At 49.3% G+C, this 60,948-nt stretch overlaps 3 protein-coding genes and 1 pseudogene across 5 annotated transcripts; 2 read left to right on the top strand and 2 right to left on the bottom strand.

Annotated features, from left to right (window-relative positions):
* The first annotated feature begins 243 nt into the window (after positions 1 to 243).
* HNF1A (HNF1 homeobox A) lies at positions 244 to 15,181 on the top strand. Of its 2 annotated transcripts, XM_059040538.2 has the most exons (10): positions 244 to 572; positions 7,070 to 7,269; positions 8,792 to 8,978; positions 9,426 to 9,667; positions 10,677 to 10,828; positions 10,963 to 11,164; positions 11,930 to 12,121; positions 13,288 to 13,409; positions 13,493 to 13,637; positions 15,054 to 15,181. In XM_059040538.2, the coding sequence occupies exons 1-10, from the start codon at positions 244 to 246 to the stop codon at positions 15,179 to 15,181; spliced, it is 1,899 nt and encodes a 632-aa protein (XP_058896521.1). The 2 variants fall into 2 exon arrangements, with proteins under 2 accessions (XP_058896521.1, XP_058896522.1); XM_059040539.2 differs by lacking the exon at positions 11,930 to 12,121.
* Positions 15,182 to 16,326: 1,145 nt separating this feature from the next.
* Positions 16,327 to 24,298, bottom strand: C15H12orf43 (chromosome 15 C12orf43 homolog). 2 transcript variants are annotated; one of them, XM_059040590.2, is made up of 6 exons: positions 24,130 to 24,298; positions 21,931 to 21,973; positions 21,654 to 21,752; positions 18,810 to 18,883; positions 18,186 to 18,276; positions 16,327 to 17,674 (listed from the first exon to the last, which is right to left on the bottom strand). In XM_059040590.2, exons 1-6 carry the CDS (start codon positions 24,251 to 24,253, stop codon positions 17,323 to 17,325), a joined length of 783 nt encoding a protein of 260 aa, XP_058896573.1. In that variant the 5' UTR covers positions 24,254 to 24,298; the 3' UTR covers positions 16,327 to 17,322. The 2 variants fall into 2 exon arrangements, with proteins under 2 accessions (XP_058896573.1, XP_058896574.1); XM_059040591.2 differs by having other exon boundaries at positions 16,327 to 17,671; positions 24,130 to 24,292.
* A 1,937-nt stretch (positions 24,299 to 26,235) lies between these two features.
* Positions 26,236 to 45,028, bottom strand: OASL (2'-5'-oligoadenylate synthetase like). Its single transcript, XM_059040549.2, has 6 exons — positions 44,559 to 45,028; positions 38,843 to 39,125; positions 37,247 to 37,422; positions 32,217 to 32,458; positions 29,829 to 29,976; positions 26,236 to 27,256 (listed from the first exon to the last, which is right to left on the bottom strand). Exons 1-6 carry the CDS (start codon positions 44,820 to 44,822, stop codon positions 26,747 to 26,749), a joined length of 1,623 nt encoding a protein of 540 aa, XP_058896532.1. The 5' UTR covers positions 44,823 to 45,028; the 3' UTR covers positions 26,236 to 26,746.
* A 13,692-nt stretch (positions 45,029 to 58,720) lies between these two features.
* On the top strand, positions 58,721 to 58,842 carry LOC131742988 (U2 spliceosomal RNA; annotated as a pseudogene).
* The last annotated feature ends 2,106 nt before the right edge of the window (positions 58,843 to 60,948 follow it).

Below are 60,948 nucleotides of genomic sequence, written 5' to 3'. Positions count from 1 at the left end.
TGGAGAATTTCCCCAGCTCCAATGTAAACAGAGCGGGCAGGGGCCCTGATTCACTGGCCACTGGGGCCAGGGTTGGGGGTTGGGGGTGCCCACAGGGCTTGGCTAGTGGGGTTTGGGGGGGCAGCGGGCGCAAGGAGCCTGGTTTGGGCCTGCCTGCTGGCCGGCCAGCACGGAGCCAGCCCACGCGGGGGCGAGGCGGCCGGCTCAGTGGCCCTGGGCCGCGTGGCCCGCGCTAGTGGAGCCATGGTTTCTAAGCTGAGCCAGCTGCAGACGGAGCTCCTGGCGGCCTTGCTCGAGTCGGGCCTGAGCAAAGAGGCGCTGATCCAGGCGTTGGGTGAGCCGGGGCCCTACCTGCTGGCCGGAGACGGCCCCCCGGACAAGGGGGAGTCCTGCGGTGGCGGCGGTCGAGGGGAGCTAGCCGAGTTGCCCAACGGGCTGGGGGAGACGAGGGGCTCCGAGGACGAGACGGACGACGAGGGGGAAGACTTCACGCCACCCATTCTCAGAGAGCTGGAGAACCTCAGCCCCGAGGAGGCAGCCCACCAGAAAGCCGTGGTGGAGACCCTGCTGCAGTAAGGACCCCTCCCCTGTCCCCAGCTCCCAAGGAGCCCGGAGGGGCCCAGCCTCGGCTCCTGACCAGCCCTTGCCAGTGCAGAGTCCCATGGGCTGTAGCCTTTAGGCTGGTTGTCGGAAGGGGGACAGGGCCCATTAGAGCTTGGAAGCGGGGGTGGGGTGGGATCCTAGCTCGGAGGTTGGAGCCTCCAGACCCTGACCCGGACCTCTGCGGGGTCCCCAGTCTCCATGGGCCAAGGCTTTCAGCCCAGTGCTTGGGAAGTGGGGCATGCCCCAGGGGAGCCCCAAGATGGGGACAAAGCAGGAGAGTCCACGATTCTAGTCCCTGGACAATGGGGGTGGGGAGGCAGGGAATCTTTAGCTACCGTGCCCGTTTCTACTCCCCCAATCCCAACCTCCCTGCTAGGCACCCGGATGCACCAGTGGGGAGGGGGAGCCCAGGCTGGGGTTTTGGGGGCCCCGCTTGGCCTCCCCGGAACTCAAGCATTCAGCCAGCAGAACCCAGGTCTTTCTTACCTGAGGGAAATGGAGCCTTAGGAAGGGAGCTGCTCCCCTTTCCGGCACAGCCTCAGGCCATGCCCCTCACCAGTGGGTACCGTTAGAAGCCTCCCCACTCTGTACCCCACCCACTGGCTGGCTGGCTCCCCATCTCCCGGAGAACTGGGTGGGTCTGAGCCCGATGCCTCCCCTCTCCTCAGCAGAGCTGACCTGGTTACTAATTACCCACGGGCTTTATTATTTCTCTTTTGTTTTATAAATTTATAAATGGCAAAAGGCTCTGATAAGGCCTGTGATCATTAACTTGGAGGGCTGGTAGCCTGGGGAAGCCTGAGCCAACCAACTTCGCACGGATCGGGGGTGGGGGAGGTTGGAGGTGAGGGAAGGGGAACCCGGGGGCTGCAGGGACTGCCCCTCCCCTAAGGCTCTGTAACCTCCATCCTAACAGCCAGGTGGGCACGTGCTGAGGTTTCACAGGTATCATTTCGGGTGGTGTTGAGATGAACTCTGGAGGCACCTGGGGACAACGGCTTCGCAGATGAGGGAACTGAGGTTCAGAGGGCGACGGAGCTGGACTAAGGCCACCCAGCTGGGGCTCCACACCCACTCCCTTGGGTGCCCTCAATCACCATGACCGGGGCCAGGGGCCAGCTGGGGGTGGCTGGGGGTTCTGAGGAAGAGTCCCAAAGACCACCTCTTTTCTGTCCAAGGTCCTGATCCCAGCTTGGGGTTGGGGAGGGCTGGATCCCTGCCTCAGGGAGCTCTCAGGTCCTGCCAGGCCTTGTGAGGGCCTGGGCAGGAGGCAGGGGAGTAGCCAGGGCCCCCTGACTTGGCAGGAAGAGGAGGGCAAAGGGCCCTGCCGCGTTGCAGGGGAGGGGCAAAGAGTCTGGCATCTCCAGACCCAGGGCGAGGGCAACCCGGACAAGGGTGGGGCAGGGCCAGAGCTGCTCAGGGCCCCAGATGGGACTGGGGGCTTTCGCGGGGGAGTGGGGGCAGGGAGCGCCAAAGGCCTTACCTGGCTGGGTGGGGCCTCTTGATCAGCAGCCCCTTTGGTGGGATGATGGGTGGAGGGAAAGGCTTGATCCATAGCACCCGAGCGGGAAGCAGGGGTCAAAGTGCTCCCTGGGGACCAGCAGAGACGTGGAAGCTGAGGGAGAGAGGGGAGACATGGAGGAAGAGACAGGGAGTCAGGGGAGATGGAGAGAGAGGCCTGGAGAAGCAGAGTGGAGCTGACGGAGCCGGGAGGGGAGAGGGGCTGACACGCAGCTGGGAGAATGGGCTGGGGAGAGAGCGAGGTGCCCCAAGCTGCGAGGAGGCTGGAGTGCTTGCCTCCTGCCCCGATTGGGTTTTCTTTAATGCTAACAGCATGCTATTTACTTTCCATTTAAATTTGAGATGTTGCTATAAATTATCAACCAGCTCCTTGTTCCTGCGGGGTTTATAACTAACTACCTGGGTTACTTATTGTTCAGGTAACAAAAGGGATCTGAAAACGCCCGAGGGGGAAAAAGTGGGGCCTTGAGCCTCAGGGCACAGGCTGCGGAGGGGTGGGGGACCCCCCTGAAGGCCTGGCCAGTGGGGGAGGTTGAGGCTGGAAAGGATGGTGAAGAGGAAGGGCTTCCCATGGAAGCCAAGTGTGACCAAGTGTGACTTTGGGCAAGTCTCTTCTCCTGCTGCCTCTGTTTCCCTACCTGGACAATGAGTAAAATTCAAACTCCCTGCCCTGATTCCCTGATCTCTTCCTGAGGGACCTCTCTCCCTCCCTCACTTTCCTCCAGTTACACTACACTTTGCTGATTCCCACCTCAGGGCCTTTGCATGTGTCGTACCTTCTCCCCGAAACCCTCTTTCCAGATCTTCCCACGGTCAATTCCCTCTCCTCCTTTTGCTCAAATGCCACCACAGTCACTCCCTCTTCCACCACTTTCATTGACTTTCCCCTGAAACGTATCATTACTTATTATTACCTTATTTGTCTGTTTTCTATCTCCTGCTATGACAACAGAAGCTCTTCCAGAGGCTTGTTCACCACTCAGACCCCTGATATGCAGCCCGGTGCTGACACACAGCATGAATGAATGAGGGACTAGGCTTCTCTGAGTCCTGGGGATGTCTTGCTGCAATGGCCAAGGGAGTAACACGTTCCCAGGGCTCCTTCCTCAGTGCCCTCCTGGGCCTTCCTGTCCCTGAGCAGCTCAAACTCAATCTTGAGGGTCTCTGGTCCTCTCCATTGGGCAGCACCAAGGCACTGAGACCCAGTGGCCAAGGTGGGGCAATCTGACATCCCTGAGGCCAGCCTGCCTGGGCTTGAACCCCAGCTCTTCTCAGGCAGGCAATTTCACTTTTCTGAGTCCCAGTGTTCTCTGCAAGGCACAGCTGATCATAACGCTTACCCACAGGGTAAGCATGTGAGTGCAATGAACAGTTGCTATTATCAGTGGTCCCATTTTACAGATGTGCAAACTAAAGCTCAGAGAGGCAAAGTGACCTGCCCAAAGTAACTCTTACAAAGCAGTAAGGCCAGGACTTGGACCCAGGTCCTCCTAATCCCACACTTTGCACAGCACCCTGAGGAGGCATGCCTGTCCTTGATACATTTATCTCCCTCTTTACCCTCCTGGGTTATTTTTGCTGTTAATGTCACCATCGACCACTTCTGCGTAGTGCTCGAGGACTCACGAAGCGCTTACAAGTGCATTAAGCTCGTTTTCTCCTCCTGACCGCCTACGAAATATTATTAGCTCCCTATCACAGTTGAGGAAACTGAGGCACACAGAAGTTAAGAAACTTCCCAGGGCCACCCGGAGAGCAAGTGGCAGAGCTGGGCTTTTTTACGCTGAGAACTCGGCTCCCCCTCTGGACGAGTGGCCTTCAGGCTGGTCTCCCAGCTCTGCAGCCTTGGACCCACTGAAACCCCACGGGCCAGGGAGGCCCAAAGCCTCGAACCTCTGATTGACCCTAGAACTGGCAGGAGGCGGGAGGAGGGAGATGTGGGCAGACCTTCACCTTTCCTGGGCCCTCTTCCCTCTGCTGTGGGGCTGGAGGTCACTGCTGCTGCTTATGACGGTAACAATATTGTTCCACTTACTGAGCACTTACTGTGTGCCTGGCCCTGTCCTCAGCATTTCACTCCTATTAGAAACTCATTCAGTTCTCCCAATAAAGAACAGGGAGGAAGGCGTGAATTTGCCGCTGTGTTACAGGGGAGATGCGGGCCATGTGCACATTGGGTGCGAGGCCGCAGTGGTGGGATTTGAACCCAGGTTGGTTCGACTCTCAAACCCATTAGAGTGAAAGCAGGAGATGCCTGGAGACCTGGCCTCTTAGTTCTGCGTTGGGGAAAACGCCCCGAAAAGAGCCATGTTCTTGGAGACTCTGTGTGTGTGTGTGTGTGTGTGTGGAGACGGGGGAGAGAAAGAGAGCAGAAAACAGAGAGACACAGAGACAGGAGGAGAGTGAGAGAAACAGAGACAGATAGAGACACATGGGGTCAGAAGGACAGAGACAGACAGTAAATCTTTAGTTTGAGCCAGGAGAGGCCCTGTTGAAGGAAGACTGGGCTCCTTCTCTCTGGAGAACAGAGGGAGGGAGGGAGGATCTCTCAGGAGGGTGATGACTGCAGTTGGGGGAGGAGGGAGGCCATCGGGCAGCCCAGCCCCGGAGTCAGATAAACATGTTTGCCATGGAGCACAAGGCTGGACTTTGTCCTGCCCTTCCCTCCCAGCTCTGACTGGCACCCGGGGACCGGGGGAGGTGGGGAGGAGAGGCTCCTAGGAAAGCAGGGAGCTAGGGCTTGGGGAGAGGTTGGGGGGTTCAGGAAAGTGAAATATTCTTGAGTCCCAGCAAAGTCACCTTGGACAAGTGTTCACCTTTCTGAGCCTCAGTCTTCTCACCTGTGAAATGGGCATACTTCCTAGGGTTATGGTAAGATTTAAATGACCAGCCCCCTTACCTGGCTCACCATAAAGACTCAAGAAACATGAATTCTCATGGCTATCATTTCTACACAAATGGGACTTTGCTGGACCGACTGCTGATTAACTATATCTGTCCCCACCTTCCATTTCTCCCTGCCTGTATGGGAACTGCTGATAAAAAAAGGAGGAAGTCAGAGGGCCAAAGTGGATGAAAGGGTCTGTGCTCTCAGGTCTCGGAAGGGCATTGTCAAGGACGTAGGCGAGGCTGGTTCTTTGAGGGAAGAGAGAAGGGCCAGGGGAGAAGGCAGTGTGGGGTGGGCTTCAGAGCACTGGGGGTTTCTTTTCTTTTCTTTTTTTCACAATTCACTTTTAAATATTATATATGCATATGTAGTATATTATATGATACTATATTATTGATACATAATTTATGAAGCACAGAAGAGTAACAGAAAACCCTCCCCTCTCACCCTGTCCCCAGCATCCAATCAGTGACTCCAGTTCATTCTGTATACTTCTGGTATTTCATGTGAACAGAGCAAATACGTAGGAATCTTCTTTTATCCCACTTAAAATTTTACACACATAGCACAGTAGACCTACCACACAAACTGTTCCATCTGGGCTTGTACAGAGCTTTCTCAGTGGGTTTTTATGGCTGCATTGTACAGAGGCACCGCAATTTGGTTAATCAGCATCCTTTTGCTGGACGCTTAGGTTGTTTCTAATCTTTGGCTGTGGCAAACAACATGGAGGTGAATCACTTCCTAAACACGCCATTTGTCACATATGCCTCAATTCTAGAAGCAAACTGCTGCATCAAGGCTGTGGGAACACAGGCTTGGGATCGCACAGACCTGGGTTTATATCCCAGCTCTGCCTGTTTCAGCACTGTTGTATCTGACACATGGTTGTGATAGAAGCTCAAGAGAGGATGAAGGGAAGAGAGGAGGGTTGAGACGGAGCAGAAGAGGGAGAGAGAAGAATTTATATCGTACAGGCAACCTGAGCCCTTCCGTTCCCCACAGTGAGCAGAGAGCAGGAGATTGAACCACAGGTGGCCTCAAGTCCCCTTGAATCCCTCGAGTGAGAGAACTGAGCCCGCAGAGTGGGATTCCGTGCTCAGACATGCTCCATTTTTCTTACAAGGCCTTGGGATGCCAGACCCTAACCCCCCTTCACCTGGAACTCTGTTGAGAAATTAGCCACCCGCCTCAGTGCTGTGGGGAGACTGGCCGCGCCACCGTCTAGGGTTTTGTGCAGATTTTCAGGAGGCGTTTTGATGCTACGTGATTTTTATCTGACAGACTGACTTAGAACCAAATCCTTTCAGCTGGGGTGGGACTCTACCGGGCTGACTTTGTGACCTTCGGCAAGAGATACAAGTGACACAGTGCTCTGAGCCTCAGTGGCCATGGATGTGAAGTGGAAGAATCCTGTTTCTCTCCTTGTTTTCAGACCCCAATTTTTTCCCAGTAGATCTCTCTCATCTATCCATCCATCCACCCACCCATCCACCCATCCATCCATCCATCCACTCATTCATTCATGCATTCACCAAGGGCATACTCTATGTCAGGCCTATTTTGGGTGCCGAGAACCAGACAGTTCCTGCCCTCCAGGGGTTTATAGTCTCTCACAGTGGTTAAGACACAGCCACAAAGAACATTTCTAGGTAGAATGGGGGAGCGGAATCTTTAAAGGAGGCACAAAGATGAGTACCCTCCCCGTCTGGCTTGTGCAGCTTCCAGGGGGAGTCTGTTTTTGTCTACATCTATGTCCGTGTCTCTATGTGTCCGTGTTTCGAAACCTTTATCTGTTCCTATGTCTTTGTGGGACTGGTTGGGGCCTGTGTCCATATGTCTGCCATGTGTATGTGTCTGCCCAAGTCTCTGTCCCCATGTCCTTGTGTCCTGGCATGAGTGTCCATACCTCCTGCCCCTGAGTCTAGGTACAGGCTCCTGGGCTCCACGTCTGCTTCCATCTACCATCCTCACCCCCCGGGGTGGACAGGGCTCCCAGCACCCACCCTGGGCTGAGCAGCCTGTCCTTGTCCCCCTGACCCCTCACCCCCCACCCAGAGAGGACCCATGGCGTGTGGCTAAGATGGTCAAGTCCTACCTGCAGCAGCACAACATCCCGCAGCGGGAGGTGGTCGACACCACGGGCCTCAACCAGTCCCACCTGTCCCAGCACCTCAACAAGGGCACCCCCATGAAGACGCAGAAGCGAGCCGCCCTGTACACCTGGTACGTCCGCAAGCAGCGAGAGGTGGCCCAGCGTAAGTAATAACCAACTGCAGCCCTGTCTTCCCGGCAGGGCCTGGGACTACATGCAGCTCGAGGGTGGGAGCTGGAAGCCTCCCCCCCGCCACTCCTCGGACAGGCAGGCTGAGAGGACGTCGGAAGGATTCAACTAGCATGTACCAGCTGTTCTGCGCAAGGCGCTCTGGGGGAGGGGAGGAGGGTTGGTCTTGGGCATCCTCTTTGGGTGGGTGAACTGGACTCCTGCCTTCCAAGAGCTCCCTGTGTAGAGGGGAAGCAGGAGGAGAACAAATCATCGTGATTCGGTGAGACAAGTATTATAATGTGATAACGCCAACAACAAAAGCTGGTGTTTATGGAGCACTCACCGTGCGCCAGGCCCATGGCAGGGCACTACAGAAAGTGTTTCCAAGTGTTGAGCTGGTGGAGGAGGAGAGAATAATCTCTGCCTCAGGGAGGCAGGGGCATCAGGAAGGATCAACTAGAAGTATGATCTTTTGACTAAGTCTTGAAGTGTGAGTTGAATTTTGACCCATGAAGATGCAGGGATGGGGTTTCCGGCAGAAGGAACAGCAAGAGTAAAGGCTCAGCGGTGAGGTGTATGCTTAGGGAAGCCTCCACTGCAAACCTGGGAAGAGCTAGGTGCACCATTATTCCGGGAATGGTGGGTTGCACTGCCCAGGCCTCATACCCCACAAAATCCCAAGTGCACTTCCACTCTTTTGAGGCTAAGTGTAAAAAAAAAATGTTTTTGATGCTTCTTTTATAATTATCCAGGTTTTCAAGGTAATACACAATTTATAAAAAAAAAAAATAGAAGTAAAGATTTTACAATAAAAATTAGGTGTCCTTCTCCTAAGGCAGCCACTGGCATTCTCAGTCTCATATGTAACTTTCCAGGGGGTACTGTATGTATATACTGGCTATATACATATTTCCCCTGCTCTTTGAGGGGCTGCTAGCTGTTGTGTTATTTGGAGGCGCCATTAACTGGCCTCCTACCAAAGAACCAGCTGAGAAAGTGCCTGGGTCTCTTCTCTCCCGGCTAATACTTATACTTTGAGCTTGATTTTCAAGTCTGGAATGTTGAAAATAGCAAGGAATCTACTCAGGAGATACAGTTCAAGTTTCTGCTCTACTGTGCGACCCTGGAAAAATATTTAACCTCCCTGATCCGCAGCTACCTCATCTATAAAATGGGATGGCATATGTGTCAAATGTGAACAGATGCTGATGCTTACCTGGAGCCTTGTACTGAGGACTGTGAGATTATATCTTGGCCCAGTAGCAAAGTATGCAGGGGTTGATTAGTGATGTCTCCCTCAGACACAGGTTAGGAAAGGGGTGGTGTGTGTGCTGTGCGTCTGTCATCTCTGGATTAGATGATTTCTAAGTTCTAGCTGTAAGCTCCTCTGGCTCAGCATCCTAGGAATGAGAAAGAACCAGGGGCATGGTTAGGTGAACCAATTCCAGCACGGTGAACCAATGCTGGAAGGTGGGATTGGCCAGTGTCTTGCTAATGGCTCTCTGTGCCCACAGAATTCACCCACGCAGGGCAGGGTGGGCTGATTGAAGAGCCCACGGGCGATGAGCTACCAACCAAGAAGGGTCGGAGAAACCGTTTCAAATGGGGCCCAGCATCCCAGCAGATCCTCTTCCAGGCCTACGAGAGGCAGAAGAACCCCAGCAAGGAGGAGCGGGAGGCGCTGGTGGAGGAGTGTAACAGGTAGAATGGCTGGTGGTCAGCAGGGCTGGTTTGGTCTGGGCTTGGGGACGGCGAGGGGGGCTCTGGGTCCTGAGGGAGGCTCCCCAGGTTTTGAGAGTTCCTGCTGTTGGCCCAGGAGTTCTCAGCTCCTGTTCAGTGTCTGACACCTAGCTCCATTCCTGGCGCCCCCCCCCCGCCCCCCACCGACCCAAGCAGCCCTTGAGTGGCTGCTCATCTCACTCATCCTTACTACAACCCTACACTGACTGGGCTCACTCTGTAACTGAAGAGATTAAGAGAGGCTAAGTCACTTGCTCAAGGTTGCACAGCAGACTGGGCTTGGAACCCAGGTCTGCCAGCCTCAGCAAATACTCAGGTAGAGCCCTACTTCTCAGAACCCTCCCCCCAGTCCCAGGGGAGGGTTCCTCTGTGCCTGATCCAGAGGCTCATGAGTGGCCATTTCTGCAGGGCGGAGTGCATCCAGAGGGGGGTGTCACCATCACAGGCGCAGGGGCTGGGCTCCAACCTCGTCACAGAGGTGCGCGTCTACAACTGGTTTGCCAATCGGCGCAAGGAAGAAGCCTTTCGGCACAAGCTGGCCATGGACACGTACAGCGGGCCGCCACCAGGGCCAGGCCCAGGCCCTGCGCTGCCTGCCCACGGCTCCCCTGGCCTGCCCCCACCGGCCCTCTCCCCCGGTAAGGTCCACGGTGAATGCCATGTGGGGAGGGGGATTGGGACGGTGGGTAGACGGAATATGGGGGTGGGCGGGAGAGTTGGGGAGCACCACCCCAGTGGCAGCAGCTACCCAAACCTCTCAGCACTTCCTTACAGCTCCAACTCCGCTCTATCCGCACTATCCTCTGCTCTATCCACTCCACCCCTCTCCATTCCACTGACCACTCAACTTCGCCCACTGTCCTCCATTCCATCCACTCCATTCACTCCACCCTCACTTGATTTCAGTTACTTCAACTGAGTCCAGATCAAACCAACTCAATTCATTTCCACTCAGTTCAATTCAATTCAATTCAACTCATTATAATCTAATTTAGTTCATTTAAACTTGGAATCGTTTGATCCAATCCAATTCCCAATTGATTCAGTTCAACTAAATGTATTTCAAGGAAATTCAGTTAATTTTGTATCTGTTCAATTTCAATCCAATTCGATTCAATTCGACTCAATCAATCTCAATTCATTTCTGGTTTGATTCAATGATACTCAGTTTCATTCAACTAATTCCAGTTCATTCTATTCAACTCAGTTTGCTGTGGTTTAATTTCATTAGCGTCAATTCAGTTTGGCTCAGTTGTCTGTTTTTTTTTTTTTTTGGCCACACTGCACTGCACGGCATGCGGGATCTTACCCCAACCAGGGATCAAACCCCGTGCCCCCTGCAGTGGGAGCGCAGAGTCTTAACCACTGGACCGCCAGGCAAGTCCCTGGCTCAGTTGTCTTTTATTGAGCACCTACTTCACACCAGGTATAGCCTTGGGCAGTGAGGGCCACAGAGCTAATAAAATGTGGACCTTGTGTTCAAGGAGTTGGAAGCAACCAGCACAGGGCCTGGCAGGAAGTGGACACTCGAGCAAAGTCTGCTGGCTGCATAAAGATGGCGCGAGGGGTCTGCGCAAACCAATGCAGTTTGGAATGATGGGGGCCATGGAGGCGGGCAGGGAAGTGGGGTGCTGAGGCTGGACACTGCTCCCGCTCCAGGAGTGCGCTATGGACAGCCTGCAACCAGTGAGGGAGTGGAAGTGCCCTCAAGCAGTGGTGGTCCCTTGGTGACAGTGTCTGCACCCCTGCATCAAGTGTCCCCCACGGGCCTGGAGCCCAGTCACAGTCTGCTGAGCACAGAAGCCAAATTGGTGAGTGTCCCGCCCCATCCCACCGCCCACACTCCCACACCCCCACCAATCTCCCCTTGGCTGGGAGATTCTGGAACAGTCCCCAGGGAGGTAGGGTGGGACCCCACCTGACTCAGTTTGGCTTCCCCTCCAAGGTCTCGGCCACTGGGGGCCCCCTGCCCCCAGTCAGCACCCTGACAGCACTGCACAGCTTGGAGCAGACATCCCCGGGCCTCAACCAGCAGCCCCAGAACCTCATCATGGCCTCACTTCCCGGGGTCATGGCCATAGGGCCTGGTGAGCCTGCCTCCCTGGGCCCCACGTTCACCAACACGGGCGCCTCCACCCTGGTCATTGGTAAGCTGGTGGGGTGGATGGGGGCATCTGGGTGAGGGGCTCATAGGGCTCCCACAGAATCCAGGAGCAGGAAGAGCCACTGGGACTCATTCCTTCATGTATTTATTGAGTGCCCACTCTGTGCTCCAACAGTGACACACAAGTGGACCAAACAGCCCCAAATCTCAGCCAGCCAAGTGGGGAGGCAGACAATAAGCAGAATATGGGTTGGCCAAAAAGTTTGTTCAGGTTTTTCCTAACATCTTACAGAAAACCCCGAACGAACTTATTGGCCAATCCAATACATAAGTTATATACTACCTTAAAGGGTAAAACAGCTATGGGAAAACAGAGCAGAGCAAGGGGCACTGAAGTTTTCTAGGTTTTAGTTTTTTTTTTTTTTTTTAAAAGCCCGGAAAAACTTTATTCAGAACTATTATGCAGAAGCTCAATATATAAGACAGACAGGGAGCTGCTGGGAGCCGGGTACAGAGAGTTAAGCCCCAGGGCCTTTGCATTGTTGTGGAACCCCAGGGCTCCAGGGACCCTAGTTTGACACACCCCCTGCCCTTATGATGAGCTAGCAGCTCAGAGGGGGAGTTAACTTGCCAGGGCTGTAACTTAGTGAAGGTTCCTAGTGCAAGGCTGTTTCCTGATTACCTTGTCCCCTCCTCCAACCCACTGGCTCTAGGAGGGAGCGATGGTGCCCCTGGGGGTCGGGGCTGGGCCTGGGGAGGCCATGGAGGCGGCAGGAGGTCTGGCTGACTCCCGCCCCTCACGATCCAGGCCTGGCCTCCACGCAGGCACAGAGCGTGCCGGTCATCAACAGCATGGGCAGCAGCCTGACTACCCTGCAGCCCGTCCAGTTCTCGCAGCCTCTGCACCCTTCCTACCAGCAGCCGCTCATGCCTTCCGTGCAGAGCCACGTGGCCCAGAGCCCCTTCATGGCCACCATGGCCCAGCTGCAGAGCCCCCATGGTGAGCAGCCCTTGGCCCCCCTGCTGCGGGAGGTGGTGGGAGAGGCTGACTGTTGTTGAGCCCAGGGGAAGGGGGAGGCTTAGCAGATGCTGTGGGCTGTGTGTGTGTGTGTGTGTGTCTGATACAAGTGTGAGTGCTTCTGTGACGGGGGCTCTGTGGGTGCTCAGATGAGCGTCTGTGGGCCGGAATACGTTTCAGTGTGTGAATCCGTGTGGCTGCGGGTGCACGCACAGGGGTTTGTGTGAGTGGGTGTTTGTGTGTGCGCACCCATGTGTGCCCTTGGGGCCATATGTATTTCTCAGCTTTTAGAAAGGTAATGTGGTGCATACACCATGAATGACACAACACTCCCGACACAACACTCCCAGCAGGGCTTGGGGCAACACCCTGTCATCAAACACCATGATTCCTGCAGCAAAAGGTAGAATTCCGCGAAGTGGGTTAATAAAGACTCAGCCTCACATCAGGTTCAGGTCAGATTTTGCCACCAAATGAGCTCTAGTGCCAACCAGACAAAAACCTGTTGGCTTTCAGACCTTTCTGGAACTTGGACTCTTGGATAAGGGCTCGTGGACCTGAACATCTGTGTATTTGGTTGAGGGCACCATTTATGCGTGTATGTGGGTGGTTGTGTTTTCATGAGTCCATGTGAGAATACGTGACTTACGTTGTTTTCTACTGGCATCTGTGTGTGTATTTGTGGGGCTGGGGACTGCAAGTGAGATACTGGGTTACACTGTGGAGAGGGGTCTTGGAGATGCAGAAATGCTGCCCCCTCCTCACGCCCTAACAGGAGCCCTGGCCTTTCCCTCCAAGGCTGGTACTTAGGGCCCTAACAGCACCTGTGCCTCCTGTTGTCCTTCACACCCATCCTCTCGAGGTGACCGCAGGAGCTGGGTTTGGGTTCCCGGCCTCGCCCAGGCTCCTCTCCACCGAGACAGGCGGAGCAGGCGCCTGCGGTTGGGGAGAGCGTCCAACCCCTCTATCTGGAGCTCCCAGTTTTGGAAATCAGCCCTGAGTCCCCAGCCACTGCCCCACTGGGCTGCTCACCAGGTCCACGCCCCATTTCCCCCGAGCCCCCCGCCTTGAGGCCTTCCCGGGAGGGGTCCAGCCCAGCCCAGGTGCCAAGTCTGTGTCCTCCTCTCTCCTCCCTCCCTCCCGGCCAGCCCTCTACAGCCACAAGCCCGAGGTGGCCCAGTACACCCACACGGGCCTGCTTCCACAGACCATGCTCATCACCGACACTACCAACCTGAGCGCCCTGGCCAGCCTCACGCCCACCAAGCAGGTAAGGCCCAGGCCTGCCCCGGCCCCTCCCTGGGTCCTGCCCCAGCGCACACCCTGAGGGCTCAAGAGCTGCGCTTCTGCCAGGTCTTCACCTCAGACGCTGAGGCCTCCAGTGAGTCCGGGCTTCACACACCAGCGTCCCAGGCCGCCACCATCCACATCCCCAGCCAGGACCCTGCTGGCATCCAGCACCTGCAGCCCACCCATCGGCTCAGCGCCAGCCCAACTGGTGAGAGGCCTTTCCCTGCTCCCCCCCACCCCCGTCGTCCCCATAGCTGGGGAGGAAGGCGTGGGCAGCAGCCGGGGGTGGGGGCAGGGAGGGGGTAAATGCGAGGGGGCACCTGTGCTCCCCTGAAGTGAGCCGAGGAGGGTTTGAAACCACAGGAAGTGGACCTGTCTCGGAACACCCATTAACGGGAACACCCATTAACGCAGTTGAGGAAAAAGACAACCGGAACAGGTGGTAGCGGGTAATCAGGAGGTGAGAACTGGGCTTGCTGGGGACCAGAAGTGACTAATGGATGTGTTCCTTTAGCTCAGGGCTTAGCATTTTTTTGAATTCGTTGCCAACAGCTAAAAATTAAGAGCTTTCATAGACTTCTGGCTCCTCTTGCAAAGTCGGAAGGACTCGTGTTGCCCCGTGGCAACCACAGAGTGTGGGCTCTCCAGCCCACCACGTCCTGCCCAACCCACACATTTCCATTCCCTGAAGACCTGAGTCTGCAGCCCACAACGTCAGGGTGAAGAGCAGGCACTTTGGAGTCAGGCTGCTCGGCTTTGAGACCCAGGGCAGCCACTTGCTAAGTGTGAGCCTCAGTATCCTCCATCCAGCCCTGGTTGCTACAGGGACAGTCACTGAGGGCTCCACGGTCCAGGCTCTGTGCTCTACCCACGAGGTGTGTGTCGGCATCCCCGTTTTACAGATGAAAAGCACTCAAGGAGGAGAGGGACTTGGCGGTGCTTCCAACAGCCACTAGGTAGTGGGGCCAGGACCTGAACCCAGGTCCAGACTCAAAGCCCATTCATGCTCTTAACCATCTGAATCAGTCAGGGTTCTCCTGAGACGCAGAACCGATTAGGAATACACACACGCACATATATTCCAGGAATTGGCTGATACGACTGTGGGGGCTGGCGAGTCTGAGAGCTGCAGGGTGGGAGGTGATGCTGCAGTCTCCTTCTCCAGGAAACCTCAGCCTTTGCTCTTGAGGCCTTCAACTGATTGGATGAGGGCCACCCACATTATCAAGGGAACTCTCCTTTACTTAAGGTCAATTGACGTAGGTGTTAACTACATTACAAAATACCTGCACAGCAACGCCTGCACCGGGGTTTGGCTCAATGACTGGGTACTAAAAGGCAGCAGAGCTGATGCATAAAACTAACCACGACGGCAGCTCACCAGCGCTTCTGTGATGTTCCCACTAAAATGTGCTGGGAAGGCCACTCCCTCGTGGCCCTGGAGCCTGGCGGGGGGTTAACAAGGCCCGAGGGCAGAGGTGTGACTCTGGGGTCCGGTCACCCGCTGAGATTCAGGAGGTGGCGAGGTGCCACTTTCCCATCCCGAGTACCCCTTAGGGATGGTGGGCGGGGAGGGGCCGGGGTGGGCGGGGCTGGCAGCCAGCCGCCTCCTCTGCCTCTGCAGTGTCCTCCAGCAGCCTGGTGCTGTATCAGAGCTCTGACTCCACCAACGGCCATGGCCACCTGCTGCCATCCAACCACAGCGTCATTGAGACCTTCATCTCCACGCAGATGGCCTCGTCCTCCCAGTAACCATGGACACAGCCTCCCAGGGAATGGGCCCTGGAGCCTACACAGCCTGCTGGAGGGGTGACCAAGACATCTGAGCCTGCAGAACCTTCACTGCCCCCAGGCTGCTGCTCTTCCCCGGAAAACTGTGCCTCAGTCCCCACCCTGTTCCCCTCAGAAAACGGGGGGGGTTCTGAGGCGCCCCAACTCGAGGAGGGCTGCTTCAGTACACAAGAGGCAACCGTGCAGAGCTGGGAAGCAGAGCCTGTTCCTGGTGGGACTCGGGAGGGACTGTCCCTGTTGCTCAGGGTAAATCTTGCACTCGGAACAGAAGAGGGCAGCCTTGGAACTGTGGCACTCCCAGGCCGGGCCTGTGGAGAGCCCTGGCACCCCGCAGCAAACTGCCGGCTACACTTCTCCGGACACCAGCCTGTGTAGCTGGGAGAGAGGTCATAGGTCAACGTGGCCACATTCTGTCACCTGTGCCCCAATCAGGTCATTCCACCCAGCCCCCCTTCCTGCTTTTAACCCGCACACCCATTTGGACCTACCTGTCCCCCCTCACATAAGCATCGCCTGAGTGGCTCCTCTGTGCCAGGGCCTGGGGCAAGCAGGCCCCTCCAGCTTCCCTCGTCCTGAGCCATCCCTCTCCCCGGCCACCATGACCTCCCATCTTCTTGGACATCTGTCCCCCTGCGCATCACACCTTCTGATGCCAGCCTGGCATCTCGCCTCTACTGGAAAGCCCCCCCACCCCCACAGGCCTAGCTGTTGTCCCTGCTCCTATGGGAGACTCATGACTCTGTGCCTGGTGCCAAGTCAAGGTCGTGGGGCAGCAGACCCTTCCCTGCTTTGGGGGTGAAGCTGTTGAGTCCAGAAGGCGGTAAGGCCGGGGCAGCTGGCAGAGCTGAGGGGCCCAGAAGGAGAAGAGAGGCGAGACCAGAGGAGAGGTTGCCGCCTGTAAGCTTGGAGCCCAGCTAGCTGAGGTGAGGCGTTCACAGCCCCCCATCCTGGGGAGGCTGAGGTCCTGAGGGACAAGGGAGCTGTGCCAACCCAGGGCTCACCTCCCTGGGGCTGCTGCAGATAACCCAGCCCCAGTGGACTGCCTCCATCCTGGACTGAGGAAGGAGCCAGGGGAGAACTGGCATCCCCTGCAGCTTGCAGCCGGCTAAGGGCAAGCCTGTGCATTTATTTAACTTTTAGTAAAGTAAATGAGGAACATGTTGAAATGTCTTGCTTGTCCACACATCGCCCAGAGGGGTTGGGTAGGCAGAGGGGGGTGGAAGGGGACCAGGAGCCCAAGGAAGGATGGGGCCGGCACACACACTCTCACACCCCACCTCTGTCTTCCTTGCTTTGCCGAATCTCCAAGGCCAGGCGACGAAGCCAGCACTTCACCTTCGCCTTGAACTTCTGCTCCTTCTCGCAGGATACATGGGTCCATGAATCCCCCAGGCCACGAGTGCTGTGACACTTCCTGAAGTCTTGATGCTGGGGTAGGGGAACACTTCTGGGGGTGTAGGCAGGACCCCTCCTGTGTGATGCTTACTTACAGTGGCTCATCAGGATTCAGCACAGACACGAGGGCAGCACCCAAATCCCTCTGTTACATTCTGGGTCCCTCGACAATTTATTTTCAATTATCTGGTTGGCTCAAAGACATGATCATGCATGGCGTACTCACAATGTGAAGAAAGAAAATTCTGGAAAACCAGGTGGAGGAAGGGATCTCTCTCCTTCTTTTCCAGGCAACGTTATATCAGGTCTGTGTGGCTTGGAGGGAGACGCACAAAACTCCTCTGGGGGCTTGGCATGTCGGGGACACCCTCCCTCGTTTTCTTCAGGTCTCCCACACCAGGCTGAGGAGGTGGAAGCTCTACCACTTGGCCATCAGCCTTCAATAACTGGGAGGCTCCTCCTTCTTCCTGAGACCACAGAATGTTCTGGTACCACGGGTCTGCCCCAGCCCCAGTGGGCGCACAGAAGGGCAGCAGGCCTTGCTCACCCTACAACCGTTTCTTTGCCCCGACCCTTGGGCCAGCCCCAGTCATGGGCGAAGTCTAGACTTGCTAGCCAAGTCCTTGCACTTGGAGAGGGAGGCGGGGCTTGGACATGCCTTGTCCCCCATAGGTGCCTGAGCTGGGCCCCGTGCTCACAGGCGGGGCTCAGTTTGCAGGCACGGCTGCTGCGCTCTTTGCTGGTGGGGATGGGGAGGCCTCACTGGCCCTCTTTGCCTTTTTCTTCCTTTTCTTCTTTTTGGTCCCAAACGGCGCCTGGTCTCCGTTGAGCCCGGCAGACTCCTTTCTCTGCTCCCCAGAGGCGGCCTTGCTCGCAGTGGTGGCCGCGGGGGTGAGGTTGGTGCTGTCCTCCTTGGCTTTCTTTTTCCACTTCCTTTTTTTCTTCTTTGCCTTTTTCTCCACGTTGCCAGGGCCGTGGATGGCGGACTCCTGGACGATGTCAGAGGCTGACACAGCCGCCTCCCGGCAGCGTTGCAACTCCTCGTCGCCGTCCTCACTGCTGCAACGAGAGTGCAGGCCGGGTAAGCTGGAGTCAGGACAGGGCCCCAAAGCCGCCTCTAGCTGCCTTAGTCCAAGCCACCAGAGAGAGGCCACGGACAGAGGGTGGCGGATGGAGAACTCAAGCTTGGCAGTGAGGCAGAGCTGGGTTCTAATACTGGCTTCTCTGCTTCCTGGCTGTGTGACTTCATATTGTGACTTAACCTCTCTGACCCTCAGTGTCTTCATCTATAAAATGGGGATCTTAACAGAGCCCAGGCCTCACAGGGATGTCCCAGGAGTGCAGTGTCCGGCACAAGATGGGTGCTCGAAAAGCAGTAAACATCCAAAGCCAACGCCCAGTGGAAACTCTTCCCGCTCCCGCTGAGGTACTATTTCTCGAGCTACTGACAGGGCTCCTGCGGGGCCTGGCCTGACTGCAGTTGGCCCGGCTCTCTGGGGGGCAGGGAGACTTGCCCAGACAGAGCACAGGCAACAGCGAGGGAACCGGGGGACTGGGTGTGCCATCTCACCTGGAGCTGGAAGGCGACCGTTTCCGGCGGGGCTGGGGAGCAGCTTCCTTCTCAGGGCCTCCAGGGATAGATGTGAAGAAAAGGCGGAAGCCTGCAACCCACAGTGGCGGAGTCAGCACCGCCAGGGGCACCCCAGGGGCCGAGGCTGCCCCGTCTCTGCCCTCAAGGAGCTCCCAGTGCAGCGGGCATCGCTCCTGTCTAACTACAAAACGGTGCCTCGTAGGATGCCAGGCACACTTGCTGCAGCGAGAAGATGGGTGCTTGAGGGGATGCCGGCTGCCGAATCAAGTCAGCAAGCCCTCAGAGGCTTCAGGGAGTCAGCAGCTGAGCCTCCCGCCTAAGGCAGCTCGCAGAGTGGCTAATGAGTTGGCCAGGGGACAGAGACTCAGGTGGGAGAGGCTGCAGGGTGCAGTGGCTAGGCGTTCCTGCTTAGGGTCACCTCGGGCCAGTGTCTGCATTCCTCAGAGCCCCAGTCCCCTCACGATTCCCCACTGTGAACAGGATCACCATAATACATGCCTCGGACAGGGGCTGCAGGGATGAAAGAAGATAAAATGCCAAAAACGTATTTCCCAGCTCCAGACTCACGGGAGGTGCTTAATAAAGGAAAGTATAACTGCTCACCATCATCCTCCAGGATGCCTCTCGGTACCTCAGCCTTTCTGGGCTCCTTCGCTACTTCTGAGATGGTAATGGAGCTAAGGGAAGAGATGGTGGATTTAAGATGAGATTCTGGGTAACAACGAAAATTCTTTTTAATTAAAACTTGCCTTTCTCCCTTTAAGTGGAGGGGGTAGGGTAATGCGATACTAAGTGCAAAGGCGGAGAGCACCCCGGCCTGATGGGGATGCAAATGTCCATAATGCCAGCTCAAACTGTGGTGCCTCACTGGTTTAAACCCTACATTATTCCAGAAAGTGCTGAAGAAGTTTTGAAGATACTCACAGTACAACAAAATGAGTGCAATTACAAATAAGGCAAAGAGAAAACAAGAGCAGGAAGGACAGAAAGAGCCAGAAGTGTGGCCAGGGAGCCCTACACATTTGCTAGACAGAGGGTACACATTTTGTTCTGAACTTCCTGGCACCAGCACAAAAAGGGATATATGACCAGTCTAGAAAAAAATGGTTCAGAGGTCAGCTCCTAGAGCAGAGCAGACCTGTTTTTGTTTTTTTTAATTTTTGAAATTTTAAAAACTTGAGCTAATTGTAGATTGACACACATTGTCAAGAAATAATACGGGGAGATCCACGGACTCCCCCCCCACCCCGTTTCTCCTTCTGGTGACACCGCGTGTAACTAGGGTCCATTATCACAACTGGGAAACTGACTTTGCTACAACCCACCAACCTTTTTCAGACTTCAGACCTGGGTTTTGAATCCTGATTTTGTCACTTACTAACAAGGGACTTCATCTCTCTAAGCCTGTGTTACCCGTCTCTACACTGCGGGTAATAAGAGTCCCCGCCTCTGAGGGCTGTCACAAGAATTAAATGAGACAGTGGATACCAAGCCCTGAGCACAGAGCCTGGCTGCAAGCCAGTGCTCAGTAAACAGCAGCTACAACGATGCTGAAGACGATTACTGTTGTCAAGATAAGCAATGAGCTTCACAGGACCCCCTTTCTCTAGAAGCACAGAGAGAGCAGGGAGAACTGACGAGACCAGGAGGCAGGTCTTGGGGAAATGCTGTCGGGGCAGTCACCTCGCACCGCAGAGACCGACGCTCTCAGCAACATCCTCGCAGCGAACACAGCAATGCACTGGGTGCTTCTCCTAACTGACTTCTGTAGGTGCCAGAGGCCTCCCCAAAGTCCTGTGTGGGACGTGGTCTGGGGAGAGGGAGCGGAGACGCGGTCTGGCCCAACTGGGTGCCGCCCCTGACCCGGGTAGTATCTAACCCAGTGGTTCAACGTCGGTCCGCAGGGGACACCAGGCAATGTCTGGAGACACAGCTGGTTGTCACAGCTGGTGGAGAGATGCTACTAGGATCTCACGGGTAGAGGCCAAGGATGCTGCGAACTATCCTATGTGCACGGTATAGCCCCGCACAACCACGGGCGATCCAGTCCAAAATGTCCATAGCGCCAAGATGAGAAACCCTGATCTAACACAAGGGACCAACTGGAGTATCATTTCTTTGGAGAGAAATATGGGAACGCTGCAGGGAATATCCTGACCACGTGTAACCCGCATCCTGCTGGACTTCCACCTAGGGAAGCATCCATTGTGGATCACTGCAACGCACCAGGCAGGCCCTGGTCAGCCTGAAGCCGAACCGTCATGGAGAAAAACCGCTCCCATGGGTTGAGATGCTAATCGACCTTCCTAAACATGTTTAACACATTCCCAGGTTGGGGGACTGGCGCTAACGCCATGGGGGTGCAGGCTGCTGAGGCCTGGCCCAACACTCTGTCTGGGAAGGGCAGCTGGTGTGCACTTTGGGAAGGCTTATTTGTCCTTTTTCAGTGACTCCTTCGGATTGAAGGACTATGGCCTGAACACCCTCAATCTCCTTTTCAAATCCTGCTAGGCTGGGGACTTCACTGGTGGCACAGTGGATAAGATGCTGTGTTCCCAATGCAGGGGGCCCGGGTTTGATCCCTAGTCAGGGAACTAGATCCCACATGCATGCTGAAACTAAGAGTTTGCATGTCACAACTAAGGAGCCCTGGAGTGGTAACTAAGACCCGGTGCCACCAAATAAATAAATAAATATTAAACAACAACAACAACAACAAAAACCCTGCTAGGGCTCTGTCAAGTGGGGATGGATGTAGACCAGCCTATCCCGGAACACGTCCCATGACACGCTATCGGTCATCCATGGAAAAGAGGCATTGTGGCCAAATGAATTTGCAAGATGCTGGGCTAAACAAAGTTACACAAGTCTCTTTACTGCAGGACTTCTCAGGGCCTTGAATACACTATGAGGAATCTAAATCTCCCAGGCACGGGGGTATGCAGAGTGCAGCGTTTCTCCACCTCTTTGCTGTTGGACCCCTTTTGTCAAGAGCCACGCTCTGTACTCGCATTTCTGGGTACCTATTTTGGGAATGCTGACCTGGATCTTTACAGATTGTATTCTCACAGTGCCTGGCATACAGAAAGCACCCAAGAAATAGGAATTCAGCCGGTCCCTTGCCCTCTTGCAGTGGGAATGAGCTCGGGTTCCCCTCTTCCTCTCGTGGTAGCAGGATTGCATAGTGGTTAAGAGCAGGGCCTTTGGAGTCAAAGCCACTCTGCTCCTTCCTCCCTGTGACTTCAAGCAAATGCTTCCTCTCACAGAGGGGAGTCTGTTGCCACATCTAGAGAAGAAGGACAACGACAGGACCTTCGTGGTAGAGTGATTATGAAAAGCGATGAGGTGACAGATGCCACGTGCTTGCCGCGATGCCGACTTACACACTCTGAGCTTCCGGGCCATGGGAGCCCTTACTCTTCTTATTAGTGAATAAGGGCAGGTTACCTGTCCAGCAGGGCTCCCAGCATCTTAGCTACGTGCGCTCGGAATTCAGGGGTGGTCTGCAGCTCATTGCCATCTTGTTCGTGCTCATCCACCTTGCGCCTACAACACACACGAAAGGACCTCACTTCCTGCCAGCTCAGAAGCTGCCCCCGTGAGGGCGGGGAAGACATGTGTCTGGTTCCCACTGACATCCCAGGGTCTAATAGCCTCTGGCACACAGCAGAGGAGCAATATCAATGAATGAATGCATGAAACGTGAACCCAAAGTGCACAGTACCTGAGGCTCGGTTGGGTGGCTGGCAACTGAGTATTTGCAGCGCCTGTGAAAATAACGAACACCAAAGCATTTATAGAAGAAACGGCTATAGCATCAGTTATGTGCCGAGCACTATTTAATGTGATTTACATGTATAACTCATTGAATCTTTCCAATGACTCCATGGGGTAGGGGGTGGGGGTTACCATTATCCCCATTTTGCAGAAGAGGAAACTGAGGCAAGGAGATGTAAAATAAGTCAGCCAGGGTCAAACAGCTAATAAGCGACAGAGTTGGGATGAGGACACAGGCCATCTGGCTCCAGAGGTCTCCCCTTAACCACTATGCTGAACAAGCAAGTATAATTTGATTCCAGCATTTATTGAGTGCCTACTATGTGCTTGGCTGTGTGCTAAGTGCTGTGGAAGAGAGAGAAGAAGGGGGCTCAGTTATGTTGATCACTGGACTGGGAGTCTGGCTGTGGTCTCAGCCTCCACACTCATTAGAGGTGCCTTTCCGGCAAGTTCATTTATTTAAGAACTATTTTCCTGACCACTGTGTAGGCCCTGGGGATACCATGGTGAAGGGATACCAGCCCTCGTGAAATTCACATCATGTAACCTCTCACTCAATAAATATTTGTGGATCAAGTACAGGCCAGAGTTGACTCTAGGTGCTGGGGATGCAGGGGATTAAAGGAAACAAGACAGGATAAATAAAGAGGCAATTGTAGAAGAAAGGAAAGCTTTATATACAAAGGGAATCACACGAAGTATGATGATGGTGGAGAGAAGGCATGTAACCCAGCTTTCCCGAAGGGATGGTGTCTTAGCTGTAGTATTAAAGGATGAGTGGGAGTCAGACAGGAGGGGGAAAGCCGTCCATGAAGAGAGACCGATCACATAATTGCTGCTATTTATTAAGTCTTTAACATGCTCCAAGCACTGCAGATACATCATCTCAGTTCCTTCTCAACCTTACGGGGTAGGTATTACCATTACCTCCACTTTACAGATGAGGAAATTTAAGTACAGTGAGATTTAAGTACCTTACCCAAATTTCTTACTGCTAGCAAGTGATGGGGATGGAAAGGCATTTCTGCCTATAGAAAATGAAGAGAAAACTGCAGAGTTATGGTGCCCACAGATGAGAGGGCACAGTATGGTCTGGAGCCTACCTACGGGAAGAGTGCAGTATGGCAGGAAGGCAAAAAGGGACAGGCAGGCAGGGAATGGATTACCAAAGGGCTTGTAAGTCCTTTTCAACAAAAGCAGGGGTTCTTTGCCATGGCCTGCTCTGGCAGTCTGGTAAAGCCTGGATCCCTTCTCAGGATGTTTTAGATGCAAAAAATGTTAACACATAGGATGACAAAGAAAACCAATGATACTGAAATTCAGTTATCATTAATAGTAAAAAGCCAAATTTGGGATATTATTAATATATGTGCTTCTTCATTAATGTATTAAATAAGTTCTACAGATGGGTCTAAAAATTACTGTAATTTTAAAGCAGGGATGAGTGGAAATGATTTTTTTTCAACATTTTATTGTGAATAAAATAGTTTTGATATATCTGCAAAGACTGTAATGGGATTTGAAAATCTGTGACTTTTGTTAAGACAAAGTTAACAGGTATTGCCAAAACTACCGTGGCTTGCTGTTCACATGCATGATGGAAAGAGATGCTAAATTTCAAACAAAGATTAATGAAAGTAAAGATTAAATATTTTTCCCATTCAGATTCACGGACCCTCTGGATTCTGTCCGGGATTAGGGACCCTTAAGTTAAGGGGTTTTGGATTGATTCCCAGGGCACTAGGGAGTCACGGTCAGAGAGACAGTAGGACACAGCTCGCTGGCAGCCCCAGGGAGTGAGAAAGTGTTGGAGGCGGGGAAAGCTGGATGCGAAAATCCAGTAAGGGTCGCAGTCACCTCGGAGACTCGGAGAGGTGGTGGGCTGCCCAGGGTGCGACAGTTAGGATGGACCCAGGGAAGCAAAGTCAAGAGACATTCAGGTGCCTTGGTTTTTCTGACGGGGATAATGGAACAACCCTCCCTGCTGCACTCGTCCGCGCTTTGACTCTGAACCCCACCCAGATCCTGGAGCCTCCTCGGGGAAAGAAGTCGAATTCCAGGGACTCCCTCCTCACCATCCATCCTCTCAGGCCGCAGGGGAAGATCCTGCGCCCTTCGGCCAGACTCCCCGAACACAGTCCCCTACCGACTCTCGGCTTTTCCGGGCCCCTCGGGCGCTGCTCCAAGCCCCAGGCCGGCATCGCCGCCTCGCGGCACCGCTCCAGCTCCTCCGCATCGCTGCTGCTACAGCTGCTCTCCAGATCGCTCATGGTGCTACTGGGCGACGCCACCTTGAAGCACCGCAAAGGATTGTGGGGAGCGCCTCCAGGAGCGATCCTCTTCCAAGATCCCACAAGGGAGCGGAGCAGCACAGGGCATTGTGGGGATTGTAGTTCTCAGACTCAGACCGCCATTGGTCCTAAACTGTCGTGGGGGTTTCCTTAAACGTGAGAGCTGGAAGGGCCTAAGAAATCAACTTATCTCTCCTTGAGGAGGAAAATGAGACCTATAGAGAGGAAAGAATTGCTTAAGGTCACACAAGGGGTTAATGAGCCAGGGTTGGTTCCCAGGTTTTGGTAAATCCGCCTGGGCATCAGAAGCACCTTAAGGAACTTTAAAAAATGCAGATTGTTGAGTCTCACTAAAAACTAGGCGAATCAGAAACTCTGAGAGTGGGACTCGGGAATCTGTATTTCCTCCAACATCCTAGGGCCTTGCTGCTACTCAGTGTATAATCCGTGAACCAGCAGCACCGGCAAACTCCAGAGCTTGTTAGAAAATGCAGAATCTTGGCTTCAGCCCAGACTTCCTGAATCAGAACTTGCATTTAAACAGGATCTCCAAGTGATCTGTGTGCACATAAAGTTTGAGAGGCACTATCCTAGGTGATTCTGTTGCACAATATAGTTTGGGAAACATTCTGCAGTTTTCTAGCTCAGGACTTCACTCCACCTGCACATCGGAAACATTTGGGAAACTTTAAAATACTGACTCCTAAGATCTTCCCCCAAGACCGACACGTTAGAATCTCCACAGTTAAGATACTCCAATATAAAATATGAACAAAATCACTTTTGTCTTTGGAATGCTTTACTTTGTGTTTTTTCTTTGAAGCTGAGTGTGTCAAAATTAAAAAAAAAATAAACTGGCCTCAGCTTTCCTATTATGAAAGAGAGGGAGGTAACTTATTCATCATTCTATTAAACAAGAATTGGTCCACTACCTACAATGTGGGCTATACTGGGCTTTATAAAGGATACAAAGGGTGTGGGATGGACTCAGCTGTCTGCTCCATGGAAAGGAGGCACTCTTTCTGCCTCTGAAGGCAAAAAGAGGTGGGAAACAGGCTGCTATTGATAAATTGCCCAGAGACTATTGAGAACCAATTATAAAGTACATTTTTCCCCCCTACGGTGAGTAGTCCATTAGAAAGTGGGGCAAAAGGGAGGGGGGGGAAAGCAAACTTTTTAATGGGTTGATTGGCGTAAACTTGATCACATGATGCCCTTTGATGCTAAAGATGCTATTACTTTCCTTACATCCTTGGACCATTAGGTACTGTTTGTGTGTGTATTGCAGGAGTTGAGGGAATTTTTTTTATATTAGAGTATAGTTGATTTATAATGTTGTGTTAGTTTCAGGTGTACAGCAAAGTGAATCAGTTATACATATACGTATATCCACTCTTTTTTTTTCATTTTAGATTATTTTCCCATATAGGCCATTACAGAGTATTGAGTAGAATTCCCTGTGCTATACAGCAGGTTCTTATTAGTCATCTATTTAATATATAATAGTGTGTTTATGTCAGTCCCAATCTCCCAATTTATCCCTCACCACCCTACCCGCCTTCCTCTGGTAACCATAAGTTTGTTTTCTACATCTGTCACTCTACTTCTGTTTTGTAAATAAGTTGAGGGGATTTTTAAAAATTTATTATATTTTTACTTTTGGTTGCGTTGGGTCTTTGTTGCAGTGCACGGGTTTAGGTGCTCCGCGGGATGTGGGATCTTCCCAGACAAAGGCTCGAACCTGTGTCCCCTCCATTGGCAGGCAGATTCTTAACCACTGTGCCACCAGGGAAGTCCAAGGGGACTTTTAACACCACATCATCCTCGCTCTCCCAGACTTTGCTTTTCTTCATCTCAGTTTCCCTACAAGTCCTCACTTTCCAGAGTTGAGAGGCTCAAACGTTTAAGCAATAATGCCAGGACAGCCTTAGCATCTGTGGAAAGAAATGAAGACCATCGGAAAGAGAACAAACAAAGATTATTTATTCCCAACTTGCTATAGCCAGGGAATCAGCCACCATCCCTTGCCTTTGGCAGAGACTCCAAGGCAAGCAGGGTGGTGGGACAGCTTTATAGTGGGAAAAAGAGAAGGCTTCAGGCATACCCTTGACTGAGGTTGTTTGCATGGGGAAGCTGGAGGTGGGCTAAGCAGAAGCAGGGGGTCCTATGTGATTGGTTAGGGAGCTTGTTTGGCTTGCTTTCATCGATCCTAAATTGGAAGGGAGGGAATAAGGAAGCTGGCAGTTATTGACCAAATCCTGATGGTTTGGGGTTGATTGATGCAGGGATTGTGGTTTGGTTTCGGGCTGGTGGCTGCAGAGCTTGTGGGTCAGAGTTCTATTGTCGAATATGGTCTGGCCATTGTTCGTTTGTATATCTAGTCTCTCATATCCCTCGTCATCCGTCTACTGGCAAGGTTAGGTGGAACTGATGGGGTCTGGATTAAATGGCAGAAATGCACAGAGAGGTCTTTCAGAGGAGCTGGCTGGGTTCTCTTCTTTCCAGCGTTCTTCTTTCTTTCTTCAGCATGAGGGTGGTGCTGTCTTGGACACCGCAGCTCCTCAAACTCCACCCATCCTGCAGGACTTGGCCTCGGAACTCTAGCTGTTGTTCCTCTCTGAGCAGCCCCTCCTTGACTTCAATCTGCAGCTTCAGGTTCAGGACAAAGCTATCGGGGTAAATGGCATAGGCGTGGCTCCCACCACTGGGATTCTTCACAAAGACCTGGATCTCAGGGGAGGTGGTCTGCAGCAGACAGATGCGAGTGTTGGAGAAAACGTTGTAATCAGCCAAGGAGTGCTGGCTACTGAGGAGCTGTCGCTCCCCACCGGGTTCCTGGAAGGACAGACGCTGTAGGGCTCTGGAGCCCAGGTTCCACTGGATCTTCCCTTTAACCTTCCTTATGGAGTCATAAGGGTTCACCACGACGATGAAATCCGAGAAACCCCACTGCTCCACTGTCACTTGGATGTCTCGTGCCTCCTGGAAGGGAGAGGACAAAGAGGGGTTAAGTCCACACCCCTCTGAGTACAAAAGTGCCCTTTACCTGTCCTCATCTTTACAACGACAGCAGCAGCTGCAAATATTTAGGGGGTGCCAATCACCTTCCAGGCCCTGTGCTGGGTGCCGTTCATACTCTTCTTAATGTATTTTATTCTCACAGCAGCCCTATGAGTTCGGTTCTGATATTAGCCCATTTTACAGATGAGGAAACTGTGGCTGAGCAGGGTTACGCCATTTATTGACCATCACAAAAGTAGTGAGGAGCAGAGCAGGTACTCGTTTGTTTTTTTTTTTTTTCTTCCACATCTTTATTGGGGTATAATTGCTTTACAATGTTGTGTTAGTTTCCGCTGTACAACATAGTGAATCAGATATATGTATACATATATCCCCATATTCCCTCCCTCTTGAGCCTCTCTCCCACCCTCCCTATCCCACCCCTCTAGGTCGTCACAAAGCACCGAGTTGATCTCCCTTTGCTGTGCAGCACCTTCCCACTAGCCATCCATTTTACATTTGGTAGTGTATATATGTCAATGCTACTCTCTCGCTTCATTCCAGCTTCCCCTTCCCCAGCCCCCGTGTCCTCAAGTCCGTTCTCTACATCTGCATCTTTATTCCTGCCCTGCTGCTAGGTTCATCAGTACTGCTTTTTCATATTCCATATATATGTGTTAGCATACGGTATTTGTTTTTCTCTTCCTGACTTACTTCACTCTGTATGACGGACTCCAGGTCCATCCACCTCACTACAAATAACTCAATTTCGTTCCTTTTTATGGCTGAGTAATATTCCATTGTATATATGTGACACATCTTCTTTATCCATTCATATCTTGGTGGACATTTAGGTTGCTTCCATGTCCTGGCTATTGTAAATAGTGCTGCAGTGAACATTATAGTACATGTATCTTTTTGAATTGTGGTTTTCTCAGGGCATATGCCCAGTAGTGGGATTGCTGGGTCGTATGGTAGTTCTGTTTGTAGTTTTTTAAGGAACCTCCATACAGTTCTCCATAGTGGGTGTATCAATGTACATTCCCACCGACAGTGCGGGAGGGTTCCCTTTTCTCCACACCCTCTCCAGCATTTATTGTTTCTAGATTTTTTGATGATGGCCATTCTGACTGGCATGAGGTGATACCTCATTGTGGTTTTGATTTGCATTTCTCTAATGATTAGTGATGTTGAACATCTTTTCACGTATTTGTTGTCCATCTGTATGTTTTCTTTGGAGAAATGTCTATTGAGGTCTTCTGCCCACAAGAGCGGGTATTTGAACTGAGGTCAGCCAGACTCCAAAGTCTGTTCTTCACCACCGGAGGCCACACTCAAGGGCCTGAGAGCCCCAGATGTCTGAAGAGCAACATCTGGAAGGTGCTGGGGGAGGGGAATGGTGGGCAGACCTCTAGATGATCCTTTTAAGAAGGAATATAGGCCCAGCATTGCCAAGTCTCTGATTTGTCAAGATAAAAATCTCTTCATGACGGCTTTTATATTCAGGAATAATCCAAAGGCATATACTTTTCAGCCCATCTGTGGGCCTCATATGGCTGGTGGGCCCCCAGTGTGTAATCTCTGCTCCTTATCAGGGAGCCTCTGATTCTGCTTCTGCCTTCTGCTCTAAGCACCTCAGTCTTTTGCACACAACTTTAGTCCTCTGCCCCTCATCCCCTACCCTGACCCTCTCCCTGGATGGAGTACCCTTTGTTCTGAGTGTCTACATCCCTTCTTGGCTTTTAGGGCCCACCTCAAGCCTTAATTTCTTCAAGAAATCTTCCTTGGTGACTTATGATGATGACATTTATTTTCCAATTCCACAGCCCCACAAAGACCTGGATGTGAATTCTGGCTCTGCTACTTCTTAGCAGTGTGACCTTGGTTAATTCACTTTACCTCTCTGAGCCTCAGTCTCCTCATCTGTAAAATGGGGATAATAATGATAAAGATAATAATACTACTTGACCTTTCTATTTTACAGACTTGTCCCTGAACAATCATGAAGCACAAGATGAATAAAATAGATTATTATGTTCTTTACCTGTACTTGGGGTTTGGCATCACATTATAATATTATATGGCATATTTTTTGTTTTCTGAGTATCTTCTCTGGTAATTCTATTTGGCAGTTCTGTACAAGTTTGTTTCCATCTGGAAAGTTTCTTAAGGGTTGTGGCCATATCTTATTTCTGAACCACTGTTGCCCCCTTGGTCACCCCCCATCAACCCCAAGCCTGGTGCACAAAACAGCTGATTGAATTGACTTGCCTGGGCTCAGCTTATGCAGAGAATGATTGAGAGCAAGGAATGCCAGTGATTCTTTGGTAGGTTATGGGAAGAAGAAAAAACAGGAAAACAAGAATTTGAAGATAAGGAATCTGAAGCTCAGACAGTTGAATAATTTCTCCAAGTTCACAGAGCTGGTAGGTGGTGCAGCCAGGCCTCAAACTGACACTAAAGTCCTCTTGGCTCCATCGACACAGAAGTAAATACTATGCAGTTATCTCATTCTGAGCTTCAAGCCCCTGGCAGCCCAGAGAGGAGCCATTACCTTCACGTTCCATCTGGGGACTGGGTTCTTGTAGTTGTCATAGCAACAGTCCTGTTTCAGGCACTGGCGGGCCCTCTGAGCGACTATTTCCCATCTGTAGCCTTTTGCCACATTGTGGGTGGGGTCAGCCGGATCCAGGATGATAGGCCTGCAACACAGAGAGAAGGGGCCCAGGTTCTTCCTGGTTTAGAGGCCCGCAAGCCAGAAAGAAACCTTCTTGGCAATCATCTGAGCATGTGCTATGACCAGAGCCCAGGACTGTCAGTCTAGGAGGCCCCAAAAACATTGCTGGAGAGTAACAGAATGCAGAGGATTCTGTTTCCAAGAATTCCTCTTGGGCAGAGTACTTTAGGTGTTTGCAAGGAATTTTTGAGGTGTACGGAGGGTGAGAGCCCCAAAGGCATGCTGGAACAGTAACAGCGGCCCACTCAGGCAGGTGGGCCTCAAGTTCAGAGCTTTCACTTTGCTGAACAGGCTACATAAGTGAGTTCAAGGCTAGGGCTGCTGAATTGCTTTGGATGACAGTAACACCACCACCACTATTTACTGATGTTTATTGAGGCACAGGCTCGAACCCTATGTGAGTTAACCTATTTTAATCCCTACAACAATTTTATAAGGTAGGGACTATGATGATGATGATGGTGATAATGATGATTTTCCCCCATTTTACAGATGAGGAAACTGAGGCACTGACCTCCCTAGGTTCTCCCGACCTGAAGATGGGGTTCTTATCCATCTCCTCTGCCTCAACAGAGGAGAGGTTGGGCTGTCTCCAAGCATCTCTCCTCTAGGTAAATGTTGAATAAATACTTTAAAGAATATTGGCTTGAAGGGGGTCTAATAGACTCTTTGGGTTGCTTGGGGTGACCACCTGTGTTGGAGGGCAAGCCCATGATCAAGACCCGGCCCTTGTTCTCCAGGAGCTTTTGACTTAGGTGGGAGCTGAGATTTTATCCAAGTGACAGAATGCGATAGCAGGCTATTGACATGAACTAGACACCTTAGGCTCCAGGCTCTCAACTCCCAACATCCCTGACTCCCTGAATGGTCCTGCCTCATTTAGAGTCATAACATGCTGTCCTATGGGGTGGGGTCACCTGACCTAGAGTGACCCACCAGGTGACCTGATATGCAGGGCCTGTGCCCAGTGATCAGACCGGTTCCCTCTGGAGTTTGGACCAGGAATGACGGAGGTTCCTCATCAACCAAGAGTAAGAGGTGAGCTGAACAGGTGTGGAGAGAGAAGCAGTGAGAGGAAAGGGAGCACGTGGGCAATGAGAGTGAGCAACAGAGAGAGAGGGAGCCTATAGATAATTTGCCTCAGGTCCCAATGTTTTTCCAAGGTCAATTTCTGGGCATCCTTACAATAAATCCTCTTTTCATTAGGAGGCCAGGTTTTTCTCCCTTGTAAAATAAAGACCCGGCACTCACATAAGGGAATAATAAACAATCTTGTGATATTTCTTGCATTGACCTAAAACTTCTAATGTAAAGAGTTGTTCCAGGCTGGGTTCCCCCAGGAGCAGATCCTAAGATCAGGATTTGAGTTCAAGTCATTTATTTGGAAGGAAGCACCAATAAGAGAGTGGGAAAGTGAGACAGGGAAGGGAAGGATGCCAATAAAGGGTATGTGTCAAGGTGATTACCACTGTGAGCAACTGGAGGTTAGTCCCACAGGGTGGACTCTGGGAAGTAGTATAGAACATGTGATCCAAAGAGAGTCCCTCCATCTGAGACGCGAGGAAGCTGGGGTATTTATACACCAACTTCCACCAGTCACTGGGGGAAGCTGAAAATCCACAGGCAAAGGGACACAGGTGCTGACAGCCGGAGGTTGAACCAGCCTTCCTGGAAACGGTAAAGGCCCAGGGGATACGCATGGGTACAGGCAGCTTGTGCTACAACATTTATCTGGCATCTACCATAGGCTAGCTACTCTAGGCCCTTTACAAATATTTTGTCTGACTCTCCCAACAGTCCTGCACATTGGGTGCCAATTACTCCTGTTTTACAGATGAGGAACGGAGGCTCACAGAGATGAGAAAATGGTGGAGCTAGGCTTATACTTGGGTCTCCACGGTTCTTTCCAGTTTCCCGTGCTGTCACTAAAAAGCTAAGGTAACTTAGCTTTTCTGAAATGTTTTTCTGAAATGGTCTTCTGAGGGGCAAGAGGGCTAAGGTAGGGTGGGGTGGTGGCTCGAGGAACAAGGAAAAGGCTTATAGCCCCTAAGGTCCTTGCAATTTGGAAAGGCAGTCAACTTGAGATGTCAAGTGTGTCAGGGTGAGATATCAGCTTTCCTACTTAATAAAGCCCACCCAGAAAACTCGATACCACCTTTCCCTTAATTCTCTTTGAGATGTGGTTGGCATGCAGTGATCTAGTACCTCTCTTTTTTGAGCTGTTTTCTGACAAAGTCCTCAATGATCGGGTCCTGGAACGTGTAGTATTTGGTCCAGTAGATACAGAGGAACTGATAGTGCTGGAGCAGGCTCATCACGGTGGCCAGGCCTTGGTCCAACTGGAAACGTTCCTCCTCCTGAGTACCCACTTCCCAGGCGTAGATGGTCAGTAGCTCAAGGGCATAGAGAGGGGGTAGCTTGGCCCGAAGACACCAGGCTTTCACGCACTGTTGAAAGACATGGGAAGAGAGAGCGAGACCCCAAGATTCCTTATAAGGACGACATTGGACCAGAAACTAGAAAAATCCAAGTTCTGGTCCCAGCTCTGCTACCTACTGGCTGCGTAGTCTTGACCAAGTCACTTTCCCCCTCTGACCCAAAATGGGTTTCTCCATTTTAGAATTAAGCAGCTAGGTTAGTCCAGTTGGTTTCAAACTATGCTTGACGTAACTCCCGGAAATGGAGTGATAAAGGGGTGTCCCAAGGAGTGAGCAGGTTGGGCTCTGTCACCAGCACCCCAGCCTAGGAAGCTCCATTTTAATCTATTTGGCTTCTGAAAGATTTCTTTTAAAGAAAAATCTTCTTAGCTAAAGAGAAAAAAAATAGTATGTGTGTGTTGGGGGACTATAGGACTAGATAATAGCTGAGAATCCATGGTGAACATCGGGGTTGCCTCCCTAACAGGCGTTTCTTCCTTCCCCATTGTACAGTAGCCGTGCTGTGTGGACGGGATTGACCCAATCCTCATCTCCAGGGTTGGCCCTGACTGGACAGGGTCACCAGTATAAACCTATTCCCCTTGCCAAGTGATTGGTTCAAGAGAAGCTTTGTAATCTAAGTTGGCCTAATTTGAGTCAAGCCTAGTTCTTTTGTTCAGTGGTTGAAAGAAGAGAAGTCTTCTCTTGTATGTGGATGTGAGGGCAGGAACAGACATGGCCATTTTGCCACCATGAGGGAAACCAGCCTGAGGACCAAGGTGACATATAGAATTGGGGGATGCTGAGAGTATTATAGAGAAACTGAGCTGGAGCACTCATCAAACAGTACCTGAAGCCTCCTCTCCACTGCTGTGGGTTTTCACACATGAGCGGATAATTCTCATTATTGGTTAAACCAGTTTGAGTTGGTTTTTCGGTTTTTCTGTTACTTGCAAAAGAAAGCATCTTAACAGATACCAGTCACCTCCTGTCTAAAGAACCTCTCTAACATTGAGCTAGGAAATGAAAATTTCTGTCAAACATCCAGCTATTTGGTTTGTGGAAGCAAAATTGACATCTTGTCCTGTGGCCATTATAAATAAGTTTTATATATCACACCCCTCAAAGGGACAAAAACCACTTTGACCTTGAAACAAACAGAAACGAGGCCATCTGGTCTAGTTCTAGTCTCCAAAATAAATGAAATCTGTACCTTTCCTGTAAGTTATTGACTCACTAACAAAAACAACTTTATCCTTGACTTTAAAATGTTTTTAATTGGTTTCAAACTTATTTATAAATTAATGAATTTGTTTTTGTAACATTTTGTGAATTCACATCTCACAAATCTGTAAATCTTAACTAATAAAATTATAATTTTGTTAAGAATGTAAACTCATGACAAGACAATTTATTTTCTCCAATACTAGTGAAATTTTACTAGCGAGATTCTTAAAATTTACATGACAAAGAAAATGCAGAATGCCTGTAATCATAAGATGTAAGCCTTAGGAAAAATGAGCCATTCATTTCTTTTAGGACCTTTGATAGACTATTTAATGGTACATTAAAAAAAAAGAGCAAACCAGAAGAAAAGATTTATGTTCCCTTCCAATGCTGATTTATGTTAGCGATGCTCTGATTTCTTCATATTTTGGATTTCTCTGACTTTTGCGAAGTTGCAATACTTTATGACCTTTCTAGATCTGATAAGCATGTGAGAAATTTGCTATTTTTCCATCCACAGAGATGAACTATAAACCTAGTAATCTTGGTAATCGTTTTTTCTTTAAACACCTATTACATATTTTTTATTGGATTAAGCCATTCCTTCTGCAGTCTGATTCCCTTGCAACTTCTCTGCAAGTTCTTATTTAATAAATGACTTTTTACCTCTTGTTTCTGTCTGCAGCTGGAGGTTCCTCTGAGACTCTTCCAAAGCTGAGTAAACTGTGTTGCCTGAGAAATGCACCCCATGGGCTGTTTACACTCAGACGCGCCCCTTTTTTCAACTCCGAGGGTGAATCTTGTATGACAATAGCTTTTATTCTTCTGATGTTTCTCTCCTCCCTCCCCACCTCTACTCTGTTTTTATTTCTGATTCTAGATTGCCTGATTCTTGGACAAGTCTGATTCTGGTTCTTGTATGTATTTGTATGGGGCCACTTATGTCCCCACTGATGACTACAATGTGTGACTCTGCTTTTATGGTTTGACCATCTGGTGGTCTCTATCGGGAGACAGATGATAGGAGTTTATTCTCTGCTGGGTGGCAGTCGAGAATTTGATTGTATTTTGTGTTTCTCGCGCTCTCGCGCTCGCCCTCTCGCGCTCTCGCGCTCGCGCTCTCTTTTGGTCTGTTTGTCTTGAGAACTCAGGTATCTCCTGGGAGCCCTGTTATTGTTGTCTTGTATGCCATTATGAATTTAAATCACTCAAAAATTGGGGAATAGGGGTGCGGTGTGTGCACGCACACACATACGATTCCTGGAAAACAGCCTTGTAAAATTAGGAGCTGATGGACTGTTAGATTCTATGCTGTGTTTATTTTGGACCCATAATTAAAAGTAAAATCACAGCTGCCAATTCTTTCTGTTTTTATGTATGTAAATGAGAAAAGAAAAAGGATTTCATAAAAGAATGGTCTGATTCCAATATAATATATCTGCCAGCTAATCTCTTCCTCCCAACTCCACTATGGGAAATTTACGGAGTGTAATAAATTCATGGATAAAGACTCATATGGCCACCAAAGGGGACGGAGTCAGAATTTCACCAGAATATTTTATTTCAGAAGTAGACAACTTCATAAGAGCAGATTGCTTACAAAATGAGAATTAATTACCCAGGTTAATGTTCTATTGATGACTATATGAGAGAAAAAAAAAATACAACCTTTCTTTCTTACTCTCTTACCCTCAATATACGGCTGTACATGTGCAAACTAAGATATATTCTGTAAATGATGTATTATTCCAACTGACACCTCAGAATTTTAAAAAATCCCTATACAAATTCCTACTACAGATTATGAACTAACAAATCCTCAGGAAAACAAAGATAATTATTCTGTAAAATAATAGCATATGTAAACTGGCATTGCTTATAAAACTATTCAGAATGATGGCTTAATATTAACAAAGTGTCTTTATTAAGTTCCTTTTCAGGACTATGTAGCATTTACATACGTTCAAAAAATCTGTCCTTCCTACCAGGATAGAATTAGATAAATCAAGAATAAATCGGGACTTCCCAGTTGGCACAGTGGTTAAGGATCCTCCTGCCAATGTAGGGGACATGGGTTCAAGCCCTGGTCCAGGAAGATCCCACACGCCGCGGAGCAACTAAGCCCGTGCGCCACAACTACTGAACCTGCACTCTAGAGCCCACGAGCCACAACTACTGGAGCCCGTGCGCCTAGAGCCCGTGCTCCGCAACAAGAGAAACCACCACAATGAGAAGCCCATGCACCACAATGAGGAGTAGCCCCACCCGCCACAACTAGGGAAAGCCCGCGTGTGGCGACGAAGACCCAACACAGCCAAAAATAAATAAATAAGTAAATTTAAAAAATAATAATAATACTGAATCAAAAAACTGTTTCAAAAACAATATGCAGCCAAATTCTTCTCTTAGAGGCAGAGACTTTTGGGGTTTTGTTTGTTTCTTTGGTTGGTTGGTTTTGGCCACATGGGGATCTTGGTTCCGCGACCAGGAATCAAACCTGTGCCTCCTGCAGTGGCAGCACGGAGTCTTAACCACTGGACTGCCAGGGAAGTCCCTTAGAGGCAGAGACTTGAACGAAGGGAGGGCTATAGAAGTAAAGCTGGTGTGTTGTTCTGTGGACATTACAATAAATGTGCAAGTCATATACAGGAAGAAAACACTTTGTACACTTAGACAGACAGACAAACAGAGCACACAGATCATGTTGTTGAGTTGTAGCTCTCCAAATCCACAAACCCTTGGATCGATTCCTCTTAAGTGACTGACTGACCAAAAAAACCAATTTCTTTCTTGGCTTTGGTGATGCTAACATCAGAAGATACATCACAACCTTGGTCGAAGTGATAATCACGTAAGAAAATGGCTCTTTTTCCCCCATAAACATCCTAACTATAAACTAACTTTGGTAATATTCTGATTTTTATCTTTAAATACTTTTTTTTTTCTTTTTGGACCTGACCAGTCTTTCTAAAATCTGACCCTCACCATTTAAACAAAAATAAGATGGCATGTTTTTTCCTTCTTTCTCATTTTTTGTATGTTTCTGAGTCTTCCTTTCATAAGTTCAGATGACGTGTTCATCTGGGTAGTTTGAAATATACCTGGTACCATGCAGACGTCATATGTGAAATCTAAAAAGTAGCTGCTGTGGATGTACTCACTCAGTAATGATCATGATACTCAGGAACTCAATCATTTGGAGGGGGAATTGGTACAGTGTGGAATTAAACGAATCTTTCCTCTTGTTAGTCCTTAATCAGCTGAGATTAATGTCCAGAGAGCCCAGAGAAGTTGACCTTAGCCAGCACTGGACTGTAGCTGGACCATTACAAGCACTTGTTCTTTGACATACAGTACGCTCCTTATTTCTCTCCTTCCTCCTCTGTTTCCTTCTCCTCCCCCTCCTCTCCCTCCTCCTTCTTCATCGGCATCTTCTGCCAGGTTTACATTTTAAAAGGTAAGCCTTCTCTCGCACCCCAACTCCATTGCCTCTTGGTGCAGTTTCCCGAGATGACAGATGCGGTTCCTGCCTTTTTCTTCCCCTCCATCCTCCATCTTCCGCTCCTGCCCCCAGCGTGGAAGCCTCCTCACCTCCAGGTACCAGTGTTTTACCAGCCGCAGGAGGCTCTTCAGCTTGGCGGGCCGGTGTTTCACGAAGTTTCTCTGCAGCTCGCTGAAGGATGGGGAGAAATGTCCAGGGGAACCGCAGGCCTTAATCAGATTCACATAGACCTCTGGGGAGGGATAAGAGTTGGGAACACAAGGCCCTGAGGAGAGAGGAGGCAAAGGGGAGAGAGTGAGGGCTCAGGAAGCCCCAGGTTGCTGACTCCTCCATGGGGGAGAGACTGGTAATTATTGGAGTATCTCTCCAGGGAGACCTGGGACCACATAGCTTAAGAGACTAACAGTTTGCCTTCTTGATTGTCCTTCTGGAGAATCAAAAGTGAGTTTTCCAGAAACAGACTCACAGGCCTAGAGAACAGACTTGTGATTACCAAAGGGGGAGGGTGGGTGGGAGAGGGATGGATTGGAAGTTTGGGATCAGCAGATGCAAACTATTATACATAGGATGGAGAAACAACAAGGTCCTACTGTACGGCATAGGGAACTCGATTCAATGCGCTGTGATAAACCATAATGGTGTATATATGGATAACTGACTCACTTTCCTGTACAGCAGACATTAACACAACATTGTAAATCAACGAGACTTCAATAAAATACTTTTTTTTTTAAAGTGGGTTTTCTATTCCTCAGGCTACTCAAGGACTATTGTCCTCTCCTGATGTGCCCGACACCCTCAGTTTCCCTTAATGTCTGTTTTGGATCTCTCAGCGGTTTATATGAAGCTTCCATCTCTATAGGGAAGGACCAGTTCCATATAAGAAAGCTGGGCTCAGAGAGCACGTTTGCTGAAGGATGGGGAGTGCATCACTACCACTAATGCCTCGCGCTGCCTCTTTCTGGCTCAGATGGGATCCCAATTCTGACACTTTCTCCATGGAGCAACACCCAGCAGCCGCTCTAGTTAAGAGGAGCTGGTGCACCAGATGAAAGCTGCAGCACCTGGGCTTGTAGCTGATACCATTACTAGTGCCATCGGCGCTCCTGGGAAGCAGCCCTCAGCCAATGGCTGACGGGAAGCTGGTGGATGAAACACGCAACAGCCCACTTGGGAAACATGCTCTGCACTTTTACCAGAGCTCTGCAGGGGCACAAGCCCAGCTGCTCGCCGTGGTGTCTAGTTCAACATGCACCTTGTCATGCCCCCCTCCCCTTCCATCTCACTCCCCTGCTTCCCTACCAGCATCTCCTGGGGCCACTTTTCCTCAGATCCCTGTCTCAGGGTCTGCTTCTGGGAAAGCACAGACAATGACAGGCCCCCGTCCCCGTGGTAAACGTTCCAGAAGCAGCCGAGGTTGCTCTTACTCCTTCCCCTCCATGGTTCTCACTTCCTCTCCAATCATATATTTATCTGCGTGATTCTTTGATAAATCTGTTTCCTAAGTTGAGTCACAGGACAGCCAGAGTTGAGTCAGTCCCGGGCACTGCGGTCACCCAGCACCCAGCACAGGACATGGGTTGATGGGTGAATGCAGGTGTCTGCACGTGGCCACGAAGGAGAGGTGAGGAAGCTGCGTGTCCTCCGGGAGGGCGGTCGCGTGAGTCTGGTGGGCTTCCCCTTACCCAGGACACCGTAGGCCGGCACGATGGTGACAGTGATGGGCTCCGCAGGCTCCCAGGTCTGGATGGTGAAGGCGACAGCAGAGGGGACCCCCTGGACCAGCCTCAGGTCCTGGAGCTGGAGGCTCAGGAGGTCCTGGCAATGCCTGAGCTTTTCACATAGCAGGCTCAGAACGTCGTCGTGGTGCCTGGCCTCCTCCTGGAAGCTGTGGAAACCACTCAGAAGCATCACCAGCTCCACCTCCGAGCCGTCCCTGAGCACTGTGCCGTTCCCGAAGGAGCCCACCTGCAGAGCACAGAGTCCCGTCACCCCGAGGCCACTGTCTGGACCAGGCAATCCCTGAGGCTCTTTCCACGGATGATCGCCACCGCCCTGAGGGATGGGCGGGGAGTACTTCCTTTTAAAAATTAATTAATTAATTAATTTTTGGCCGCGTGGGTCTTCGTTGCTGCGCGTGGGCTTTCTCTACTTGCGGTGAACTGGGGCTTACTCTTCATTTGCGGTGCACGTGCTTCTCATTGCGGTGGCTTCTCTTGTTGCGGAGCTCGGGCTCTAGGCACACTGGTTTCAGTAGTTGTGGCACGCAGGCTCAGTAGTTGTGGCTCGGGGCCTCTAGAGCTCAGGCTCAGTAGCTGTGGCGCACGGGCTTAGTTGCTCCGCAGCATGTGGGATCTTCCCTGACCAGAGATCGAACCCGTGTCCCCTGCATTGGCAGGGAGATTCTTAACCACTGCGCCACCAGGGAAGTCCGGGTGGGGAGTATTAACATCCCTTCTTTACAGGGGAGAAAGCGGAGATGTCGAGAGGCAAGCCTCTCATCCAGGGTCACACAGTGGGCACTTCCAACCAGGCAGCCAGACTCCACAGCCCACGCTTCTTATTTACTCCACTGCCTCGCTTCTGAGACTCAGCCTTATCTGCAGAGTGAGCCCCGCTGCAAGGGAACCGTCATCCTCCACAGGGTGGTGGTTGGAGGATTCTGGGGGCGTCTGAATAATTTCATGACATTAAGAAAGAGAGGGCTTCCCTGGGGGCGCAGTGGTTGAGAGTCCGCCTGCCGATGCAGGGGACGCGGGTTCGTGTCCCGGTCCGGGAAGATCCCACGTGCCGCGGAGCGGCTGGGCCCGTGAGCCACGGCCACTGAGCCTGCGTGTCCAGAGCCTGTGCTCCGCAAAGGGAGAGGCCACAGCAGTGAGAGGCCCGCGTACCGCAAAAAAATGGGGGGGGGGTCACAGGGACTTCCCTGGTGGTCCAGTGGGTAAGACTCCGTGCCCCCAATGCAGGGGGCCCGGGTGTGATCCCTGGTTGGGGAACTAGATCCTGCATGCCTGCCGCAACTAAGATCCCACCTGTGGCAGCTCAGACCTGATGCAGCCTAAATAAATAAAGAAATGAAGAAATAAATATCTAAAAAATAAAATAAAATAAAAATCAACAGTGGGGCCCAGGATTGCCTGGCGGGTAAGAACCACGGGCTGGGGAACGGGGCAGCCTGATCTTGACCTCGCCTCTCGCCCCTGTTGCTCAGCTGCGTGATCCTTCTGAACGCTGTCCCTCATCTGTAACCTCAGAGTAATGACGGCACGAGTCACTGGGTGATTGGGACGTTTCGATGAGACACTGTGTGCCCAGGGCTTGCCGTGGTGCCTGGCACACAGGATGTCAGCAATATATCTCTCTTCCTTCTCGTGCTCTACTTGACTTAGATCGTCTCTTCTGCTGCCTGGAGTTCAGCTTCCCCGTCTGAATTGAAGGAGCCTGAGCTGGATGATTTTGAAAGGGTCTTTTGGATATTCTGAGATCCTAAACTTGCTCTCCAGGGCTGTTGCCTCTGGTATACAAAGTCCCCCAACTCTCTGGCCTTCTCTCTTTCTCACTCCGGGTCGGGCGGTGGAATTGCCAGGGATGCCTCAGACCTCAGGTCGCCTACCTCTGCTGGTGGGTGAAGTCAGGGAACGTTGATGATGACCCAGCTGCCGCCAGCTGAGCCCTCGCCGCGCCTGGCACCACTGAAAGCCCTTTATACACACAATGTCTTTTAATCCTCACCCCCATTAACTGAGGTGCGGGGACTAGTATAATTATCCCCACTGTACAGATGAGAAAAGGAAGGCAGTTGGGGGTTAATCAACGTGCCACGGACTCACAGCAAGGAGTGATAGTCACATCAGACAGAGGGTCAGAACACCAGGTGTGGTGGTTTTACCTCTTTCTTCCCTGTGAGCCAAGTCTATGTGGCAGGCCCTGCTTCTGTGCAGGACTCCGCCATCTTTCCTTTCCTCTTCCTTTTCCACTTTCTTTCTCCACCTGCGTTCAGACTCAGCGTTTCTGCCCCATGTGAGAGGGTTGGCAATGGCACCCTGGGTGCTCATAAGAGCACATCATGCTGAAGGCTGTGCCCGTGCTGCCTTTCCCACCTTTTCCAGCGGTAAGATACAGGCAGAGAGGGAAGAGCGTTCTAGAACAGGCTTCATGACTTGCTTCACTCCAAACCTATTCAAACCCAAGGACAAGCATTCACTCTTGTCGACCAGCACAGCTTACCAGATTTTCAGGGGTGGGGGGAGGGTTTAAAGCCCCAATAAAGTGTTAATTTCTCGGGCTTCCCTGGTGGCGCAGTGGTTGGGAGTCCGCCTGCCGATGGAGGGGACACGGGTTCGTGCCCCGGTCCGGGAGGATCCCACGTGCCGCGGAGCGGCTGGGCCCGTGAGCCGTGGCCGCTGCGCCTGCGCGTCCGGAGCCTGTGCTCCGCAACGGGAGGGGCCACAACAGTGAGGGGCCCGCGAACCTCAAAAAAAAAAAAAAAGTGTTACTTTCTCGTTGGCCGGGGGCACAAGCTGCCCACACAGGTGGTCAGGTAGCTCCCTCAGCATCCACACTCCCTCCGTGGGAAGTTGAAACCCACGGGGTCATTTGGAGGAAAGGTGCAGTTTCAATACACCCATACAAAGGGAGTAGAGTCATAAGATTTATTACGTTCAAAAATAGATAACTAATGAGAACCTAACTGTATAGCACAGGGAACTCTACTCAGTGCTCTGTGGGGACCTAAATGAGAAAGAAATCTAAAAAGGAGGGGATATATGTCTACGTATAAGTGATTCACTTTGCTGTACAGCAGAGACTAACACAACATTGTAAAGCAGCTATACTCCAACAAAAATTAATTTAAAACATGTTAAAAAATGATTTATTACTTACAGATCCCAGAAGCAAGGGGACACAGTGAGCCAGGGGAAGGGCAGTCTTCCATCCCAGGTCACAAGCCAGCAGGAGATAGAGCAGGGTAGCAAGCACCTAGTACTTCCAAGGTGATTGAGGCAGAGGTTACTAACTTTTCACAGGCTTAACTCTAAGTGGTTATTTATTTATTATTTTTAACATCTTTATTGGAGTATAATTGCTTTACAGTGGTGTGTTAGTTTCTGCTTTACAACAAAGTGAATCAGTTATACATATACATATGTTCCCATATCTCTTCCCTCTTGCGTCTCCCTCCCTCCAACCCTCCCTACCCCACCCCTCTAGGTGGTCACAAAGCACAGAGCTGATCTCCCTGTGCTATGCGGCTGCTTCCCACTAGCTATCTATTCTACATTTGGTAGTGTATATATGTCCATGCCACTCTCTCACTTTGTCACAGCTTACCCTTCCCAATCCCCATATCCTCAAGTCCATTCTCTAGTAGGTCTGTGTCTTTATTCCCGTCTTACCCCTACGTTCTTCATGACCTTTTTTTCCCCATATATATGTGTTAGCATACGGTATTTGTTTTTCTCTTTCTGACTTACTTCACTCTGTATGACAGACTCTAGGTCCATCCACCTCACTACAAATAACTCAATTTTGTTTCTTTTTATGGCTGAGTAATATTCCATTGTATATATGTGCCGCATCTTCTTTATCCATTCATCTGTTGATGGACACTTAGGTTGCTTCCATGTCCTGGCTATTGTAAATAGAGCTGCAGTGAACATTTTGGTACATGACTCTTTTTGAATTATGCTTTTCTTAGGGTATATGCCCAGTAGTGGGATTGCTGGGTTGTATGGTAGTTCTATCTGTAGTGTTTTAAGGAACCTCCCTACTGTTCTCCATAGTGGCTGTATCAATTTACATTAACAAATGTTTTCAAACCCTCTTACCTCTACCTTTAAAAAGTTTTTTATTTATTTATGTTTTTTTGGCCACACAGTGTGGCATGCAGAACTTCCCTGACCAGGGATCGAACCTGTGCCCGCTGCAGTGGAAGCTCAGAGTCTTAACCACTGGACCACCAGGGAAGCCCACTCAGTGGTTATATTAAAAGGTTCCACCAGGGAAGGCAAATCAGGAACTTGTGGGGATACCCTAAACTTATCTAAAAGTCCAGACTCTGAACTTTTGTTGTTAGTAGGGTCACCATACTGTAAAATGCCTAGGCAGCCACTCAGAAAAACAAAATTGTTTTCCTCAGAAGTTGTTTTTCTCATCACACCTTTCTAGTTTTGACCCTCTTGCATTATTATCCTAGCTAGGACAGGAGGTGACATGATGCAGCTGCAGGAAGGGCTCGGGGGAAAAAAGCTCAGTGAGGGCAGCCTGGAGTGGAGTAAGATAGATCCTGGTTGAAATCCCAGCTTCACCACTAGCTGTGTGACCTTGGGCAAGTGACCTCATCTCTCTGAGCTTCCATTTAAAAGAATTTCCATTATCAAAAATTTTAAACAGAAAAATAGAACGAGAATACAATGAACACTTATACATCCGCCCAGATTCAACAAGTCTAAACTCTGCCATATTTGCTTCAACTAAGCCACTTTAAAGTAAATTACACACGCTAAGGACCATTGTCCCTAAATACTTTAGCATTTGTGTCCAACAAAAGAGAACATTTTCCCCCACAATGACAAAACTATTACTCCTCAAAAAAACAGTTCCCTGGGACTTCCCTGGTGGCCCGGTGGTAAAGAATCCACCTTCCAATGTAGGGGACTCGGGTTCGATCCCTGGTCAGAGAACAAAGATCCCACATGCTGCAGGGCAACTAAGCCCGCGTGCCACAACTACTGAGCTCCCACGCCTCAACTAGAGAGCCCGTGTGCCGCAAACTACAGAGCCCACACACCCTGGAGCCCACGCGCCACAACTAGAGAGAGAAAACCCGCACGCCACAACTAGAGAGAAGCCCGAGCCCGCACGCTGCAACAAAAGATGCCGCATTGCCACAACTGAGACCCGACGCAGCCAAGAAAATAAATAAATTAAATAAATAAATATTTAAAAAACAATTCCCTTATATATATTATTTAATATTCTGGCCATATTGAAATTTCCCCAGTTGTTCCCCAATTATATTTTACAGATGGTCCATTCACACCAAGATCCGATCAGAGACCTTGCATTGCATTTGGTCATTATGGACCTTAAATCACTGTTTCCGTTCTGCTCATCTGTAAAATGGGAAGAGAATAGTACATACCTCACAGGGTACACAAACTAGACACAATGCATGTTAAGGGGTTAGGCTAGTGCATCCAAAAACGGGCACTATTATTATTAGCTTCCTTACTGGATTTGCTCTGCTAAGGCAGCAGTGCACTGGGATGGAGTGTCTTGAGATGTCAGCAGCAGGGGCTAGAGATAATGAGGCAAGAGGTCCCAGCATCCTCAGGGATGTAGACCCACAAGCAGCATTTTGCCCAGCCCTGGCCTGGGGATGGAGGGAACCAGTCTCACCTTGACCACCTTCAGCACCCACAATTTCTGGTTCAGCCCATGCTCTCCCTGAAAGCTCTGCTCCCTCAGGAACTGCTCCACGGTCTGCACAGTCTTCAGCACCTTTTTTTTCCACTCCTGGCTGGGATGCAGGCAGTGAGCCACGAAGGAGTTCAGCGTGGAAGCCGGGGTGACAAACAGCTCCGGGGGCACTGCCATCTCTGTCTTGAGAGTACCACTGGTGGCTAGATATATACCCACACACCTACCCAGCTCCTGGCACATACACTCTTCTTTAAGGGGACTCCTTCTCAGTTGACCTCCAGCACCCTGTGGAATAAAGGACCAGAGTGGAGAGGAAACAAGGGCTGTCTGGTTGACCAGGGGATCCTCTTCCTGGAGGCCGTTCACTGCAGCTGGGGTGCCGAGGGATACTGGGTGAAACCACCTTAACAAGCGGGGCTCTTAGTCACCCTTTCTGCTGTAGGTTTCGTTTCTCACCTCTTAGTTTCTCTTTTACAACTTGGAAACTGAAACTGGCTTGAGGATGGCCCTGGAAAAGGCAACTCCCCCAGGAGATGGGAGTTGGATGGTATCTACCAAACCCATCCACACCACTTTGTCACCGGAAACAGGCTCAGTAAGAGCAGGGACTCGCTGGAGGTTGGGCTGAACAGTGGGAATTCTAGGGTCCTGCAGAACAAACTCTGGAATTCCAGTCTGCCCTTTGCCAGACTCTTAACCTCTCTGACCCTCACATAAATAATCCTTAAAATGGGTTTAAGAATAATACCTACCCCATAGGTTGTGTGGATTAAGCGTGAGAACATTTAGCAGAGAAAACATTAAGTAAATGCAAGTGCTGTTATTCATTCACTGTACATCTAGTGCGTGCTGGCTGGGTGCCAGACATTGTGCTAAGAAGACAATGTAAGTCGTGGCTCCTGCCCCAGGGCCTCCCAGAGCAGTGGGGGAGACAGAGGAGACACAGAGAGTCCAGTGTCCTGTGTACTAGGAGAAAAGAGGGCACAGAAACCTGGTGGAAATTCAGGCAGAAGAGTTTCTTTGGGGTCACCTATGGTGTCAGTGGACACCTGCTTGAGATGAGTCTTAAAAGACTGGGAATACGGCCAGGAGACAGAGGGCACAAGACAGGATAAAGCTAAGAAGTGTGAATCATCCTGGTATGTGCCAGGACTCGGCTCTCAGATCCACGTGGGCATGGAGGGCAGGGAGGGGAGAGGTGAGAGCTGTGCCTGGACAGGTGGGCAGGGATTGAATCTCGGAACGCCATTCATTCATTCATTCATTCAACAAACATTTGTTGAGTGCCTGCTATGTGCCAGGCAGATGTCCTGGGGGTACAGCAGTGAATAGGCAAAATCCTCGGACTGCAGAGAGCTTACACTCTAATGGTGGAGACAGATAATAAACAGGATAAATAAGTAACATTATAGTAATTAAGAGGGTGATAAGTGCTAATCAGGAAAATAAAGCAGGGAAAGAGGTTAAAAAGTACCAACTATGTGTGGTGGGTGAGAAGTGGCAATGTTTAGGGGTTCAGTCTCAAAGAAGGTGGTTAGGGAAGGTCTGAAAAGGAGACATTTGAGCAAAGACATGAAGGAGGCGAAGAGTGAGAGGTATGTATGTCAGAGGGAATAATGAGAGAAGGTGGGACATCCCTGGTGGTCCAGGGGGTAAGACTCCACTCTCCCAATGCAGGGGACCCAGGTTCAATCCCTGATTGGGGAACTAGATCCCACATGCATGTCGCAACTAAGAGTCTGTATGTGGCAACTAAGAAGTCCATACGCCCCAACGAAAAATCCCGTGTGGCGCAACTAAGACCTGGCTCAGCCAAAAATAAAATAAAAATAATAAAAAAAATTTAAAAAGAATGGGAGCAGGAACAGCAAGTGCAAAGGCCCCGTGGCAGCAGTATGCCTGGTGGGATTGAGGAATAGCAGTGTGACTGGAATGGTATGATCAAGTGGGGAGAGTGGGAGGTGATGAGGTTTGAGTACAAGGGTAGGGGGTAAATTGTGTAGGATCTTGAAGACTACTAAGACTTTGGCTTTTACTCTGATTGAAATGGGGAGCCACTGGGGAGTTCCAAGCAGAAGAGGGACATGGATGGACTTTCATTTTAACAGTATCACACTGGCTGGTCACGGGAAGATTGGATTGAAAGCAAAGGGTGGGGAGTAGAGGTGAGAGCAAAAGTAGGGAGTCAGTTAAGAAGCTACTACAACGGTCCAGACAAGAGATGTGGCGCCTTGGGTCAGAATGGTAGCAGTGAAAGGTAGGGAGAAGTGGTATGATTCAATTTTCTGATTATGGAAAATTTCAAACATGAACAAAAGTAGAATAAGACAAGGCACCTCCATGTACCATCCTGCATCTTCAACAATTCTCAACCTGTAGACAGTTTTTTAAATGTTTATTCAGGTCTTCTGCCCATTTTTATTTTTATTGGCCTCCTGGTACACGGGATCTTAGTTCCCCAACCAGGGATTGAACCCATGCTCCCTGCAGTAGAAGCACAGAGTCCTAACCACCAACCAGGGAAGTCCCAACCTACAGGCAATCTTGTTTCAATGATATCTCCATCCACATCTCCCCTCCTGTATTATTTGGAAGTGAATCCCAGACATCATATCATTTCACTGGCTATATTTTGAGTATAAACAGGTCTTGCTAATGGATAGAGTGTGATGTGAGAGAAAAATTAGAGTCAAGGACCACTCTAAGGCTTTTGGCCCTAGCAACTGGAAGGATGGAATTGTCCTTAACTGAGAAGGGAAAGACTGGGCAAGGGCACAGTGTAGGCATGAAGATTGGGAGCTCGGTTTTGGAAGTAAACTTGAGCGTCTAGTGAGATCCAAGTTGGCTAGGGAGTTGCATATTTGAGTCTGGATTTCAGGGGCGAAGTCTGGTGTTGAGATACAAATCACCAGCATAGACATATTTAAAGCCATGAGGCTGGATGAGATCACCAAGGGAGTGAGTACACAGCAAGACAAGAAAAGGACCAACGACTGGGCCCTGAAACACTTAATAGTATTAAGTGATTGGGGAGATGCAAGCATCTGGCAAACAAGAATGAGAAGGAGTAGCCAGGGAGGTAGAAGAAAAATCAGGAGTGTGTTTTGATAGCCAAGTGGAAACATTGTTCTAGGAAAGAGAAAGTGATCCACTGGGTCAAATATCAGGTGAATCTGCACTGACTTTGTCCTGAGGGCAGTGGCAAATCAGAGGAGCGACTAGAGGTGAAATTACCATTCTGGAAAGATTGGTCTGGCTGCTTCTGTGGGGAGGATGGATTGCAGGGGGCAGGGGTAGATATAGGGAGACGTGTGAGGACACTATACAGTGGTCCAGGTGAGAGGGAAGGTGACCTGGACTTGGCTGGAGAAGGGATGGGATTCTAGGTCTACCTTGGAGGAAGGGTGAACAGGACTTGGTGACTACAGGTAGGAGCTGAGGGAAAAGACAGGATGGCTATCAGCTCTCTGGCTTGGGTACCTGGGTAATGGATGGAGGGTACTATTAGCAAAGGGAGGAAGATACAAGGAGGAATGGGAAGTGGGGAGGTCTAGAAGGGTAGCTGTTTAAGCCAGAGAGCTTAAAAAAGTTGTCCACATTGCCTAGTGCCTCTGATAAGTTCAGGAATATTGGTCTGAGAAGCACCCAAGAGGCTACTGGTGATCATTGTGGGTGAAATGTAAGGGAGAGCTGGGCGCAGAAGCCAGATCTTAGGGGTGGGGGTTGAAGAGGAAGTTGGGTGAGGAGGATGGAGACCAAGAGTGTAGATAACCCTTTCAAGAACTTTGTTGTGAAAGGGAGGAGAAAGACCAGATGTTAGCTGGAGGAAGTGATGGGGTGGAGGGTGTTTGTTGTTTTAAATACCATTTGGGGGGAAAAAAACAACCCTCAGTCATGACACGTTTCAATTTAAACTTTCCAACTGGCTAACCCCAAACAGAAAGAATCACATTTTTAATTACATGAATTCTAAAAGTCTCCATATTTTCAGAGTTTGGTAGTGCCTGGTCCTTCAACAGTCCTATATTATAACTGTTTAAAGAGCAGTGGTAATTTCGCAAACCAAAGTTGACAATAAAGTGCGATTCCAAATGTTTGTCCTATGTTTATAATGACAGATAATGAGCTTCAAGGCAATATACAAGTTATTCGAACAACAGTTATTCAAACAGTTAGTCAAACAGTCAGACCTTACATCTTAGTTTAGAACATTTTTTTTTGAAGTATAATTGATTTACAACACTATATTGGTTTCAGGTGTGCAACATAGTTTATTCAATATTTTTACAGGTTATACTCCATTTAAAGTTATTATAGGGACTTCCCTGGTGATCCAGTGGTAAAGAATCTGCCTTCCAATTCAGGGGACACAGGTCTGATCCCTGGTCTGGGAACTAAGATCCTACAGGCGGCAGGGCAACTAAGCCCGCGTGCCACAACTACTGAGCCCATGTGCCCTGGAGCCTGCAGGCCACAACTAGAGAGAAACCTGCACACCACAACAAAGAGCCCACGTGCTGCAGTGAAAGATCCCACATGCCTCAATGAAGATCCTGAGTCTCGCAACTAAGACCCAATGCAGCCAAAAATAAATAAAATAAATAAATAAATAAATCTTTGAAAAAATAAAGTTATTATAAAATATTGGCTCTATTCCCTGTGCTGTACAATATATCCTTGTAGCTTATCTATTTTATACACAGTAGTTTGTACCTCTTAATCCCCTCCTCCTATTTTGCCCCTCTCCCCACTGGTAGCCACCACTTTGCTCAATAGACTTTACATATTAGTTTTGATTCAGTTTCATGATATATCTGGGAGTTCAGCAGCTTTCAAGATTTCAAAAGGGGGAATTCCCTGGCGGTCCAGCGGTTGGGACTCTGGGCTTTCACTGCCAGGGACCAGGGTTCAATCCCTGGTCTGGTGTTTAGGGAAATGCGAGCCTCGTGGTGTGGCCAAAAAAAGGAAAAAAAAAGATTTAAAAAGGGAACATGCAGTCCATTGTGTATTGGCTTTATGGTTTGTAGAAATGTCAACCAGTTGGGCACATTTCTATGGGGGTGGGGGAAGAGCTAGTGGTTAGGAAGGGTGTGGGCTGGGTTTTAGGAAGGAGGAAGATGCATAAAGATGGGTTCTCTCTTCGCTTGTGTTCCTCCAAATGCAGAGCCTGAGACAAGGATTTGCATGGGACTTGTTTTGGGAAATGATCCCAAGGAACAGGTGTGGGGGATTGAGAAGGAGGAAAAACCAGTCCAAGAAATATCATGAAATTGATCACTATTGTGGGCAGCTGAGCTTTGATCCCACTGGGGACCCTCTAAGGAGCAATGCAGAACGTGCCTCAAAATTATCCACCTGAGAGGTGGAGGAGGGGAGTATGCACTCGCTGCACTCCCTGGTTCCTGTCTTTCAATGGGCCAAGGCTTACCCCCTGGGGTGTTAACTCCCTGGAACTTCCATATTTGCTCAGAATTACTTGGAAGGCTTGTTAAGACACAGATTGCTGAGTCCCACTACCAGAGAACCTAACTCAGGTAATTCTGGGGTAGTTGCTGAGAATTGTTATTTCAAAGAGGTTCCCAGATGATGTTGATTCTGCTGGTCTGGGGTCCATACTTTTGAGAATCAATAACTTAGGGGTTTGATCTTTGAAAGATGACAACATGGGGGAGAAGGACAGTTGACTCAAAGTCATGGAGTTGTGAGCCAGCATTCAGTGTTCTGGAATTGCAAGTGTTTGGCCACGTCTGGTGTGCTTTGAGAGTGACGAGGAGAGACTGAGTGGTCAGCAAGAGCTAAACGGTCAAGAACCCTGAATGCCAAGCAAAGAAACTTGAACTTGATTCTGTAGGTAATAGGAGCCATTGGAGGATTTTAAGCAGGGGAGGATTCTGTTTCTATTTATGCTTCAGAAAGAGCACAGTGGTCTGGGTAGAAAGGGGTGAGCTAGGGGGACATGACCATAAAAGTCTACAAAACGAGCAGCCTGATCTTGGCACTCATGGGGATGTGGGGCCTCTCTTAACGAGCGTGATGGTGTCAAAATCCTTCATGTGCAGGTCTGAGAAGCTATTGATTCCACAGTTTCTGGCCCCAGAACCTGAGCATCTGATCCTCTATGTAAGGTCCTCCAGCCTCTTCAATCTTCTCTTTCACGTCATGGATGGAGTCACCATGGTCAATGGCATAAGGCTTGCTCTGGCTGCTGGAGTCCTTCATGAAGACCTGGATCTCAGGAGGGACGGTCTCCAGCACCTGGAGACTCCTGAAAGGAGAGACAGAGATGTCCACTGGGGCCACATGTCCTCTTGTTTTCATAGTTTTGCCTTTCCCAGAATGTCATATGGTTGGAATCATCCAGTGTGTAGTCTTTTCAGACTGGTTTCTTTCAACTAGCAATATGCATTTAAGCTTCTTCCATGGCTTTTCATACATCACCACCCATAGTAACAAATTATGTTTTTCTTGTGATGAGAGATTTCAAGAACTACTCTCTTAGCAACTTTCAAATATACAACAATATTGTTAGCTATAGTCACTACACTATACAAGACATCCCCAGGACTTATTTATCTTATAACTTGAAGTTTGTACCTTTGGAACACTTTCAGCTATTTCACCCACCTCCCACCTCTGGCAACCACCAGTCTATTCTATGTATCTGTGAGTTGTTTTTTCTTTTTTTAAAAAGGTTCCACATAGAAGTGTTCTCATACAGTATTTATGTTTCGCCCTCTGACTTAATGCCCTTAGCATAATGTTCTCAAAGTCTATCTGTGTCATCATAAATGGCAGATTTCCTTCTTTTCATGTGGCTGAATAAAATTCCATTATCTATCTATCTACCTATCTAGATCTATCTAGATCTATATGTCACATTTTCTTTATCCATTCACCTGTTGGACACTTAGTTGTTTCCTAGTCTTGCTTTGCCTATTTTATTTTATTTTATTTATTTATTCTTTTGCAGTACACGGGCCTCTCACTGTTGTAGCCTCTTCCATTGAGGAGCACAGGCTCCGGATGCACAGGCTCAGTGGCCATGGCTCACGGGCCCAGCCGCTCTGCGGCATGTGGGATCCTCCCGGACCAGGGCATGAACCCACGTCCCCTGCATCAGCAGGCGGACTCTCAACCACTGAGCCACCAGGGAAGCCCTATTTTATTTTTTTACAGACACTGCATGGTATGCGGGCCTTAGTTCCCCGACCAGGGATCAGACCCGTGCCCCCTGCAGTGGAAGTGTGGAGTCTTAACCACTGGACCACCAGGGAAGTCCCCTGCTTTGCCTATTTTAGAATCAGATTATTTCATTTTGTTTTTTGTTTTGTTTTGTTTTTTTGCTATGGAGTTGTGTGAATTCCTTATAGATTTTGGATATTAACCTCTTATCATACATGTGGTTTGCAAATATTTTTTCCATTCCTAGGTTGCCTTTTCATTTTGTTGATTGTTTCCTTTGCTCTCCAGAAGCTTTTTAGTTTGATGTAGTCCCATTGGTTGCTTTTTGTTTTTGTTGCTTGTGGTTTTGTTGTCATACCCCAAAAATCATCACCAAGACCAATGTTAAGGAGCATTCTCTTTATGTTCTCTTCTAGGAGATTTACAGTTTCAGGTCTTACATTCAAGTCGTTAATCCACTTCAAGTTAATTTTTACAAATGGTGTAAGATAGGGGTCCAGTTTCATTGTTTTGCATGTGGGTATCCAGTTTTCCCAACAACATTTACTGAAGAGACTATCTTTTCCCTATTGAGTATTCTTGGATCCCTGTCAATTAGTTGCCTGTATGTGAGTGGATTTATTTCTAGGCTCTTGATCCTGTTGCATTGGTGTATGTGTCTGTTTTCATGCCAGTACCATACTATTTTGATTACTATAGCTTTGTAGTATAATTTGAAATAAGGAAAAGTGTTGCCTCCATCTTTGTTCTTCTTTCTCAGGATTGCTGTGGCTTTTGAAGTCTATTGCAGTTCCATTCGAATTTTAGGATTGTTTTTCCTATTTATGTAAAAAATGTCATTGGAATTTTGATAGGGATTGCACTGGATCTCTAGATTGCTTTAGGTTGTATGGACACATACTCTCTGAGTGAGATGTGTATGTAGATGATTTGCCGAAGACTTATTAAAGCAAAACAAAAAAAGTCAAAGAAACTGCTACATTAGAAAAGACTAATAGAGACATAGAGAAATAGAATAGAATTTGGGGTGTCTCATAGACAAATAGAAACACAGATGTAGAGAACAAACATATGGACACCAAGGGGGTAGTGGGGGAGGGGTGGGGGGGATGGTGGTGGTGGAGGTAGGATGAACTGGGAGACTGGGATTGACACATATACATGAATATGTATAAAATAGATAAATAATAAGAACCTGCTGTATAAAAGATAAATAAATAATCTCCTATAAAAATAGCTATTGTTTTAAGCTGAAAAAAATTATGAATTAATAATGTAATTTTATTCATTGATTAAGTGGGTGGTATTTATCCCCTCATATTTATTTTATAACCCAGACAGACGTACTGTATGTTACTTTGTCCATTGTTTAATTCATCGAAGACTCCTAGAGAAGACAAGGCTTGTTTTCAAAACTTGACCATGGTGTAAAAAATCAATAAAGGGAAACCTCAATTAAATAGAGTTGGGAGACGGGAGGGGGAGTTCTCCTGCCCTGTGACCATAGCAGAGCCCAACAGGAAGAAGAAAGACTCCTCTTCTTTCCTGGCGAGACTCAGCCAGTGAAAAGCCATGAACTCTTGACTAGAGCCCTCCCAACTTCTTTGTCCCTTCTCTAAAAGCATTCTCCTTCCCTTGCCGCTTGGGGACTTCCACGAAGCTCACCATGGTGGCCGACCCTGAACTGCAATTCTCTGCTGACCCCGAAGAAACCTGTCTTTGCTGAAGAAATATCTGGTAGCCTATTTGTTTCAAGTCAACACTTTCAGAATATATAAAGGCCAAGGTTTTCTGATTTAGAAAGTAACCATTTTGGCCAATTAGTTTCTATTTATTGTCTCCCCTGATGCTCATTTAAAAAAATCTGATTTGTTTTTCTAAAGACAAATTCATCTTTAAAAGACACGTGGGGCTTTTTTGTACCTAGAGATTTTACTGTGGGATGGGCTTTTAAAAACTGAAATAATAAACAAGTGCAGAGTTTTAAAAAGTCATGAAACTGTAGCAAGCAAACTTGACTGTACATCATACAAAGAATAAACAAAGGAAACTGATATGAGTTGTGGTACAACAATGAGAAGGGGAGATATTAAGATTATATATGAATTATCAGTGATTTCCTGAGAAGTAAAGACTAGAATTATCATCTTGTGTATTTTCAAACATTTCCAAACTTTTTTGAAATGAACAAAAGAAAGCAAATATAAAACACATAAAATGCCAACAATGAGAAACAGTGGTTACATTTGACTTTTAGGTTCATTCTACCATATGTATTTCCCAGTCTCTGTGGGAGAGTAGGAGCCTAACTTTGATGGGTATTAAATAGCACACAGAGATGTCCTAGTCACAGAGAACAACCGTTACAAACTCAGGAAGAACTCAATGCTCTGGAAGCACCCCATAGATCAACCCCACCTCAGCACTGAGAAACTCTCCTGCCTTTGGTTTCAGTGAAGCTGAGCCCAGACTGAGTCCTGGCCTTTCTCGCTTATTACAGCAACCTTCAATATAATCTTCCTTCCCTATTTAACTTTTTTAGGTGCAATTTTTTAGATTAATTAAGTAATTTATTTATTTTGGGCTGCACTGGGTCTTCGTTGCTGTGCCTGGGCTCTCTCTAGTTGTGGAGAGCAGGGGCTACTCTTCCTTGCGGTACGAAGGCTTCTCACTGCAGTGGCTTCTGTCCTTGCGGAGCACAGGCTTCTAGACACGTGGGCTTCAGCAGTTGGGAGATGCGGGCTCAGTAGTTGTGGCGCACGGGCTTCGTTGCTCTGCGGCACGTGGGATCTTCCCGGACCAGGGCTTGAACCCGTGTCCTCTGCACTGGCAGGCGGATTCTTAACCACTGTACCACAAGGGAAGTCCCTGGGTGCAACTTTTGCTCTGATGAATGTAAAATGTATTACAGAAGTCTTACAGCAACATAAATGTCCTTACCCTTTGTTCTTTACGTTATAGTTGTCATATGTAATACCTCAGCATAAATTGAACTTCACCTTCTTAGATTGTGGTATAATTTTTTCCTTCAAAAGTCATACTTATAGTAAAAGAATTTAAGAGGAGAAAACTAAGCTATCTCATTTGCCCAGATGCTACCCCTTCTGTGGCTCTTTCTTTCTTCCTGAAGTTGTTCCAACTTTAGGAACTCTTGTGTCATTTCACTTCAGCCTGAAGAAGTTCCTTTCCCATCATTTTATATCTAGCTACCCGATAATGCACTCTTTTGTCTTCTTTCATCTTCATCAGGCTTTGTTTTATTTTCATTGTTGTTTTGCCTTCAATCTTTAAGGATATCTTGGCTACATCAGTATTCTGAGTTGATGGTTCTTTTCTTTCAGTAGTTTAAAGATATTATTCCGATCTCTTCTAGCCTCTGTTTTCAGATGAGAAATCACGTCCTGAAACTGATATTCTTTTACATATAACTGACTGCATTCAAGATTTTTCTTCATCTTTGATTTTAAGCAGGTCGATAAAGATGTGTCAGGTTGAAGGTTTTCTGATTTTATTTGAAATGAATGCCAACCTCGGACACTGCTCAGGTTGTCAGAAATCACGAGTTGTCATTGGACGTATGTATCTACATATGGGGTCATAGCCACTGGAGAGAGAAAATAATTTATCAGGTAGACCGAATCCTTGGCCCAATCAGAGAAGGCATCCACATATCCCATTTGCATTTAAGTTGGTTTATTTCTGCTCTTTCCACAGTCAATAAAACCCTTCCCCAGAAATCCTTCTTGAATTCCCAACGTAGGACCTAGGAACTGGGCCTAGATGTGATTTTTCCATACTCAACCTGAGGAAGTGGATTATTTCTTTATTTTCATAAATGAAAGTATAGCCTGGGGTGTATATCTTGAACAGACTGTCCAATATATATTTCTGGGATGGAAATGATGTATATTTGTGCTGCCCAATATGGAGGCAACGAGCTCCATGTGGCTCTTGAGCCCTTGTAATATGACCACATTTCTCGTGTCACATGTAAAAATTCTAACATTTTGCAGATACTGAATTAAAAATCTATTATTTACATTGACTTCACCATTTTCATTTTCCTGGTGTGTTCATTAGAAAATTCAAAATTACATATGTGCCTGGCATTATGTATTTTTTGGTGAGCAGTGATCTAGAGGATGGAAATGTATGCCTCCTTCGACTCCTTAAACTTAACCCCACTCTGGGGCAATGTCCCAGCCAGGCAGAAACTGCAGGTGGAGCTGGAGACCTTGAAAAGTTTGGCTATACTTCCAGCTCAGCCCAAAGCCCAAGGATGATTCTAGACTTTCATTCTGACTCGTGCATTTCAGATCTTTCTCGGTTTGGACCTGGTATATATGTCCCTCCCAGCCCGTCCTGGCTGCCCCTTCAGTTGTCACCCCAGCAGGATGTGGGTGGCTTGGGCACTTCTGGGTTTTTTGTTTTTTGTTTTTTTTGCACTTCTGTTCTTAGCGGCTCTCCCCTCCAATGTTACCAGGCGGGAGGGCAGGCGGACGCACAGGCGCTGATGCCAAAGCGGCCATCTCGGGCGGGCGGCGGCTGCTGAGCCAGGTACCCTGCTCTCCAGCTTTCCCGCTCTGGGGGCCGGGGACCCATCCTGTACAGTTAGAGCCGCCCGGGGGAGAAGGGGCAGCTGCCCTGCCAAGAAGCTCATCACCCTCGAGGCAAACACCTCCAACCCGCAGACCCCGGGCGATCTGGAAGTACCTATGCAGCCCCAGGTCCGCACGCGCCGTCCCTCTGCAACCTTTGCGCGCGCCTGTCCCTCGAGGGCCCCGGGCACGCGCGCCCATTGTTCGCTCACAGGCTCCAGAGCTGCGTTCGAGCCACAGGCCAAACAGTGCTCACTTCGCCTTTGGCCGAGTTGGCAGCTGAAGGAGAGAGCTCGCAACCCAGCGCTATATCCAAGGACCGACCTCACCCAAATTCTCTAGAGGCAGTTACCTAGGTAGGCCCTGCCCCGCCCCGGGCACTGGGGGACCAGCACCTGCCAGGAGGGCTCGGCGCTCCCCAGCCCGCTCCCCGCGCGCGCCCCCTGACTTCCCGTGGCCGGCCCGGGTCACCCAGCTGTCTGTGGCCGGCTAGCCACTCGCAGGCCGGCCCACAAGCGTCCAGTGACTCTGCATCTGCGCTTTGCCACAGAGTCTCTGAGACCCCATTCTACCATCCCGCAGAGCCTGCGCTCCTTTCTGGGGGTCCTTATCTCCATCTGCAGGAGGTGGTGATGGGTGCTTACACCTCCACGATGTCCCGCAGCTCAGTGTCTGCAGTGGACCCAGTCACTGTCAGTGTGGCGCGGGGGCAGCCAGTGCCGCTCACGACAGCCGGGTGTGTCCCGAACTGCTGCCCAGAGGAGACGGTGTCGAGGGCCCTGGGAGAGAGCCGGAGAGGGATGGCCGAGCAGGAGGAGGTCCCCACAGTCCTAGAGAGGAGCGACGAGCAGAGAAGGGGCCCCGATGGCCCCGGGGGCGCACGATCTGCATTTAGGCCCCTGGGGGTGTCGTTCTTGGTGCCCAGGCCTGGACCTCTGCAGAGAAACATCCACGCCAAGAGGGCAGAAGACAGGTGCAAGAAGCAGCTCCAGACCTCTTGTTTGAGTTCCTGCCCCCAAAGAAACGCCATCACGAGCTCATATAGCTCCACCCGAGGTTTCCTGCCAGTGCAGAGGAGGAGGCGTCCCGCCATACCGCAAGGGCTGCCCCATCAGTCCTCAAAGAAAGGGAGCCAGGAGGGCCCTCCGTCACCCTCTGCAGCTCCGGTGGTTTCCCAGAGGAAGAGGCAGGCTGACAAGGATGCAGAGGCAACAAGAGGGCAGAAACGGCCCGGGAGGAACTGCTCCCCGACATCTGACAGTCCTAGGCCCCGAAAACGCAGGATTCCTCTGCTGCCGCACAGGCGAGGGGAGCCTCTGAGGCTGCCCCCACCCCCTGAGCTGGGTTTCCGGGTCACCGCTGAAGACCTAGACGCGGAGAAGGAAGCAGCGTTCCGCGCCATCAACAGTGCGCTGCGGTGTGAGACCTAGGCCATCGGGGGCCTCGGCGCCAGGCAGCCTTCCTGTCCCTTCCCGCTGCCTGCCGCAGGCGCTGCTTCTCTGCAGAAAATGTTTCATAGTTACTTCTATTTTAATATGGTCATGGTACATTAAAATATATTAGTGCCTGCCTGTGAACACTAAGTTCACTTGATTTGTAGTTTTCCATATTGTTCTATTTTTTTGTGACTAAAGGCATTACTTGGGGAAATTAAAAGAATATCTTGGGGGGCTTCCCTGGTGGCGCAGTGGTTGAGAGTCCGCCTGCCGATGCAGGGGACACGGGTTCGTGCCCCGGTCCGGGAAGATCCCACATGCCGCGGAGCAGCAAGGCCCGTGAGCCATGGCCGCTGTGCCTGCGCGTCCGGAGCCTGTGCTCCGCAGCGGGAGAGGCCACAACAGTGAGAGGCCCGCGTACCACAAAAAAAAAAAAAAAAAAAAAAAAAAAAAAGAATATCTTGGGGCTTCCCTGGTGGCGCAGTGGTTGAGAGTCCGCCTGCCGATGCAGGGGACGCGGGTTCGTGCCCGCGATTTCAGCTTTTGATCTGCTACTAATTCCTATTTAACCTTAATTCAGGGGTCGGATTCTTTGGCCCAAGGAAACAGAATAGTATAAAAAGAAAGAATGTGAGTGTCAGACGGTGGCAGTGGTTAAGTATAGCAAGAGATGCCTTTGCAAAGTTACTGTTGGTCCCAGAAGACTCTCACTTAGCTGTGTGACCCTGGGCAAGTCACTTCACCTAAAAAAATCTCTGAATTATAGGGCTGTGGTGAGGATTTAAATGTGACTGGGCACGGTGGACACTGGGAAATCCTGGGTTCTCAATAAAGCCACTGCCCTGCTCCTTGGTCCTTTGGAATTATTATATTAGTAAAATTTATACTTGACAGTAGTTTTAGCTTAAAGTTTATTTTGTCTATTTCATCTCAGCCTTTTGGCTAAGATCAAGTGTAGTATCTGTTCTTGTCAATTTAAAGTTTATTTTCTCTGATATCATTGCAGCTGTTCCCACTTTTGCTTTCCACTTGCATCGACTATCTTTTTCCGTCCCTTCACTTTGTGCCTATATGTCCCCTTAAAGCTGAAGCGATTCTACTGTAGGCAGCATACAGTTGCATCTTTTTAAAAATCTATCCATATGCCTTTGGATTGGTGAATTCAATCCATTGAATTTAGAATTATTGAGAACTTTCTAATGCCATCTTACTGTTTTCTGGTTGTTCTGTATTCCCATTGTTCCTTTTCCCCTCTGTTTCTGCCTACCTTTGTAAATTGGTTATTTTCTGTGGTGGTGTGCTGTTTCCCCTTTCTTTATCTTTGGTGCATCTGCTCTAGGTTTTGCTTTGTGGTTATCATGAAGCTTACGTAAGACATCTCATAGATAAAAATCATCCATTTTAAGCTGACAGCGTCTTAACTTCAATTGCCTGCAAAAACTTTACCTTTTTACTCCCCACTCTTCATGTTTTTGATGTCATTATTTGCATCTTTTTATATTCTGTGTTTGTTAATACGTTACAGTAGCTATAATTCTTTTCAATACTCTTTTCCTTTGACCTTTATAATTAGGTGGCTAACACACCTTCCTGTTACAGATTTAGAGTTTTCTGATTGTATATTTACCTTTACCAATGTGTTGTACACTTTTATACGTTTTTATGTTGCTGATTACTGTCTTTTCATTTCAGCTTGAAGAATTCTTTTCAGCATTTCTTTCAAGGCAGGTCTAATGGTGATGAACTCCCTCAGCTTTTGTCTGTCTAGAAAAATCTTTATTTCTCCTTCATATCTGAAGGATAACTTTGATGGATAGAGTATTTTTGGTTGGCATTTTTTTTTTTCTTTCAACATGTTGAATATGTCATTCCACTCTCTCCGGGCCTGTCGGGTTTCTGCTGAGAAATCTGCTGATAGTGTAATGGTGGTTCCTTTGTAACTTAAAGTCTTTTTTCCCCTGACTCTGCTTTTAGAATTCTTTATCCTTTGATTTTTTTTTTTTTTTTTTTTTTTGGTGGTACGCGGGCCTCTCACTGCTGTGGCCTCTCCCATTGAGGAGCATAGGCTCCAGACGCGCAGGCTCAGCGGCCATGGCTCACAGGCCCAGCCGCTCCGCAGCATGTGGGATCCTCCCGGACCGGGGCACGAACCCGTGTCCCCTGCATCCGCAGGCGGACTCTCAACCACTGCGCCACCAGGGAAGCCCCTATCCTTTGATTTTTGATAATTTCATTATAATGTGTCTTGGAGGAGGTCTTTTGCATTGAGATAGTAGGATGCTCTTTTAGCTTCAAGAACTTCGATGTTGTTGAGATTAACCTGGTATAAATTCAAGTTAGAGTGTTTTAATTTTAGGATGTTAAAGGTAATCCCCATGGTAAACACAAAGAAAATAGCTATAGAATATACCCAAAAGGAAGTGAGAAAGTAGTTTAAATATTTTACTGTAAGAAATCAGCTAAACGCACACAACGAAAGATAGGAATGCAGGAAATGAGGGGCAAAAAAGCTTTGGGCATTTGGAAAACAAATAGCACAATAGCAGAAATAAGTCTTTTTAAAAAAAAATCAGTAATTACTTTAAATGTAAATGAATTAAACTCTCCAATCAAAATACAGAGATTGGCGGAATAGGTAAAAACATATGATCCAACTATATGCTGTCTACAAGAGACTCACTTGAGATCAAAAGACTCAAACAGGGGACTTCCCTGGTGGCGCAGTTGTTGCGAGTCCGCCTGCCGATGCAGGGGACACGGGTTCGTGTCCCGGTCTGGGAGGATCCCGCATGCCGCGGAGCGGCTGGGCCCGTGGGCCATGGCCACTGGGCCTGCGCGTCTGGAGCCTGTGCTCCGCGGCGGGAGAGGCCACAACAGTGAGAGGCCCGCGTACCGCAAAAAAAAAAAAAAAAAAAAAAAGAAAAAGACTCAAACAGGTTGAAAGTTAAAGGATAGAAAAAGGAATTCCAAACTCAGTGAGAAAACTCAAATAGTAACCAAAAGAGAGCAGGAGTGTCTATACCAATATCAGACAAAATAGACTTTGAACTTAAAATGGATCAAAGACTTAAATATAAGAGCTAAACCATACAAATTTCTGAAGAAAAAAGGGATAAATCTTCATAGTCTTGAATTTGGCAACGAACTCTT

The sequence above is a fragment of the Kogia breviceps genome, chromosome 15, assembly GCF_026419965.1.
Source record: "Kogia breviceps isolate mKogBre1 chromosome 15, mKogBre1 haplotype 1, whole genome shotgun sequence".
Classification (NCBI taxonomy): Eukaryota; Metazoa; Chordata; class Mammalia; order Artiodactyla; family Physeteridae; genus Kogia; species Kogia breviceps.
This window is presented reverse-complemented; position numbering and strand designations above follow the sequence as displayed.

What these genes read in the sequence shown, in the direction of transcription:
- OASL (XM_059040549.2), bottom strand. Translation starts at nt 44,822, where the DNA reads ATGTGCCAGGAGCTGGGTAGGTGTGTGGGTATATATCTAGCCACCAGT. An exon ending in GGGTGCTGAAGGTGGTCAAG is followed by an intron (nt 39,126 to 44,558) that starts GTGAGACTGGTT and finishes TGTGCTCTGCAG; the next exon opens with GTGGGCTCCTTCGGGAACGG. An exon ending in GCCGGCCTACGGTGTCCTGG is followed by an intron (nt 37,423 to 38,842) that starts GTAAGGGGAAGC and finishes CTCTCTCCTCAG; the next exon opens with GGCCTTGTGTTCCCAACTCT.
- HNF1A (XM_059040538.2), top strand. Translation starts at nt 244, where the DNA reads ATGGTTTCTAAGCTGAGCCAGCTGCAGACGGAGCTCCTGGCGGCCTTG. An exon ending in GCAGCGAGAGGTGGCCCAGC is followed by an intron (nt 7,270 to 8,791) that starts GTAAGTAATAAC and finishes CTGTGCCCACAG; the next exon opens with AATTCACCCACGCAGGGCAG. An exon ending in CGCCTCCACCCTGGTCATTG is followed by an intron (nt 11,165 to 11,929) that starts GTAAGCTGGTGG and finishes CTCACGATCCAG; the next exon opens with GCCTGGCCTCCACGCAGGCA.
- C15H12orf43 (XM_059040590.2), bottom strand. Translation starts at nt 24,253, where the DNA reads ATGAGCGATCTGGAGAGCAGCTGTAGCAGCAGCGATGCGGAGGAGCTG. An exon ending in CTGGGAGCCCTGCTGGACAG is followed by an intron (nt 18,884 to 21,653) that starts GTAACCTGCCCT and finishes CTCTTCCCTTAG; the next exon opens with CTCCATTACCATCTCAGAAG. An exon ending in AGGCATCCTGGAGGATGATG is followed by an intron (nt 18,277 to 18,809) that starts GTGAGCAGTTAT and finishes TGTGGGTTGCAG; the next exon opens with GCTTCCGCCTTTTCTTCACA.